This window comes from Rosa chinensis, chromosome 6 (assembly GCF_002994745.2).
Source record: "Rosa chinensis cultivar Old Blush chromosome 6, RchiOBHm-V2, whole genome shotgun sequence".
Classification (NCBI taxonomy): domain Eukaryota; kingdom Viridiplantae; phylum Streptophyta; class Magnoliopsida; order Rosales; family Rosaceae; genus Rosa; species Rosa chinensis.
This window is the reverse complement of record NC_037093.1, coordinates 40525446-40587493: the sequence shown is the minus strand read 5'-3', so window position 1 is coordinate 40587493 and position 62048 is coordinate 40525446. Positions and strand designations below refer to the sequence as shown.

The window sequence follows — 62048 nt, the reverse complement described above, 5'->3', positions numbered from 1 at the left end:
TTATCCATGGCGTATAAGTGTGTTTGTCCTTTTGAAGTAGTCCCACCCTTGTCTTATTAGCAATTATGGTGTGTAACATTTTTTGAATCTATTGGCATCGGTGTCATGGAATTTATTCCTTGAATTTGGCTATTCTGACAACATCTTGGTCGATGATTGTGCGGCTTTTGCTTGTGCAATATTGCTTGGGTGGCGGCAGTAGTGGTATCAAGTTAGGATATGTTCTCTTTATTTTGTAAGGTTACTCTCTTGTGTCCTAATTCATGTGGAGTTAGGTTATGTTCAGAATATATACTTCCCACATGTGAAAAATGGGACCTTGTCTATGGTTTATAAGGGTTTGGGCCAATCTATCCATTGCCAATTGGTTTTGGATGTGAATCTCAGATTACTTTATCATGGTTACTTTATTATGGTATCAGAGAGGGTTACCCACGTGTGCATGCCTAACAGCCACACGGGCTCCACGTCACCTAAAAGTTGTCCACGTGTATGGCTTGAAAATTCGCCACACGTGCGGGCGCGTGTTGAGAATATATACATCCCACATGGGAAAAATGAGACATTGCCTATGGGTTTATAAGGGTTTGGGCCACTCCATCCATTGCCAATTGGTTTTAGATGTAAATTCGCCACGGACGGGGGCGTGTTGAGAATATATACATCCCACATGGGAAAAATGGGATCTTGCCTATAGGTTTATAAGGGTTTGGGCCACTCCATCCATTGCCAATTGGTTTTAGATGTGAACCCCAGATTACTTTATCAGGTTAGAGATGTAATTTTCCTATTCTAGTTAATCTTGTATTTCGGGGCTATGGCCTCCATCCTTGGGTTTTTCCCTTTGGACTTATTAATGAAGTATTTTTACTTTGACCAAAAAACATTTGTTGAATCTATTGGGGGAATTTTTTACTCTCATTAAACTATATGCTGAACCTTTTCATGTTTTTACATCCATGGTGCAAACATCTGTTATTCCAGATAAAAATCTAAAGTCAATTTGGCATGTTTTTATTTCATAGGTTTTCTTATTTATGTTGACATGCAGGCACTGGACTTCTACACGCTTTAATTGAAGTGGTATGCATTTCGCTTTAAGAAATCTCTCATGCATCGTCCTTCTCTGCAAACATTTTTTAGGTCACTCATCTCACTAAACCATTGTCATTTTAGCTGTATGTTAGGATACCATTGAATAAAGAATAAACAAGCATGTTTAACCAATTATGATTCATTGATTTGGATATTATGCAGCCTCTAATTGTATGATGCTTTTTTTTTTCCACCTATTTTGTTATATGCAATTTTCCTGTATCATTTCTTTCTTTGACTGAGCCTAATAACGTTCATGTATAGTTCAATGATGTCTTGAATTTGTTCTATTACCATGAGTAAATTGTAATTTGTTTGTTACCTTGTTTTTTTTTTGAAATAGGGCCAGTACGGCTTCCCTTAAGCCTTGATCATTAATGAAACCACAGAATACATAGGGGACATTATGCCTAATCCCCAAAAATAATGAGCATTGAGAGAACATCTCGAGATAATAACAGGAGTTTCAGCTAAACATATGTATTCTAACAAGCGCCAATTAGCGAAGAGTGCACTGCTGGCTACTCTATTCGCTTTACATTTGTGGCGACACACCGGAAAGATTTTGCTCACGCGGAGCCATAATTTGCTATTACTTTCAGCTTTTCCACTATGTTGCCACCATAAAAACAATCCGGTAACACTTAGTTTCATCCAGCTACTGAGAGGTTGCGACCATTTGACGAAGCAAGGAACTCGCCGCCTAGCCAGAGCAGACAAAGCACACAAGGTGAGCAGTCCGAGACAAAGCCCACATTGCCTAACCACAATAGGGTAGAGACTTATTGCCGGCATAAAGCCACATCCTACAAATAAAAAGCAATAAACTAAAACATGAGAATTAAAAATAGACCCAAAGCCCAATCTCAAAGCCCCGACTCAATCACTCCCAAGGAATTGGCCAGCCCAGCATCCAGCCCAAATCTCAGTGAGAAAACACCAGTCCACCACCCAGGCCCAACGTAGCATCAACACCGCCGTCCCTTGCACAGCGATGTTGACCCTACCTTGTTTATTTAAGAGATATTTTAATACTTGCCTTCTGTGACATGGGCATTTCTTTGAATGTGTGCTAATTACCATTTGGCTTTTGTTTTGCTATAATAGGGTTCATAGATGAAAACTCCCTCATGGCTTAGACTAACAGATAAGCGCGTTTGTTCGAGGTTGCATGATTAATCATAGACACACTTTTGTGAGAATGTGAATGCTGGTCAATCTTAGACAAGGCTTGCTGAGCAGAGAGGGAGATGAAGTTTGAATACAATTGTTTTGTTTTTAGTCAAATGTTCTTTTTTATATGATTTTTTTTTTAATATATAGAAGTTGAAATTCATTAGATCAATAGCCAAAAGGCTATAGTCTACAAAGTTTACATAAGAAAGCCAACTCAACGTACTACCCTATCCAAGCTATAGCAAACTAATACAATCTCTAAGGCGCTCACTAATTAGCAAGCCTATACAAAAGTATTCAAACTTCTCCCTCTACGGAAGAAATATTCAACTAATCCCTTCTTGCCAGACATGCAATTGTCGTATAAACAAGAATTAGAAACGTCATAGAAGACTTATAGAAGCTTCATCACCCTCACATAGGCCTGAAGAAATTCTAAAAATAAACTAGTAAAGAACCAGCTCCTTCACCTTCGAGTTGGAGCTTGAACCTACATCTACCTTGTCAAGCTTTGGCAAAAGCTTTTTCTTTGTTGGCCTAGATTCATCAACCTTCTCGGCTTTTTTCTTTTTACCATATGGTAGCTTATTTTTGCTACCTGCAGGTCTACCTCTTTTCCTCTTCACCTGAATAGGCTGCTCCTCGCTCTATGCCACTGGTACCAAACTGATTACACGCATTTTTATGCATGTAATTGTATCTAAAACACTAGAAATAAGTTAATCCTCAAGTCAATTATTATGTAATTAATCCATTTATATTTAACTTGTAGGAAATAAGTGGAGTTGCGAAAACCGATAGAAAATTGGGCAAAATTGGAGCAAATTAGAGTTTCTGGCAAAAAGTCATCACCGAGTCAACTATGACTGATGACATGAAGGGAGCGGAATCCAAAACCACAATATTGTGTGCTATGGTGCCGTAGAATTGTAAAAATCGAAGATAGAAGAAGAAATGCAATTTAATTAATTAAGATAATTAATCAGACGATTAATTGCTTAATTAATTAGCAAGCTCTAGCAGCCAACTTAATTAAACTTAATCAATGTTAAATTAAGCAAGGGCTAGTATGAGAAACACGTGCAGCAGCCTTAGTTTCTTTCTTCTTTTGTATTGGACCACACAAACGCTGACACGTGGCTGCTCTCCTCCTTGGTTTCACACATCAGCCTTATTCTCTTCTTCTGACGCAAAAGTATAGCCAGCACCTCATATATATATATAGACCACGACCTATTTTTCCATATGCCCCTTCTACAGCGACGCACCATAAAACAGAGAGGGCTGCTCTCTTCTCCCATTCTCTTCCTCCATTTTTCATTTTTTTTGTAGTTTTAGTTTAGGGAATTGATGGACTACTCACACAAAGCTTCAAGAATCCATCAAGGGGCTCAATCTTCACAAGATTCAAGATTTGGGTATTTTGTGGGGTTGTAATTCAAGGATGGTCATGTTAGCTTTCTAGCTAATTGTGGCTATCCTTGTTTCTCCTACACTTCTATACTCTTTTCTTTTTTAATTTTGTAATCTTGGTGTCTATGATTATGGTTAGTGAGTAGTTCAATTTTGGGAGTTAGGGTTGTGAAACCTTAACTCATCTTGTATAAATAGTGATGCTTTAATTTTAATAAATGCAATTTCCATTATGAATGCTTTAAATCCGAATTTATTGGTCCTTAGAAGCATGTTTCTAGGCTTGTTCACCCTTTGAAATTATGTTGTGGGCAATTGTGATGAGTAGATTGATAAATTGACAACTTATTGGTCTTGTTGCACCTAAGATTTAAGTGTGGTGACCATTAGCTAGCTTAATTGTAGCTAAGCTTACTTGGTTCTCTATCATCTTTCTCTCTAGGCCTCTAATTTTGGCTATTGCGGCCTTAACCGGCGTAATGCCCAAATTAAAGAGTTGATGGTGGCCTTAACCGGCATAGTCAATACACCGAAAGGATAATTGGTTTAGTAGCCTTAACCGGTACTAGATACGGGACTCGACACATATAAGAAATGCATGCATTTGTGATATTGGCATCGATGTGTACAAGATAATTAGTGTGAATCACCCGACACTCCCATGTTCCCATTAATTTGAAAACCCAAATTTAATTTTCTAGTTCGTTAATTAGTTGTTTAGTTTACTTTTCGGTTGCGTTTAATTTAGTTAATTCACAATTCAAAACTTCCTACAATTTTCGACTCATTTGTGCATATCCACCACTAGGCTCTTAGTTTTGATTAGGCTTTGGTGAAAACCAAAGCAGAGCATTGCTAAGGCTTGGTGCCTTAGAATAGCATTTTTATTTATTTTCCTTTTATTTTTCCTTTATTTGCTTAGTGACTCTAGTTCCAACTATCCAAGGATTGTGGGTTAGTCACTAATCCCCATGATACGATATTTATTTGCTTAGTGACTCTAGTTCCAACTATCCAAGGATTGTGGGTTAGGCACTAATCCCTGTGGTACGATAATTTTGGGCTTAATACTTCCATATCTTGACACGATTCGTACGCTAGCAAGAGTATATGATTCAAGTCACAAACCCAAGTTCTCCTGTTCTAAATTCAAATTTCTTTTGCCCACAGCAAGACTCAATTTCAGCTTTTTAGGAGAGATAGTGACAGTCTCCTCCTCCCTACTTCTTCTTTTACCTGTTAAATTCTCAGGACTGATCATCATCTCTGGCAATTCCCGAATATGAGCTTGACATCAAGGACGTTGCAGCAACACTGCCGGATTGTGAAGCAGTCTTTCCGGCATTTGATTAGGGACTGAGGTACAGAAGATGAGGTTTTGGCCTTCTACCGAAACCCTAGCCCAAGTACCTACATTCAGTTTGTTTGTCGATGTCGTCCCAGATGAAGAAGCAGAAGAACCAACGATCTGCAATGCCAGTGTAGGAGGAGGATTCCCTGTTTGCACACCCAAAACAGTACATTCCGCCTCCTCGTCATCCTCCTCCAAGGTTGGACCCGAGCATGGGAGACCAACATGAGTAACAAAACCACAAGTAGGGCACCAACCAAAAATTTTGTCATACTGAATTTACAGAGAAACTCAACTTCATCCTCAACCCAATACCAGCATTTGAAGGATAAAGGTCAGTTTAATGGGATCTCCACCTAGATTCAAAAATTTCCAACTTTCTTTGCCTGCTTATCACTTTCTTTGAAATCTCCAAGAGTGTACCCCTATCATTGTCATCATTCTTCAGAATGAAATGCTAGAGGAATTCCTTCCAGAGTAATCCAATACGAGGCCACCATGAAAGGCACAGATTCAATGGCAGCAATGCCATCATAGTAGGCTAGAGCAACTGGTGCATGATTGTAACCCCACGGGGCTCCCTTCCAAATCTGATCTCAATTAGCTATGTTAAACAAGGTAAACAGAACCCTCTGACCTTCCGCTTCTTCAACACGCAACAACCCATTCACTCTCCAATCATTGCCAAATATTCCCAAGAAAGAATGAAACTTATATCCCCCAACGGTGCGAAGCTTCTCAACCAAAAACACGTCTACCCTGACGCAGACCTTTCCCTTGTGTAGGTCACATATCAACCTGCTTTCTCCCCTCAATAATGGTAAGAGAAGAAGCAATGCGAGCAGTCATGGCATCAACAGAGGACATTGTTGAAGAATAAACACCATATGTACTAATTGCCAACTGGCAGACACTGTAACGGAAGTAACGGCCATATGTACTAATTTTCGATCAGGCAAAGAACCTCAGGTACCGTATTGATATTTTTTGAAGCTCAAGTACTAAAAGTTATAAGAAGGCCGCAAAGGCGGTGTACCATGTTGGTATAGATACCTCTCAGGCACAAGTATCGGAAGCACAAGGCTCATTAACCGCTTAAAATGATGCCGATACCATACACTAGTGGTATCGGGTGGACCACAGCTAGTCCCACATTGGAAACAAATGGGTGACAAGCCCATCCCCACACTATAAATACATGTCTCTCCACACATTTAAGGTAAGCCACCACTCTCCATTTACTCCTACCTAGTCTACATTATTACATGTATCTGACTTAGGCATTAGAGCGTCGAAGGCCGGCTAGCCCGATCTTCCCTCTGACCTCTATTCATGGGTATCGGATTTCGGAGATGGCGGCTCTCACAACAACCCCGTTTCTACTACAGAAACATTTGGCGCTAGAAGGAGCCCTCTGGTGGTGCCACAAGCTTACCACGAGCAATTTCATCATCTCGCCGGAATTTTTTTCTTTTTCCGAGCAACAAATGTTCTCTCTCCTTTCGGATCTTTCTCTGCACACATCAACAGTTCATCTTCTTCATATATTTCTCTTGATTTTCACCTCTTTCACATCAAAATCAAGTCTCTTAGCTTCTGGTTTCTGTTTACAGTGATTTTTGAGGAGAGAGAAAGTGGATCTGAAATTTTCTCTCTCCTCCATGACTGAGCTCTTGTACCATTATGTAGCTCACCTCCTTCATACAATCTCAACCCAATGTCAAAGGGTCCTGGATCTTGAAAAATAAACAAATTTGAGCTTCTGAGTTTCAGTTTATAGTGATTTTTTTGGAAAGAGAAAGTAGATCTGGACTTTCCTCTCTCTCCTCCACCACCTACTTCCAGTCACCACCATGCCTCACCTCCACCACCACGTTATCTGCTGACCTCCGACGAGTCAAACTCGGTCTCTGCGTCGTCCAGTGACGGCTAGAAGCCATTACCACTAGCCATCACCATGCACACCCAGAAATACTCTGGACACCCAGAGTTGCTTCTGTCACGAATCAGCAAGAATCAAATTCATCTCCTTTAATCATCATCATCGTCCCACTTGCATCAATCGCCTACACGTCTTCGAATCAATGTTTCGGTAAGCATGATATCTCGGGACTACTTCTCCTTCTTGATCGACCTCCGTAGCTCCATCCTTAAATCTGAGAACTTGGTTTATCAAATCTCGGTCTCTTTCTTCTTGGCCAACAACAAATCCCAGTCAGGTAATTACCTCACCATGACAAAAATCGCATTCGCCGGCCTTCGACGAGTTCCCCCCGACCTATTCACAGCAGATTCCAAAGTTTCAAAGCTCAATCTTCCAAAGGACCAACCTGACGCCGTTGATCCAAGACCCATCGATCTGTCCTCTTTGCCGTTGGATTTTGACTCCGTTGAAAGTTGGTTAGCAATTTCGACTCCACCAACTCTCAGTGTCACTCTTCTTTCAACTATGGAACTTTGGTATCTCATTAGCCCAGCTACTTCCTGTCAGTGTCGCCCTTCTTAGCACGCCTCACTTGGTCTCGCCAATGATACCAAACTCGGTCTCGCAACCTTGTCATTTGCACTTCATCCTTCTGATACCGGCATCATTTACACTCCTCAGTGTTGGCATTCTTAGTCTCTCCCTTTGGCTATCACAACCTGGCATTGCAACTCAATCTCACAACTCGGTATCGCCAACTCCGACTATCGATATCGTAACCTTAGACCCTCGGTGCTGCAGCTTGGTCCCCACTCCAACTCTTGGTATTGCATCCATTGTGCTCTTGCCGATAAGCAAAGCAATTCGCACTCTCTTGGTGTCACCGAAGAAAAAAAAAAAAGAAATAGAGAAACAAAAGAAGAACAACTACCAGAGGTCCCACTCTGGACACCCATGGCACAACTGATGTGGACACCCAGCTGCAGCAAAGCCAAAGGCCCAAATAGCACCAATTCCATGACGGCCGAAGGAGTAAACCCAACTGCTGTCATGGCTCTCAGTGGCGGTAATTCACTCATCTCTTTCGACGCTGCAACCTGGAGACACCTTGGTGAAGTCAACCCACCGCGCCCCTTCGAATCACCCTTTCGTTCTTACTCACCTTCCGGGGTTGTCTTCGACACCATCACAACAGATAATCATTGGATTAGAATGCTGGTATAAACACCGAGATGGATTAGCTTCACGGAGCGACATCACTATCAAATAGTTATGGTATATCTCCTGCCTATATGGCTGTATTCAAGATTGTTTTGACACACCTGTGTAATTACTAGATAGAACAAAATGATTAAGAAAACTACTTTGCAAATGTAACAATGAACTTTCAAGCCAACACCAAGATTGCTAAAGCAGTGTAAACCTCACCATTGAGGAAACTTCACTTCGTGGCTTTTAATGTAGCCAACACGAGAAAACAATTCACTATGAATCAAGTAAGTTTACAGTATACAAGTAGTGTTGTTCACAACAATCACTTTCACTTAGCAAATAGCTAACTTGTTTTACAACTGTTCTAACTCCTAATACAATAATCACCATATTCAACTGAGTCAATCTTCCATTCTTCCTTGCACTCAACGTTTCACTGATCTTGAGAATGAACTATGCTAGAGACAAAGTATGCTAAGAAAAGAAACACATAACATGCAAAGAGAGTTTTTCAGAAAATGACTTGAGTAATCATATGTAGCACTGATACAACAAGTTTTGATGCGTAAAAACTCTGCAACATAAATCAGTTTGAAAACCTTATATAGGGGAGCAAGACTCCCCCTCAATCAAAAATCTTCTTAACACCTAATATGAAAAGTTTTAAAATTGTTTTTAATATGCAATCAAATCTTTTCTAACAGTAAGAAATCAATATCTCTTTCTGATATGCTTGTCGAAAAACCTTTAAATGCAGATGAGTATATCAAATCAATTTAACCGATATGCATATCAATTTAGAATCATGCAAAAAATATGAATTAAAAGACACCTTTATCTCAAGATTAGAGAGAATGATTTCCTTGATTTCCTCTTGGTGATTCGATTCTGCAATCAACCTTTATAACCTTGAGCCACCGGAAAGGCAGGAGAATTATTCTCCCAATCCTATACACCTTTTGTTCTCCTAGTGACCATGGGAAAGCATGTGTTGAATGGTAATAGCCCAATATACTTACAATCTCCCCGTTTGGGCATTTCCATTCAACACATGATTTTTCCATCTTTTTATCCTGCGTATTAGTTTTCACAGATAAACACTAATCACGAACCAAGGGGTGCTACTTGGATTTAGGAATCAGTTTCCATCCTTTTCCAGATTCAGGCCACCAAAACAAATATCAAATAAAATAGTAATAATAATAAGCATCCCGGTAGTTTGTGCTTATGCACTTACAACCCAAAAGAAACAAAGTAATTGTTGTCCAACAAAAATAAAAATGCAGAAACAAAAATAAGATAAAAAAGATGAAAAATAAAAATTCTTTTACTTCTCCCCCTTTGAATGGGAATGCACATCAAACTCCTCCATCAGCTTGGTCACGGTATCCTGAAACTCCTCGCTGTCCATGGAAGCAGTGCTGTCCTCCTGTGCTGCTTCCTCCTTGACGTCGGTGGACGGACCAGGAGCGCCAAACCCTGGGGGGTGGCGCTGCATGTTCCTGGCCTCCCTGGTGAGGTTGGTCAGAGTGTGGTGAATGCGGACCAGGAGGGAGTGCATATCATCCATGTCGTTAGTGAGGCAAGCGATCCTCCAGTCAGCGACCAGGATGGAATCACGAAGACTGTCCAAAGAGACTGGAGGACGAGAGGCATCAAGAGTCTCGCCAGTTTAGGTCTTAGGAGACGGACGAAGAGAAGGACTCCGACTCCGTTCGCGATGCATGCCAGGATGGAGAACGCCAGCTCTGGCAACAGCCTGACGGCCCTCCTCGGGAGGAGGAAGACGCCGGTGTCCACCAATGTGAGAGGTGATCTTAGTGCGAACCATGATGAAAAGAAAAGTTTTTGGAAAAACCTGCACACTTAGACAAATCCGAGTGAAATCCGAGAGAGATATGATGTACATTATATATATCGGACCAGTATGGTTAGAGAAATCGAAGAGACACGGCGTCTCCAAGAAGGAGAGAATTTATTACAAGTTATGGTTCCTAGATACACGCATGCAAATAACATCTCCCCCTCAAATCATGCTTACTCGGTAAGGAAATTAGATTCAGACAGATGGCAGTCAAGGAGATAGACTAAGAGAAATATGGATTCCCAAAATCTGCAATTAGAACACACAATATATTCCTCTGCCAAGTATCAAAGCATTTAATGTATTTATCATAAAATAGAAGGAGAAAATATAGCATAGTTGAAGCACAGAGAACACAAATCAATTAGTGAAAGGAACATATTTCAAAGCATCAACCATGATGTATTCTATCAACAAATAGGATTGGTACTCAATGTTAGACCTTAAGAAGTACACCAGTGACAAAAGTGAGTACAAGCAGTACATGGGGCTTAGAAACAGATTTAGAGAAAGAGAGGAGAAGTGAAGGAAGAGAACTGAACATATGAACAGGGCTCAGGAGATCTCATAGGAGACATAGGAAACATTGTTCCTAAGTAATTATTTTAGTTGGGTCATAGACTTCTTTATATTGGAACAGCAGAAACTCATTTAACAAGACACATCTCAGTAACTCCCAGACCAGACGATCTTAGGGTACTAAGCATAACAAGGATGCTCCAGGGAGAGTGTCTCGAGTTGTTGTTTGTATTTTCACAATTTACGTACGTAGGTCACCAACCAACTCTTTTCTTGCAAACCTTGGAAAGTTCACCACAACCAAGGCCTAATTACTTTGAGATGAGGAATACATTTAACCATTCTCGTTTCTTACAAATCCTAGAAGGTTCACCACAACTAGGACCTGATTACTTTGAGAAGAGGGAATGAAATATCTAAGCATTTTAGGCAGTTCTCCTACTTCACAGATTCTCTCTTGACAGGAAACAAGGAACATGCCACCACGTAAGCTATAAGTGATAGTGCATAAGAAATGTAACTGATTAAGAAACTAAACATGAGTACACAATTTTTGTCTAGAATAAGGCATGGCAACAATGGACACATAACTGAAAATATGTGCAATCCACTAACGACAGTGGTCAAAGTACACTAAGATCACAATTTTCTCTCCCAACAGTGGACATACATTATAGTGCCTCAATACTTAGAACATATCCCTAGGGCATTTCTCAATAGTTCAAACTCGCAGTGTCTAGTGGCTTTGTGAACAGATCAGCTAACTAACTGTCAGTGGGAACAAAGCTCAACTCGAATATATCTTGTTCAACCAAATCTCTAATGAAGTGATATCGAAGATCAATGTGCTTTGTTCTAGAGTGTTGAACAGGATTTTTGGTGATGTAAATAGCACTTGTGTTGTCACAAAAGATGGACAACTTACCTTGAGAGATGCCATAATCCTTGAGCATTTGCTTCATCCAGAGCATTTGAGTGCAGCAGCTCCCAGCAGCAACATATTTAGCTTCAGCAATAGATAGAGAAATGCAATTTTGTTTCTTGATGTGCCAAGCTACAAGATTGTTCCCAATGAAGAAGCAGCCTCCAGAAGTGCTTATTCTATCCTTCAAGTTTCCTCCCCATTCAGCATCAGAATACCCTGCAATTTCCACGTTAGTGTCAAAGGTATAGAAAATACCACAGTTAACTGTATCGGAAATATATCGGATAATTCTCTTGACAACTTCCAAGTGTGATTCTTTGGGATTTGCTTGAAATTGAGCACAAACTCCCACACTGTAGGAAATATCAGGTCGACTGGCAGTGAGATACAGCAAGCTACCAATCATGCTTCTATAGAGTGTGGAATCGATTGATTTCCCATGCCGATCTTCGCTCAGCTTGGTAGTGGTGCTCATGAGATTGTTAACCACCTTCTTTGATTCAAGGCCAAATTTCTTGATGAGATTCTCAGCATATTTGGTTTGAGAGAGAAAGATACCTGCATCAAGTTGCTTTACTTGCAAGCCAAGGAAAAAGGTTAGCTCACCACACATGCTCATTTCAAATTCACTTTCCATGACTGATTGAAATTCATTGACAAGATATTTAGATGTAGAACCAAAAACAATGTCATCAACATACACTTGAGCAATGATAAGATCATTTTTCACTTGTTTTACAAATAAGGTTTTATCAATAGATCCTCTAGTGTACCCTTTTCCCACAAGATAAGTGGAAAGCCTTTCATAACAGGCTCGTGGAGCCTGCTTTAGTCCATACAAGGCTTTCTTGAGTCTGTAGACATGGTCCAGGTTATGTGGATCTTTGAAACCTTGAGGTTGTTCCACAAAGACTTCTTCTTGAAATATCCCATTCAGAAAGGTAGTTTTGACATCCATTTGAAATAGTTTGAACCTGAGATGACAGGCTACAGCTAGAAGTAGTCTCGCAGATTCTAATCTAGCAACAGGAGCAAAAGTTTCATCAAAATCAAGACCTTCAACCTGTGAGTAACCCTGAGCCACTAACCTAGCTTTATTTCTGATGACATTCCCTTTTTCATCACTTTTATTCCTAAGGATCCACTTAGTGCCAATAACATTACAATTTCTAGGTCTAGGTACCAAGTACCAGACATCATTTCTAGTAAATTAATTTAACTCTTCCTGCATAGCACTAATCCAGTCATCATCCAACAAGGCTTCCTTAACATTTTTTGGTTCAATTAAGGACACGAAGCCAAAATTAGATTACATTCATACTGATCAGATTTTCAGTAATAAAACACAATAATGCATTTCCTTGACTTACCTCATCCTGACTTACCTACGCTGTAGCTTGTCTTCTTGTTGTCAGTCCATCTGATATATTACCAATGATGTCCTGATTCGAGTGATCTTTCTGAACTTGCTTGAAACCTCTTCTTGTTAAAGGAGCTGGCTCAAAGATGCTATCAGCATTTTCTGTCTGTTGATCAGTTGCTGATGTGTTTTGTGGAACTGAGCTTGAAGAAGAAGATGTATCTACAACAACATCCTCCTGTCTAATATAGTGATCATCAACAGATACATTAATAGATTCCATAACAATTCTAGTTCTTTTGTTATATAGGGGAGCAAGACTCCCCCTCAATCAAAAATCTTCTTAACACCGAATATGAAAAGTTTTAAAACTGTTTTTAATATGCAATCAAAGCTTTTCTAACAGTAAGCAATCAATATCTCTTTCTGATATGCTTGTTGAAAAACCATTAAATGCGGATGAATATATCAAATCAATTTAACCGATATGCATATCAATTTAGAATCATGCAAAAAGATATGAATTAAAAGACACCTTTATCTCAAGATTAGATAGCATGATTTCCTTGATTTCCTCTTGGTGATTCGATTTTGCAATCAACCTTTATAACCTTGAGCCACCGGAAAGGCAGGAGAATTATTCTCCCAATCCTCTGCACCTTTGTTCTCCTAGTGACTATGGGAAAGCATGTGTTGAATGGTAACAGCCCAATATACTTACAACCTGCAAATCTGCTCTTTACACCCCATGGTAGTTCAGCCAAAAAGCAGCTGCGTCTGTTCCACACATACACCCCAACAGACAAGTACTTTTATCTTATAAAAACTAAAATATTATTCTCTACATCCCCAGTGCGCAAATGCATTGGATATCTGACCATTATAAGCATGCACACATCAAACGTGTAATATGTTTTGGCACACAACTTGTCATGTATAGAACTTGCCATGATTATTTAATATTACTTACTAATATTGAGATAACAATATCCCTAGTTCACTATTAGACTCTACATTGTATTTGCTGCGAGTCTATTGCCATTGACAATTGTCAAGAATCTAAATTGCATCTTCTTTACACAACCTGTGACTAATATGATTTCTATATATGCTACCATTATAGCTACCATAAATTCATTCACACTCCGACACAATTGCACTTCGTGCATATATGCGGCTTTAGGCTTTGCCTAAAATAAAACGGGGTTCAAACTCATATCTACACATACCCACGTTGTGAGAAACTCGCAAACCGCATCTCGAGCTAAGCTGCACATGCTATGATAAAATTGTTTTGGTTATGCACTTCCAACACAACGTAGACACACAAGCATGCTGCATTTATTAATTACTGGTGGCATGGTCCATAATTGAAATGAAGTATACATGCACACCCCACTTACACGTACAAGCATAGGCTTTGACCAAGGTTTATTCTTGCAAGCTCTAGCACGGCCTCAACTTTATAATATGCTATACGCCTACTCATAATTACTTTAACTAAATCAATCAATTGCTCCATATTGCCATGAATATACGGTATCGACAATTATACACATCTTGTTGGGTAGTCACAATGCGTATCCCCTGAGCTCATCCATATAGGCTCTAATACCTACATATACATTGATATGTATAAATTGCTTCATTACTCTTTTATAGTTGATTGCTCATATAAACTCGGCATGCCACTAAGTCGTGGTCTCCAATGCACATTAGCATGTCGATAACACCACTTATGCTTTCATTTGATTGGTGCATGCAATATTTATCCAAACATTACAGCAAAGACATACGAGCATAAAATGTTTAATTTCATCAATTAAACATTTTGAATAAGCTGCTACTCACTTATTTTTGATGAGGCACTATCACCCCAACGGGAATCCTTCTTATATGAGCTATGCGCAAAAGCAAGCGCACTATCGGTACTCGCTAGCCGACATGGAGTCTTATATATGGACAACTCCAATCTTTCTACAATATCTTCACCACTTATGAACGGTTCCAGATAAGTTCTCACCTATACCCTTTCAATTTAAGATAATGCTATATTTCACATGTTTCATTGATCACTACAATCTAAGCATGCCTACAAAATGCGATAATTTTAAAAGCATATTTACTATGCCTTAAATGTTGATGCAATGTTTACGTGTCTCCATGATTATCAAGCATGAGTAAAATGCACAATGTTATTCAGTATCTCCACTGCGATTACATGCTAAATACATGCTATGCCTTTATCTTGATTACATTACTACATATACACTCACTATGCCAAAAAGTCCATCAGATGACACACTTCAGACGACAGAATCATTGTTTTCTGTCGTCTGAGTTTTTTAGACGACAGAATTTTTTTTTCTGTTGTCTGAATATAGACTAAAACCATACTCGTTTAATTTGAAAAAATGGACAACATTCAGACAACACATTTTTGTTGTTGTAGAATATGATGATTTCCTATCTCAAATTTGGAGGGATATCCAAAAGTTGATTAAGTACTTTTCCCTCTCAAATAGCCAAGCCCTAGTTGACTGAAAAATGTTGTGACACTCAGACAACATTTAAATGTTGTCTGAGTGTGGAGGTTGTTTTAAAATTTTCTAAGTTATTTTGACTTGTGTTTGTTTACACATGTCCCTCACAATTAAGTCTTTTTCAGTCATTCACTCATTCTCACTCGATCAGCTCTCTCAACTTGACCAGAACGGCAGAACCTGCGAAAACTGAAACACCAGCCTCGGTCTCTCATGTCTCGATTTTCACTCTCTTCTTCATCTTCTCACTCTCTTTATTCTTATTCTTAGTCTCTCCTTCTTCTTCTTAGTATCTACTTCATCTCTCTTGTCCAAATTAATGGACCTCTCCAGCAACCAGTAGAGCTGTTTTCGATTTGGATATTGGTAAGCAATTTAGGGTTTCAATCATTTTTTAGTTTATGATTTCGACTGGGTTCAATCTTTTGATCGATTTTAGGGTTTGATTTCGATTCAGTTTTTTTTTTTTCTATTTGGGGATAGGGTGATTGGATATTATTTTTCCTTTTATCCTTATGAAAATGACGAACACTATTCAGTGTTCCAATTACTGAAAACCAGACCTCTCCTGGGCTCGTCGTCTCTCTCTCTCTCTCTCAATCGAATTAGGTCATGTGGTAGTTCGATCTAGTGGTTTAAGCTTTGTTTTTGAAAAAGGTATTGGCTTTAGTGAATTTTTCTGGGATTTATGTGATCTAGGTTTCAATCAATTTGGTTTTTATTGGGTTTTTGATGCATATGTTTTGTTTCTCAATAGATGAAATCGGTAAGTTTAATTGAAACATAGTTGTTTTGCAGATCTATACCTTAAGATTCTTCACCCAGAAGCAATCAAGAGCCAACAGAAGAGTTCCCTACAAGAAAGATTAGTTTGCTATCTCGACCATTTGGACTTGGATGGCGTGATCGTAGCAAGGTTAGTCTCTTGTAGACTTTTGACCTGATTTTGTTAATATATAGCAGATTAAGAATGGGGTGGATGGGACGGTTTGACTAAGACCAGTGGCCTTGTTGCCTGGAGGATTCAGCTGCATACTTCAGTAGGAGTTGAACATATGGTGGTGCATATAAGCTGTGTTTTATTAGTTTTGCATGACAGAAATCAAATCACACGATATGGTCTTTTTTCATTAATTTTGGGAGAATAATTTATCCCAAACACACGTCCATACATGTTTTTATGCGATATGGTCTTTACTTTCATTGATTCTGTAGCTCAGAGTTTCCTATATTTTCCAGATGGTCTCTTAGTTTTGTTTGTGCTGGGGTTATAGATATGGGCATTTCAGTGGAATGGTTTTATCAATTTTTGTTTTGTTATATCCTGTTTTCTCTTCTATTGATCAAAATAAAGTTTGACAAAGTAAAGCAAAGTCCATGGATTCATTGTCTCCGCGACCCCTTGATTCTGTTCTTAATTATATTATCACTTTAGTTTAAATATTGGTTAATATTAGAGCTACTGTGGCTTCTATTTGGGATTGGCCAAATGGACAGTTGCAACATAAGTTTGAGCACGTAATAGAAACTTGGTTTGTTGAGAAGTTGGCTTGACGGCTGAGTCAATTTGATAATTTATGTTCAAGGATACATCAGATTCCGACCTGAATCTGATCTGAGTTCATCTTTGTAGAAGTAGTCTTATTTTTTTTCTCAATAGATATTAGTTATTTGTATTATGATAAGAGCTGTTCATAATGGCCATATTAATCTCATATCTTGACAAAATGCTTCGATTCTCAAATACAAGAACAAGAATAGGAAATTGGATTCTGTTGAACCATTCTGTTCTGTACCTTTATCTTATTTGATAGATAGCATATAATAATCTTGCCATTTAATTTAGTCCTTCATTGATGTTATTGCATCATTGGTCAGTTATCTACTTTGGGATAATTAGTCACCATATGTATAATCATCTCCAGTTTGTATTGATTCTAATCAAAGTACAACATAGACCTACCCATCTATAACGTACATATGTTATACCATAATCATATATAAGAACTAAATTATTTTTATATCCTTTTATATTTCTGTTACTTTTTGCAAAACAAGCTCTTTGTTAAAGTATGCAATAGTGTACTGGATAATAGTGAGCTTGGATAATAGCTCTTTTGTTTTGTAACATGTATGGTCTGTTTTGTTGGCCTTGATAGGAAAACTTGGTGGTACAAAAGGATTTGCGAAGGAAGGCTCACTGCTAGTAGTGTACTGGAGAAAAACATAAGGCTTTTTTGTGTAAATTTCTGGTGAGTTTTCAATGTTTGTGCTTTATACATATATGTAGTCAACAACTAGCTAATTATCCTTTTGTTCATATCTTTGCCTACACATAATGATTATATGTTTACTGCTAGCTTGTTGAGTATAATCATAAGTTCATTTTTATTCCTTGATAGAATATTGTATTACTTTGTATAATAAAAGTATGAGCATGGTATGCAATCTGAACATTAGAATTGTCATGGATCGATGTAATTGTTGCAGCTCTATTTGAATGAATTTGTATATGTTAAGCAATGTTACTTTGAGAATTAGCATGGATTTTAGTGTGTTTTGTTATATATGAAGGAACTTATATATTTAAGATGGATAAGTCATGGATGCATGCTGATAGAAGATCAAAGAAGTTTGAGCTAGGACTAGCAGAGTTTCTCAAGTTTGCCGAGTCTAATGCCAATAACAAAAACAAGATTTCTTGTCCTTGCTTGAAATGTAGTAACACGGAGGGATTTTCTATTGGAGTTATTAAGGATCATATATTTTGGAATGGTATTTACGAGAGTTATAAGCATTGGAGGTGGCATGGGGAACCTACTACATCTGCTATGAATGACAATAGAGTTAAATCTGAAACTGTAGATTGGGAACCTGGGATGGGGGAGAATGATGTAGAAATAGGAGAAAGTGAGGATGAGCAGATTTCCGAAGACTCGAATGAGTTTTTGAAGTATGTAGAGGATGGGGATCAACCTTTGTACCCTAGTTGTACCAAGACAACCAAGCTAAATGGTCTGATTCAGACCTTCAATTTGAAAGCAAAGCATGGAATGACCGATGCTTGCTATTCAGATATGCTTATCATGATTGGGGGTTTGCTTCCTGAAGGGAATCAGCTTCCTCTGTCTTTGTATGAAGCTAAAAAGACACTTAGTGCTTTAGGGATAGAGTATGAAAAAATTCATGCATGTCCTAATGACTGCATCTTGTATAGACAGCAGCATGCAGATGCTCTTATCTGCCCCAACTGTGGTGTTCCAAGGTGGAAATTGGGTAGGGATAAAACTGTGAAAGAATGGATACCTGCGAAGGTTTTGTGGTATTTTCCACCAATCCCTAGGTTCAAACGGTTGTATCAATCAACCAGCACAGCTAAGAATCTTACTTGGCATGAGTCTGGTAGAAAGAAAGATGGAATGATGCGACACCCAGCTGATTCTCCTACTTGGGAATTACTTGACAAAAAATATCCAGAATTCAGTAGCGACCCTAGGAACCTCAGACTAGCCCTCTCTTCTGATGGATTTAACCCGCATAGTTCTCTAAGCAGCAAGTATTCTTGTTGGTCGGTTATACTGGTCACATATAACCTTCCTCCATGGCTTTGTATGAAGAGGAAGTTTATGATGTTGACATTGTTAATATCGGGACCGAAGCAGCCTGGTAACGATATCGACGTCAAATGATAAACCATATTACAATTAGCTTTCGTTTTTTTTTCCTTACAATTACATTTGATAAACCATATTGATGATATTGCTGCCTCAAATGTGACTGATGCTTATGCATATTTTGGTTTGAATTAGGTTCAGTCCAACAATATTGTCCAGTCAGGTTGTAAACTTGCGATAAATTCATTGGACAACATAGTGGCTGAAGGAACCATCATTCAAGTGGATGTTGAGTCTAGCAAGCAAACTATCCATGGTGTTCCGTTGGCTGAGGAAAATGTCCGAGTGTCGATCACCAAATCTATTGTTGCTAATGCTTTGCTACCAATTCCTATTAAAGATGAGATTCTGTTTGTCTGCGATGCAATTGGTACATGCGTTGCTTGGCCTAGAGACTGGGTTATACCCACTGTAGCTGATGCAAAGGTAATTTAGTTTGCTTAAATTATTTGTCATTTTTAACCTCTTTGTTCTTACAAAAATGGCCATGTGAGCTGCTATATTACATGATATAGAAATACTAAACATGCAATGTTATTTTTTATATCAATTACAGCAAGAAAAGCGTAAAATTGTGAGGAGGAAAAAGAAGGATACACATGATGATTTTTTTGATCATGATGATTTGGACAACCTGCCACCCAATTTGCCTCCACTGCTTAAGACATTGAGCACATGAGCTAATGATTACTTGAAGGATGGGGTTACTATCCACACAACCTTAGGCGAGGAATTATTCGGATATCCAAAAAAGGTTGCCATCTTCAGAAGGGATGTGTATGCCATGACCAACATGAAGGAGCTTTCTGGCAACTGTATTGTGATGTATATGAGGTCTGTAATGCATTTTAAATGAAGCTGCTAATTCAATGTTGTTGTAATGATATTTTGAGACTTGTGGTTTTACAGCTTTCTTTATCATGTGTTAAAGAAATCGAAGATGCTTGACATGATTGGCTTCGTAGACCCTGCACACACTGGTGTCATTGGCTGTGGAAATCCGACTGAACGGGCTCGTTCTTTGTCAGCTTCTTATGAAAGAGGGAAGCCTGGTCAGATTTTTTTGGTGCCCTATAACTCAGGGTACGAAAGCTTGATTCATGCATTTTTTTTTTTTTGTAAATATTGATTTCTGATCTCATCAATATAGCAATGCAAGTACCTAGAATAGATTCGTGTTGGTATTGATTATCATAAATTTGAATGTCAGCTGTCATTGGATGTTGACGGTGGCGAACCCCACTGAAGAAATTGTGTATTTCATGGATCTGCTAAAGAGGCGACTCGTCACCGGTGAATGGAGAACTATTGTGGACAAGTAAGCACTATGCCAAAAATTGCATCAGACTACGCTTTTTAGACAACGAAAAAAAAAATTCCGTTGTGTGTTGATTGAAAATGCTTCATACAACAGATTTAGTGAGATTTTGTTGTATAAGGACACCAGAAATCAGAAATATGTTGGTGCATGATTATTGTACAACACTTATAAGAATTTGTCTGTTGTCTGAATAAAAAGAAATTTCCTTCCCACCTTCCTCAAATTTGGGTCGAAATTTTGACTCACGTTGTACAACAGTATAGCTGTATATGTTGTATGAGCAAAATATCATACAACACATTTTTGGTTTGCGTTGTGCAAGTTTGGAAGAAAATTAGATGTTCCCAAAATGAGAGTCTTTAGCGCCAAAATCGTTAATTTTTGGGTGAAATGCGGGTACATGATTGTAAGTTCCTACAACGGAATTACCTATTTTTGTTGTGTGAATGTGCCTAGGCGGGAGAAATGAGCTTGTGATTTGCACTAGGCGGGAGATTTGCTTGTTGGATCCCTAGGATGAAGTTTCAGTGTAAACTATCAGACAACAAATTTCATTTATGTGTTGTCTGAATTGATTATACAAGTTAAAAAAAGGCGGAGAAAACGAAGTTAAAAATTTCGACACGAGGGAAACAAAATTTTCGCTTCCCACACACTTGGTTAGTTTTCCCACTCGCTCTGGCAGCTCATTTTCACCTCACTCACTTCATCCCTGAAAGAACTAGCACGCGACCCCTCTCTGCCTCTTCCCCGAAACCCTAGCCCTCTCCTCCTTCCTCTCCCGCTCTCTTTTAAGTGAATGAGATAGAAGACGACCCTTTTCGGTACACAACGTCAACTTTATTGATGAGATGGACATTCTGGGCGGCTCTGAAGATGGGGACGGATTGGACCTTGAGGGCCAGTTGGTCACGGTCTGTCTGGGAAGCAAAGAGATCGAGGTGGAGGAGGTATTGGTTTCTGGGGTGGTAGGTGGCATCGAGGAGGCGTAGGATCTGACCTAAGTCGCCGTTAGACCCGGAGAGGACCAAGGAAGGAGGGTTGGATCGGAGGAGTTGTTGTCGCGGTAGACGACGCGGTGGCTCTGTTGGGTCGGGAGAGAAACTGGTCGGGTGGGATATGGGGGTTGGGGGACGAAGGTGGGGAGGAGGAAGAAGAGGGTGGGGAGAGTGTGGCGTAGGTGAGGGAGGCGGAGGAGGAGGCGAGGGAGGCGGTGGTGGCCGTGCTCCACGGCGCGTCGATTATGCTCCGGTTGTCAACCAATTGGGACTGGTTCGTCAGTCTCACTGTTGATGACTACCCTTTTCTCAAACAAGACGGTACTGCTTGGATTTCAGTTCATTGTTTCTGGGTTGCTGGTGATTTTTGTGTTTTTTATATGCTTTTTTGTTTGTGGATTGTGCAAATCTTCTTCACATTATGTCATTTCTACCTAAAGATCTGAACTTTGTGAACCATTCATTGGCTAGAAAGAGTAAGGTGCATTTGTTTTTTTTGTATCTGTTGTTTTCGAGTTGTGTTATTGTTGTTTTGAATGTTGTGGTGGATGCTGAAGCATGTGAGGGTTTCAATGTTTTGTGGTGCTATAGGTTGAAGAGATTGAAACCAGTAATTGTTGAAGAGATTGAAGCTCAGTTTTCAGCCCGGTAAGTTTGGACCTTTCTTTGTTTAGAACATAAACATAGTTCCTGGAAACTCTTGGTGATTATGATTTTCTTCGTCTTTCACTCTCAAAATTTTAATCTTTTTGATTTGGGTTTCCTCGATTTGCAGGTTTAGTCCAACAATCAACTACCCAGCTCTTTCTTTTATCTGATTATCATGTAATTGGGATCAATTGAGCTCAAAGTAGTAGACTTTCACTGACCCACTATACAGATACTTTTGTTCTTGAAAGTTTGATTTAGCCATGGATAAACTCACTGATGCAGAAGCTGCTAGTCCTTCTTTAAGGTTCTCTTTTCATATCCCAGTTTTTACTTACCAAATGTTTACTGTGCATATTGGCTTGACTTCAAGAATCATTGATTGATTTGTTGTCTTGTGTTTTGGTTTAGTTTATTTGCTGCATTGTCATATAGGGAGCATAGTTGACACAACACACATAGACACGTATGGAGCATAGTTGTAGATAGAAGAACATGATACGACAATGGAGAATTAGATGCTAAGTCTGCTAATGTGCCCACCAAGTTCTTTTGGCTATTACATTAATTGCATCTAAGCAGATGTCACTATGCCAAAATCCTTATCACACTACACTTTTTAGACAACGAAAAAAAAAATTCCGTTGTGTGATCACTGAAACTGCTTCACACAATAGGTTTAATGAGATTTAGTTGTATAAGGAGGTCGTATATCAATTTTTTTTGGGTCCAAGATTATTGTACAACAGTTATAAGGATTTATCTGTTGTCTGAATAAAAAAAAAATTTCCCCCTCACCTTGCTCAAATTTGGGTCGAAATTTTGACTCACCTTGCACAACAGTATAGTTGTCTATGTTGTATGAGAGTAAGTTGCAAAATAACATACAACACATTTTTTTGTTTCCGTTGTGCAAGTTTGGAAGAAAATCACATGTATCCCAAAATGTGAGTGAGTAGCCCAAAAAAGGCTAATATTTTAGTGAAATGCTGGTACACGATTGTAAACTCCTACAACGGAAAGGCTTATTTTTGTTGTGTGAATGTGCGATGGTAATCCTAGGCGGGAGAAATGAGTTTGTGATTTGCACTAGGCGGGAGATTTGCTAATTGGATCTCTAAGATGAAGTTTCAGTGTAGACTATCAGACAACGAAAATTCATTTATGCGTTGTCTGAATTGATTATACAAAGTCCAACACTATACTTAAATAAAACATTGTCTAGCTAGCGCTGAATGCATTAGTCTCCCACGACTTGGCTGTTTTCAACACTTAGCTAGGTAGTCTTTGAGAAAAAGAGCAAAACTCATCTTCTTCTTCTCAAAGTAGAACCCGCGGCCATCTTCTTCTAAAAAAGAATCGATCGAACCCAACTTCTTCTCAAAACACCATCTTTTGAAAACATTGTATTAGGGTTCGATCTACTAAATTAGGGTTTTCAATTTGGGGATTTGAATGAGGAGGAAAAAGGGAAGGGGTTTCTTGGGCGGAGGTGAGCCGTTCCGATTATGGCCTAGTCGATCGAGCTAGGCGTGAAGATGAAAATCGGCCGACTATGCGGGCTGGGCGGTCGGCGACTAGGCATTCCGTCCCTTTTTTTTTTTAACTCGTCCTAAAAGGCTAAAACGTGATCTGACCTAAAACTAAAGCTCGCCTCTCTCTCTCTCTCTCTCTCTCTCTCTCTCTCTCTCTCTCTCTCTCTCTCTCTGTCTCTCTCCGGCACGGCCGCACGATGTCTTTTCTTTCTTCGACGGTGACGCCGTGATGGACTGATGGTGTGCGGTGAGTCTGGGTTTCTGTTTCTCTTAATTTCTGCTTCTGGGTCTTCACTCTTCAATCGATTTATGGCTTCCTCTTAATTTCTGCTTCTGGGTATTAAATGTTCAGTCTTCAATTTCCACAAGCAGAGTAAATAGGATGAGTAGGAAGAGAGTTTTGATAGCTGGAGGCACAGGCTATTTGGGCCAGCATGTATTGCAAGGCTTTTCAGAGATTCAAGAAACCACTCCTTGTGATCTGGCATTTACCCACCACTCAAGTCCTCCTCCCCAAGCTTTGCTCAATGCATTTCCTAGTGCGATCCCTTTCTCTGTGGATTTGAAGTCTAGCAATGGATTTGAAGCCATTTCTCATCTGTTTGGTCCGGTCAGTTCTTACCCCATTAAGCAATTTCTTGTATATGTTGATTGTGATTAGAGATTTTATAATGTTGGTGCTATGATTTGGAGTAATGGGTTTTGTGGAAAGGTCAATTTTGTTTACTGGGCTTGAATTGTTTGAATGCCATACTGCTCTGTTCACCTATTGTTTGTACCTTAGCTGCAATGTTCTAGCTTTAATGGGTTTTGTTTTGTTGTTGTATTAGATAATTACTATTCTTTGGTTCCAATTTTTGGAGTTGAGACGTGTGCATTACTATGGTTCTGTAATGTGCTTGGGAAACTTACAATCTCTGAACATGCTAAAACAGTCAAGTAAGATGTGTACAAATACCATTAGTTGTTTAGGGGAAACCTACAATATCTTAAGTGCTAAAAGAACTTACCTTCTGGTGCTAAAAGATCATCGTCCAAATCCTCTGCTCGAATTGGTCTGTTTGTCAAGGTCTATGCTTTATTCCTATCATTCATCATTAATTTCTGCTACCTCTCTATTTGGTTTCCCAGAATTCTGCTCGACTCTTTTCCGACTTACCATGTCCGAAGCAGATAACCTGAGCAAATTCCATTATCTCTAACCCAAAATTGTAACAACCCAAACGTTCAAAACACCCAATTCCTCAATTTCATTTCTTCTGCCGAGAATGAGAAAGATCAGAGGTTTCAAGCTCGGAAAACGACTCTGTCGGGTCACCCGATGGTTCTTCCTCAGAAAATCCACCACCCCAAAACGGATACCACCGGCTTTGCCCGCCTTCATCTCCGCCATGAAAGTACAAGTCGCTTCGCGCGAAGCTACTTACTTGAGGTTATTTGTTGTTTCTCAGGTTGCATTATTTGTATTTTATCTCTATCTGTGTTTACTTTAATGTGTGAGTTTAGATGGAAATGGTTGATATTGATACATGCATACACACATTCATTTCTGTTTTCTATAGGGAATTGTGGGCTATCTGTGGTTGCTGCATCTGCAGCTCAATCAGCTGCAACTGTAGTACAGGCTGGCACAAAAAGCTTACCTCTAAGGTACTTCACTGTCAAATGCCTTGATGTTTCGTTGTATTTCTATATCCATCTTAGAATGCATACAAATTCATTTGAAAAAGCTCAAAAACTCTTGAACCCATAACTGTACATGCAAAAAGAAAAAGAAGTGGTTGTAAATAGTATTAGATTCAAATCCTCACATCAAAACTACTTACAGAATTGGTTAACTCAATCAAGTGTAGGTCCTTTCAAAATAAAAGAATCTGGTATGTAGTGACGTCAAATCTTATTTAACATGATTTTGGATATAATAGGATTTCTGTGAAGGTTCAATTTATATGCATAACAACTTTATCTTTGGAAAGGAAAACTGAGAGCTAATAGCTTTACATTGAGTTTTTTTTTTTTTGCCAGCTTTATGGATCGTTAAGTGTTTCTTAACAAGTATAGGGTAGAGAGACTTAAAGAAAATTCTAGAGAATTTGTGGTGAAATAAAAGAGAGAATGAAAGAACTTATGCCATTTTTTGACATGAGGAGTGAATTATTGTTTACTGGTCTATATATGCATACAAAGCATTCCACCACTTCGTTCAAAGTAAACCAAGATTTTGAACTAGCTTCGTTTTCCCACCAATGCCAAACAAAAATCTGAAATGGTAACTTTCTCATTTACCCTGCATATTCAAAAAAATTATGCTTAATAAATCAGCCTCAAAACTTTCTACAGGATCCTGTTTAGTTTTGACATTAGCAGCATATCTTGGAATATCTTTGTCTTTCAGCGACCAGTGGCTCATTTTGAGTTAGAAGCAAAATGTCAGAGGTACTAGGAATTGGTTATATGGTCACCCAAAAAAAAGGAAGGCTTAATTTTGTGCTCCTCTTATGAAGGTTCTCTATCTCTATAGTCAAGTTTCATATTTCTGTTGTGAAGAAATAGTGTGATTATATTTGTTTCATCATTGATTGCATCCTTGCAGGTGCTTTTTGACGAGAGGGTCATCTTGGCTCATCAATCAGGATTAGAAGCTTCCCAACCTGCTCTAACTCAATATCGGGTGCTTGGTCCTACGATGAATGAATGCTCATGGATTGAATTACAACCACTCACTAGCCGAAAGCATCAGGTATAAATTCCTAAATTTAAATGTGGTAAATACCCCAAATCCAATGCATTGCCGTGAAACTGAGGTTTAGAATTTTCAGACCCCTGAGTTTTTACATGATTGAGTCAAAGATGTCTACTTTTTTACATTTGGTTGCATAGGATGATACTGCAATTACAATTTTGCTGCTGCATGTTTCGTTGATTCAATATACCCAGTTGACAATGGGATGGAATTTGAATATGGATCGGGATGATTTTATGAGCTTGGTTGTAAGTTTTTGTTTTATTTGAAAAGGTAGATACTTTTAATCTTATTCCAGTGAGTTGTTGATCGGTGGAATTGAGTTGGCTCAGCCTCAATTGATGCTTAGATATGGTGTGAGGTGTTGTAATGACTAGCCAAGGATTAAAGCTGAAAGTTCTCTTCCTATGTAATGTCAAGGTCTGCGTGTTACCAAGTTTAAATGAATGCTGACTTGCTGAGCTTTTAAATTTGATCTGTGATTGGTTTGGTTACAATGCAGTTCATTATCAACTTCTATTTTTAGCTGACAGTTATGATGTAATGTTTATGTTTGTTTGTTGCCCCCCCCCCCCCCCCCAATCAGCTTTGATGGAAAGAAGTTGTTTGCTTAGGTGTTGAATATCAATTGGTTTCAGGAGGCAACCAAGTGGGAACGACTAGGTAAATTTAATGTTTTTATTATTATTATTATTATTATTGGTTTTTGTTTTGGTGGAGTGTGGAATTTAGTTTGAATGTGATTTCAATTTGGTTTTGGGTCAAAGGGGTTTTTGGTTTTGATTGATTTAGTCTCATCAAGTTTTACTGGTAATCTATTATAACCATATGGTATCAGTTTCCTGGGAATCAGTTTGGTCAGAAGTACTTTCTTGAAGTTTTGTACTGATGTTTTGTGTTATATGTTATGTGCTACCCATAAATTGAAGCTCCTACTCTGGACATAGGGAAATATATAATACATTATGAAAAATTCGTTTCAAGGTGCTAATGCTGGTGGTATTAATCAATAGGCTGAAGAACTAGCTGCGGCTCTAGCAGTAAGCAAGGGTCATCCTGTACAAAATGATATCAATGTGGTATGCCTATCAATTTCTTGAGTAAGTGGCAGTGCACCACCCCTGCTTAATCTTTTGTTATTGTTAAAAGTTAAAACATACCCAAAGAAAAATTTTTGGTAGTAGCTAGACTATATTGTTTGGATGGTTATTGATGAATTAGATTTAGACCAATTAGTGATGAAGTACTTTTTCGTGCAGGATGCTGATCAGCTTTTAGAATCAGAAAGGAAGTTTCATTGATATTGGTAATAAGCTATCCCAATTTCATGAGTGGTAGAATTAACAACTTGAAGAAAGTTTATTGATCTGGGTAAACATTGATTTCATTTTGAGGTGTTAGATTGAGATAAAGTTTAGATTTTTTTTTTTGTTCTAAAATTGGTTTTGGTTTTTGAGTTGCAGCGAGATATCCAAGTCCTTATAACAACAAATCTTGGTCGAAATTTACAAGGGATTCTAAAAGTGGATCTTGGAGTTGGAATATTGAAGCTAGAGTTAAGTTGGAGTATTGCTGGGAGCTTAACTGGTAAGGTTTTCTCTCAAAATTGATTCTTTGTATTGTTTATATTCTTTGTATTCCTTCCTAGCTAAAGTTAAGGTTAACTTATATGAATTTGTGATATTATGATGGTTTGATATTACTGTGGTGAATTTTTATTAGTTCATTGTCCATGACTTTATCATGTATATGTATGTATATAATTGAGAGTTTTATTTCTACAAACCATATGGTGAGCTAATATTGGGATTTGCTTATATTGAAACAGGCAACATCTTAAACTGGTTCACAAGCCATGAAGTAGCGTGCTTGTTGCTGGTACATTTTTGCTAAAGAAAGCATCTTTTTTGTGCTTCTCTGCTAGTACATTGTCATGCACCATGTGTGGCATGTTTTGGTACAATAGATATATATGTATCAGCTTTTTGATGTCCCAAGTAGATGGGCATGCACTAGAATGCTTTTGAAATGTTGGCTTTAATTATTAGTGGTTTGCAAAGTTTATATTTGATGGTTTGCAATGTTTATATTTGATGAACTACTGTTCATTTGGTAAATGGACCAAATGAATGTACAATTTAATTCAGGAATGAGCTGTTCAAATAATTAGACAACAGAATAGAGATATAATGACAACTGCCCGTTGTCTGAATGGCCAAAATTGGGACAAACACTGCAATCGTTCATATCACACATCATTTTTTAACAAATCAGTCTCTTCTAATTTATACTCACACAACAGAAGCAATTGAACTTTGTTGTCCAAAAACTAAATCAGACAACAGTTGCAATTGAACTCCGTTGTCCCAAATGTTGGTCATACAACAGATATAGTCTAAGCACTGAAGTTTGAGGATCAATCAGACAACATAAAAAATAAAAGTATGTTGTCTGATATGCTTAACATACAACAGCTTGAAACCAAGCACTGTTGTCTGAAGGCAGCGCTTCAACTGCTGCGCAGCTGCGTATGACATCTCCCGAGCCATATGTCGAGCCATCACACAACAGTTATAACACATACCCGTTGCCTGTTTGTTTATCAGATAACTGTGTTCCACCGTTGTCTGAATTTTCAACAGACAACGGCTCGCTCTACAACGGTGGCACTCCAAATCAGACAACAGTTTCTGTCTGTCGTCTGATAAGGATTTTGGCATAGTGTGTTATAATCTACAGGAATTGTTCTAGAATTTTACGAATTCTTGTATAAAAATTTAGATATTCTTAATCATGTGGAATGAAAGGAATCTAGGTTCTAAAATTTTTGAGCCTGTCATCATTAATTCACCAAAAGAATGTTGGTGTCTTGCCTTGAAGTTGTGCTAGATGTACTAATTTTATTAGATAGTTAATGTTTGTGTCTGTCATAATGAATTTAGTTACTCACCAACACTTTGCCGGGGACATGAGCAATGTAATTGAAGTACATTAATTGTAATGCGAACTGGTCAATGAGGCTGGCTTTTGTGACTCTAAGGGTGTTCTTCTTTTTCACTCTTAGATTTACATTATTGCAGTGATACTAGCTGAGGAGTTTCACATCAGTTGCTTAAGGTATAGTACTGCGACTGAGGAGTTAAAACTGAGTTTGAATCATTAATGGTTTTATTATATATTTTATGGTTGTTACAATAGGAATTTTGTTTTCTTGCATCTTACAGCAGAAACTCCCAAGGATACGTGGTTTTGTTGTGATGATAACAGTAGGATTCATGAGGCACTGATGAATCTTCAGATGATAAAGGTATATTTAGCAATCAAGTGGCAGATGATATTCAAGGGGAATATACTGTCATTTGAAGGGTTGCTGCAAAAGGTTTTGAGTACTTATGCTTGCTTCCAAGTCGGATTTAATCCCTATTGTTTAACCTTTTTGTCTAAGATCCAAAACACACTAAATCTATGCCTTGTTGTAATGCATGAAAATGTGGATTTGTTTGTAACTTTTGTATCCTTTCCCAATTTCTTGTTGCAATTCCCAAAGAGGATCATCTATGTACATATTTTTCAGATTATCGAAGGTGCTTTTGTCAGACTCTCCTCTCATAATATCAGATGCTTCTCTTAGATCCTATTTGAGTATTGTTTAATTAATGCTGGTAGCTGATCTAGATAATTGTGATACTGTCACCTATTTTGCCTAATTATTATGTCCTGTTCATTTCCAGGAGTGCTTTGACCCTATTGTTGCACATTTTGTTCTGATTTGATTCCTGTTGTGGTCTGTGGGTAAGTAATTCTTTCAATTATGTTGTTTAGTAAACTTTTAGCTCCAATGCTATGTTTCTTATGCTACTTAAAAGTTCTTTAGGTTTAGACCTTCGTATGTCAATCAAAGGTTTCAAAGTTTTGGGTGGTACATACATATCATCTTGGTTGATATGACGAAATTGCTCTTCAGTAGAAGTAGAATAATATTGCCTGGTGATCCATTGCTGTTGTTGCAGAGTAGTAAATTCATATGATGATAATAACATTCAGGATTAACAGTTTTGTCAAGGATGTGAATTATTGAAATGAGAATTCTGCAGCAACTTAAGGCTGTTTGGGTTCAGTGCCGTTGAATTTCTTCAGGAGGTTGCCGGCTAGGACCGACTGCATGCTGTGAGGAAAAGACTGTTTTATGGTCAATTGCCTTTGAGTGGTAATGTGTTAAGTTAATGAAGATCGATGGTGGAGTGCAGCATAGAGCTAGCTATTTATTTTGAATGCCTTGCAGCCATGAACATGAAGGCGAGGATCTTGTTTTCTTTCGGTGTTCAGCAGCAGGGTTCTGGTATGATGTATTTATGGCCTTGTCTTGAAGGTCGTCTTTAAAATTTTCGGTTGTTAATTATGTACGATCTAGGATTTCTGTTAAAAAAAAAAAACCTTCACTTTAAGGTGACTAGTTTACTTTCATTTTTTATTTTGTAGGCTGTGATTGAAATGTTGAACCATTATTTGCCTAATTACATCTTTTAGTATATTTTGATTGTTCTCAATTTTCCTTCTGTAAAGTTCATCAGGTTGAATTGTTCATTATCAGTGCCTTCTTGTAATGGACTAGTTGCATCTTTTTGTAACTAGATGCTTGGTTCTGTAGTCAAAATTTGCAGTCTAATTGTTATATGCTTGTAGTCGAACTATGTGACATGTCACTTGCTAGTTATTTTTTGAGTTAAAAAAAAAAAAGGCTGTTTGGATTCAAATCCTTAAAGGCTTATACTTTTCATTCTTAATGTTGATTTCCCATCTGCTAGTAAAGGGTCTCGAGCTTTATGGGGTTGGAATAGGATTCTGGAAGGTAGAAATTTCAATGACCATACTATGTGTCAGATTCTTGCTTAATGATGAGTGGATTAATCCTTGGAGTGAGAGATGGATTCTTAGTGTTCATGAAATTGCAGACTTGTAATCTAGGCATAATTTGAGTCTTTCCAAACAGTTCGTATATTGTGGAATTTAGATCCCATTAAATTATTTCTTCCGAGGAGAAGGATGCTAGTAAATCTATTCAATTTTACTTCCATTTGGGAAAATGATAAAGATTCAGCCATCAGAGAAATCTGGTGCTGCCTTTGTCAGGTCAGGCTATCATAAGGCTAATGCTAAGGAGTAGCCTTCTATTCTTTGCATTCAAGAGTTGGTCATGACTTGTGTTAGAGATATAGATATTTCTCATGTGCCGTCTAAAACTTCTTTGATTCTATTTTCCCTTATTCATTTTGTTAAAATAGGGATATTGAGCTTCTAACTAGAAAGGTTTTGTTAATATGAGCTTCTTTAGCCTCCATACCTCTATTTGTTCTTTTTAGTTATAATATTGTATTTGTTGTCTAGAGTTGGTTTCGTTTGCTGTACTGTTTTGCCTTTTCAGTTTGGTTGATTACTTTATATATTTGTGTTAAAATATGCCCCTCTCAAAAAACATCAATTCCCTTTCTATCTTGCTGGAAATTTAGAATGAGGTAGTGAATTGCAAATTTTACTTTGCATTCCATAATCTATCAAATTTCCCCATAAAGGATAAATGTTGAAGTCCTAACATGTTCTCTTTGGTACAGTCTAATGCTTTAAGCATGGGGAATAACCATGAGTATGATATGGCAGTTAAAGTTGAAAAGGTATGACGACTATGACTATTATTTGTTCTAAGCAATTACTCTATGTTGATATAACTTTCCCTAGTAATGCTTTCTTATTTTGTAGATCCATGATTTAGCATATTATAAAGCTAAAGAAATGCTCCATCGAAATGAGTGGTAGCAGCCAATACACCCAAGCGGATACTGATCAAGTGCGAAGTGAGTGGGGGAAGTTTGTTGTCAACACATATGTGCATGAGCCATGAAGTAGCGCGCTTGATGCTGGTCCATTTTTGCTAAGGAAAATATCTTTTTTTGTGCTTCTCTGCTGGTACATTGTCATGCACCATGTGTTGCATGTTTTGGAACAATAGATATATATGTATCAGCTTTTTGATGTCCCAAGTAGATGGGCATGCACTAGAATGCTTCTCTTGTTTAAAATGTTGGGTTCAATGATTAGTGGTTTGCAATGTTTATATTTGATGGTTTGCAATGTTTATATTTGGTATGTGAATGGATCAAATGCACAATTTAATTCAGGAATGGGATATGTTCAAAATAATCAGACAACAAAATAGACAAAATGATAATTGCCCGTTGTCTGAATGACCAAAAATGGGGACAAATCACACTGCAATCATTCATATCATACATCGGTTTTTAACAAATCACTGTCTTCTAATCTATACTCACATAACAGAAGCAATTAAACTCTGTTGTCCCAGAGTTAATCAGACAACAGTTATAGTCCAAGAACTGAAGTTTGAATATCAGTCAGACAACACACAAAATAAAAATCTGTTGTCTGAGAAGCTCCACATACAACATCTTCAAAACTAGCACTGTTGTCTGAAGGCAGCGCCGCAATTGCAGCGCAGCTGCGCCTGGCATCTGCCGAGCCACCTGCCGAGCCATCTGCCGAGTATTACACAACACGTTTAACACATACCTGTTGTCTCTATGTTTCTCAGACAACTGTGTTCCACTGTTGTCTGATTTTTCATCAGACAGCGGTCACCTCTACAACAGTGGCACTCCAAATTAGACAACAGTTTCTGTCTGTCGTCTGATACCACTTTTGGCATAGTGAAGTGTAGCTAGCTTGTAGGTTTTTGGTTGGTATTATGCAGAAAACAGTTTAGTCCTAATTTTTTTTGGAGATCTTTATCGATTCTCAATTTACAAGTTGTTCCATGAATCATAATTTTGTGTATTGTGTTGTTTTTGAAGCTCCATCAAAATATTCAATGCACAAAAGCATAGGAAAGGCCGAAAGACAGTTCAATGGAAAAACTGTGCAGTATGTGTTCCCCATCTAGCTAACTATTTATATTTGCATTTTTTCAGTTCAGGTCAGGTTTATTAGGTACTGAAAATATTTATTTGTTTCAGGGCATTCCGGAGCAGATGGGTGATAAGACTTGTGGATATTGGATTATGCATTACATGAGGGATATAGTGGAGGACAAAAACCAAGAGTTGAGTGCTAAGGTAATCAGTAACTAATCTACTGTACTAGTGATTTATTAGATTAATCCATAGTGATGCATAACTAAGCTTCTATCCTTGCAGTGGGAAAGAAAAGCAAATCACTATTACACAATGGAGAATGTTGATGTTGTCCGGGCAGAGTGGGCAAAGTATGTTATGAAGTTCAAAGATAACTAGTGCATGTGTAGGTTAACTAGTAGTTGGAGATATGTAGCATCAACTTTTTGGACATGCATAGTTGATATATATATAGGCCAGATTTTGATTGCAATACTGCTAGCTATTTTGCTATGTTGTTTAGATGGTTGTCCAGATTGTGTAGTGCTTCTGGTTTATTAGCAAGCAGTACTGCATGCATATATTTTGCTGGCTGCCCAGATTAGTATATATGGGCCATTTAGAACTGATGCTTATGACTAGGTTTGTGTACATGAGACAATGGTGGATTAATGGAAATTGCAATGAATGATTTTAGATGTGGATTTTATGGTTTTATGAATGCCAATTTTAATTTCCAGAATGCATGAATACCAATTGTAACAGGGGCTACTAATATGTGTTATCTGAAATTGCAAGCTACAACAAAAGCACACCAAAATGTGTGGTTGGAGCTGCATAAAAACAATACAAAAATCAATTGGAAGTCTATTGTCTTCTTGGCATTGGGACAACAGAAAACTGTAGTCTAAAAGGCAAAACAACGACATAAGTTAAATGAAAGTATTGATTAAAGCTTATAACAACTACATATAAGTGTGGTTGGACTTGATGACAGACTATATAAAAGACTTGGCATTTGTGGTTCGTTTTATATTCAGACCAGAAATATTTGTCGTGTTAATAATCTCAAACGACAATAAACTGTTGTTGTACTGAAACTGACAGAACAGAAAGAATATGATATCTATTGTTTTAACTACTTTCCAACATCACATACGTACAATTTCAAAACCTTTCACACAACACTTAAAAGTCATGTAAACATACCCTAGACCGACACTTAATTGTAATCTGAAACACTTTACCACCACAGATAATTGTTGTTTCAAGTCCCTTTGCACAACATTTAATTGTTGTTGTATGCCAGAAGACACTACACATGAGTCTTCATATTTCTTACTTAAGGGCATTCACACCACACAAAACTATTGTGTTAATGCTTTTAAACCTACATATCCCATTGGTCCCGAAATGCAAAACTCATCAGACAACAGAAGACTTTTATTTGTTTCTGTCGTCTGAAAAATCAGACTACAGAAGTGTTCTGTCGTCTGATAGCCCCAAGACACGACACCGTACTAGACAACAGATTTTAGTTCCTTCAGACGACAGAACAGTTCTGTCGTCTGATGCACTTTTTGGCATAGTGACTTGCGATTCTCGCTTTACAAATGGTGACATGCATAGATGTCCAAACAGTGTCATGCACACAAAATTGCCCATTGAGTAATACTCAATACTCTTATCTACACACTTTAATCTTAAATACATACTGCTACATGTTTAGCACCTCTGTTGTTTATATACACATGAAATCTCAATAGCGAGATCAATCCTCGCTCTCGCCATGATAAATATTCTTGATAATGGGGGGACTTTGTACACCCCACCTATCATGCCTGAACGGCCCATACTCGCCATGCCTGGATGACATACACTCACCATAATAAATGTTCCCGATACTGGGGACTAGCACACCCTACCTGCCATGTGTGGATGACACATCCCCTCCATGCTTCAGCGACATATCGCCATGCTATACTCGGCATGTTTCAGCGATATCTCACTTCTGCTTCAACAGAATCTCATTTACGCCTCAATGGCATCTTATTTATGCTTTAGCAACATCTTATCTGTGCCTCAATTGTCTATTATCTATGCTTCAGCGGGGTACACCAGCCATGCTCTAACAGTTGCTTATCTATGCTTCAACGACCTATACTCGCCACTCTTTAGTAGTGTATTATACATGCTTCAGTGATATATGATATGTGTTTCTGCGATATCTTATCTATGCTTCAGTAGTATATTATCCAAGCCTCAATGATATCTTATCTACGCTTCAACGGTATCTTATCTATGTTTCAGCAGTATCTCACCTATGCTTCAGCGATGCCTCACCTATGCTTCAACGGTACCTTATCTATGCCTCAACGTTATGTTCTTGTACTCGCCATGTTTTAGTGACATACTCACTATGCTTCAGCGATACAGTAGCCATATTGTAATGACACCCCCAATGCTTTCCAATGCTTCAACGACACACTCGCCATGTTTCAGTAGCATACTCGCCATGCCTCAGTGGCACATTCTCAAGCGACGTACTCGCCATGATATACTCGCCATGCTTCAGCAACGTACTCGTCATGATATACTTACCATGCTTCAGCAACATACTCGCCATGATATACTAGCCATGCTTCAGCAGTCTATTACCTATACCTCAGTGACCTATACTTTCCGCACTTCAGCAGTATATTATCTACACATTAGCGGTATCTCATCTGTGCTTCAGCGGTATATTATCCAGGCCTTGGCAATCTCTTCTCTATGCTTCAATAGTATCTCATCTATGCTCCAGCAGTATCTCACCTATACTTCAACAACAACTCCCCCATGTTTCAGCTGTATATTATCTGTCTCTTAGCAGTAATTATCAATGCTTTAGCTTCATCTATGCATCAGCGATATATCTTTCATGCTTCATCGACACGTTCTTTACGCTTCAGCGGTATCTTCTCTAGACCTTAGTGATATATTATCCATGCTTCAGCGATACACTATCCATACTTCAGCGATGTCATATACCAGCTCCATGATATGTTACTCATGCTTCCACAGCATCTCACCCATGTCTCAAGCGACCTGTATCCATTATATCTCAATGCAGCATACTCACTATGTTTCGAAAGACACACTCGCCATACCTCAGTGACATATTCAACATATTCGCCATACCTTAGCGTCATATACTCGCCTGTACTTTAGCTTCACGCTTATACCCTAGCAGGCACTCTCTTAACTCCCCGAACGTGCCCTAGCGACACTCAAGATTATACCCTTTGAAACTTGCCCATGGCAGTATTATCTTGGCTTATCTAAAACCTTGCTATATAACCCCTCCGGGACTCTACCTATTCTCCAATGATCGCCATGTATTCTCTAATGATATTCTCCAATGATCGCCATGTATTCTCGGATGACCGCCACGTCTTCTTTCATGATAGTCATGTATTCACCCACAATCGCGGTGTATTCTGTCACTGCCTTTGGCAGTTTTCAATGAAATTGGCTTGATATCGCCATTTCTTATCTCTCTCCACCAAAATATCGCTAAAGGCATGGGCAAGCTGTATAGCAATCCCAAACAACTGCCTCACGCGAACAAGCTGAAATGGCTACATAATTCAATATCGCTAAAGGCATGGGCAAGCTATAGAGCAATCCCAAACAACTGCCTAATGCGAACAAGCTGAAATGGCTACATAATTCAATATCGCTAAAGGCATGGTTGTGCTGATATATCACTATACGTGATATCACTCGCAAACAACTGCCTATACTAGTTCCGTAGTCCAAACTATGCTGACTAGGAACCCCTCCCCAAAGAGTATATCGGCCTTACATGAACCTGGCAGGAAGAAACATGAAAAAGGCCGAGGAGACTAAATGCTATATAAAATAAATTACATAATTTATAAATTACCAAAACACCCCTAGCACACAAGCAAACCAACCAAAGGCTTGACCAATGACCCTAGACAAGGTTGCTTGCGGCGTTACAAGTGCGGCCCCTAACACTGAGCCACAACTCATGGTCTCTTTCCATAAATTTGCCATTGATTGATGGAGAAGCAACTATAGCTTTGCCGCCTTTGCGACGAGTCATGGAAGGTGAATACAACTAGAGCTTGGAGGTTGCCAAAGGTACTTGCATTTGAAACCCTAGCAAAACTCTGAAAGAGAGAGAGAGAGAGAGAGAGAGAGAGATTTTATTTCTCTTCTTAATCTTAATGAATACAAGTCAAGCTTATGCTCCTTCATATTGACATGTAAAAATTGATAAAAATAACATCTGAAACGGTTATATATTACCACTTAATAAGACTGACAAAATAGTTTACCTCACAATCATAAAGAGCAAGGATATGATGATATCTTCAAAAAAGGATTTCTCAAGCCGGTGCGCGTATTTTTGTTGGCCAAAATGGTAGATTTACCGAACATGTAATGCACAGTTGCACACATGGTTAATTTTAGATACCCATTCCGAAAATATGTGTGTATGTGTGTGTGTGTGTGTATTTGGAGCTAGGCATAGTTTGGGATCATGATGGTGTCTTTGTTCTTGCTTTCACTTCATGAGTGTGTCTAGCACTCTTGACGTTGAGGTGCTGGCTTTTATTGAATCTATTAAGGTGGCTAAGTTGAAGGAATGGCAGGACGTGTGGGTCGAAATGGACTCAGCAATAGTTTTGAGGTATTTTGCTTCTCCGAAATTGATTCCTTGGTGGCTGTATGTACAATGGTCTTAACTTTTTGGCTTTTGTAAAACATTTTCACCTACACGTTCCTCACATCTTTAAGGAATGCTTCCGTTGACACTTTAGTTAACTACGGCGCATCTCTGATGAGAGCAATATTTGCTATGTTTTTAGTGTTATTCTCTCTATATTTTACTTAGTTATTTCCTAAACATTATCATTTCTAACTTAGTTTTGTGTTTTTAGGTACTTTTGAGTCCATAAATGGAGGGCAAGGAGTTATTTGTGCAAAAATGGAAAGAAATTAAGAAATAAAGTTTTCCTAATCCAACCAGCAGAAGGAATTCCAGTTGAAGTAGGAATCTTGAGTCAACTAGGAGTGAGCTCGTGGAAAAATGATGTTCAGATAGGAGAAATGGCAGAATCCCAGTTGGACTTGGAAACTTGATTGCATTAGGAGTCCTGATGATACAAGGATACTAGATGTTGTGGCTTGAAGATAACTCAAGAATGTTCTAGAATGTCAATGTTTGTGTCACAAATGAACTAATAAAGATAGGCTTCGAAATTGTCCAAGTGAAGAAGTCTGACCTAAACATTGAAGCATGTGACTTGCATATGAGTTTCTAAAATGATCAAGATGTCATAGAGGAGTTTTATTTGCAATATTATTCCTTTATTGCCATGAGAATTAATAGGAAGAGTCTAAAAGACATCTTGACGTCAACTTTGAAGGAATTTGGGAAGAAATCTACTTTATGTGAATTATGGAAAAGAAAATAAAAGATAATAAATGTTGATTTATGTTTCCTGATTGCATACGAGTTGAATGAAGACCAAATTGAGGGAAGATATATATTATTTTCAGCAAAGAAGATTACAATGAAGATTCAAGATTGTTCACTACTTCTCAAGGAATATTTTGATTGGTTGAATGATGTCATTGAAATAAATTTCAACCGTGATACCCAAACTATGCCATGCACTATATAAAGGGAGGTTTGTGAAGCGTTTCAACACACCACAAAATTCAGAATCAAAACACAATTCGTTCCCCTTCTTCTATCAAGTTTCGGCAACTTCTTTATTCTTCAAAGTTCAAGACCGTGAAGCATCCTCCTCTCCATTCAAACATCCTTGCCATGACCCTCATTTATTCCACCATCTTTGAAGCTTCTTGCGTTCTTGAATAATTCAAAAGTGTAACCATGAACACCTTTTTATGTTTTTAGTTTTGTTTCTTTGTAAAACTAATTTTGGATTTAATTTTGGTTTTAATAAATTGGTTGTTGCGATTTTATGTGAGGATGAAGTTCTGATTTAGATATGTAGTTTTCAAATACTATGAAGCATGTTTTAGGTTGTAGGTTTTCAAAAGTATTAATTGCGATTTTAATGTGTCTATGCATGTTTGTTGATTTTGTGCTTCAGTCCCATCGTTTGCTTGTTTATTGATCTTTGGATGCATACTTTGATTGATGAGCATGTAATTGAATCCATATTAAGATTGTCAGCATTCTAGATCTTGATAATTAAAGTGAAAAACCTATAGTTCCTTAGGTAAATCAACAATGAGTCTTGCATGCTTGATTGGTGTTCTAACTTGTGTTCTAACTTGAATTGATCAAACTTTCATATGTGTTTAATGCGTTCATTATGTTTTTGTTAGTGATTAGCTACCAATAGTAATTGCATGCTAACTATGGTGCCTTCATCTAGTTAATTTAATTAAGGGAAGTAAAAAGGACTTTGTATGTGTTCATCTCTGTTCTTGATCGATTCATTGCTATAACATGTTTTGATTCGTGATTGTTACTTTGAAACCTTGTCAACCTTTTCATTCTACCCATATAATTCTATTTGATTATGTGTTTTGATGTGTTACACATGTATATAATTAGTTGTTAATGTAGAAAATAAAATCCTTAAAATCCCGTTCCATGTAAATTTCGTAAATAATGTATATATTCTTTGTTTTATTTTGTCTAACGTTTTATTTTTGTAGGAATTAATAAGAGCCCTAATTTCCGGTTGAGAACGATACCCTACTTCCTCTTACTACATTGATAAGGTTTTAAATTAAGCACTAATTTTTGTGTAGGTTAATCTCATGAAGGAAGGAGCACGGGGCCGGGGTATCTTTGCCCTTGTTCTTGGCTGCAGATTATGGTCGAGATATATCATGTTGGCCAGCCTATAGGTTCTCTTAATGTTCTCGGGTTGTGGTCTTTTTTCTCTCTGTACTTAATTAGTTCTAGCTACGTACATTCCCTTTTGCATTTGTAAGGAATTTTCTAGAATGTTCCTTGTAGGTATGAGCTTCCTTTTTTTTTTTTTTTAGCAAATTACCAATAGATACAACCTCAGCCCATTTATTACTACTAGCAGGACTTTTTCTTTCAATTCCCTTGCGGTACTGTAGCTGAACCCTGCGCAACGTCTAGGCCCATGCGGCCATTTTTTGAATTGATTCTGTTAACTAGTAAATTACCAAAATAACCTCTATAGACTTAATGTACTGAGCTTCAGTATCATTCTAAGGCATTGCAGATTTAATGTACTGAGCTTCTATATCATTCTGACATGCACGAATTACAGTTTCTTTCCAGTTTCTAGAAGCAATTCTAAATGATTAACCTATTGGATTGTTTGTATACACATAAAAGAAATCTCTCCACCATAGTTCTTCTCATGTTCTTCAATCGGTATATGATAAATGCAAATATATGAGTACTGACCCTCAATAGTGTATTGACCCTCAATTTGATTAAAAAACCATTATAGCTTATAAGAATGCAAAATAAAGACTAACAGCAATAATAAGATCAAATATCCACAGAGCTTATAAGTAGACATAATTGCAATGACCTTCCCATAAAGTAAACATAAAAATGAGGTTGCAATACAAATAAAATCAGCTAAAGCTACTGACCCTTAAAAATAAACATGAAAATGAGGTTGCCATACAAATAAAATCAGCTAAAGCTACTGACCCTTAGAAATAAACGTAAAAATGAGCTTGCAATAAACATAGGGTTAGTGAAATCATGAAGCTAAGGTTACTGACTCTCAGAAACTGAAGCTCGTACAATTCATTTTGTACTATTGTTGGTCACAGAACTCATCATTTTCCATTAGAACAAAGAAATCTCAGAAACTAAAGGTACTGACCCTCAGAAACTAAACCTAATGATCTTTAGAGGGTCCATATAATCATAGATTGCACATATTGCAGCATTTTAATGCTACTGACTGTCAATAAGCTCAGACAATTCATTTTGTACTATTATAAGTCACATAACATCAATTTAATTTCACCGCCTAGCTACACATAAAAATGAGGTTGCAATACTGACCCTCAATAGCCTAAAGGTTAATTTCTTAATTTGTTAAAGCTACTGACCCTCAGAATTTTTCAACCATTGAGAATAATTAAAATTTCTCAACCAAAATCATTTACCTGAGGGAGAGACTATGACAACACGAGGCTGAAGGTACTGACCCTCAGAATTTCTCAACCAAAATTTCTCAGGTAAAGCTGCTAAACATAATCAAATTTCGACAGTGTTGAATGCATTGCACAAAAATCAGACCATAGCTACTGACCTTCAGTAACTACAAATTTCTCTACTGATGTAACGTCCCGTATCTTAATTTACCCGTTTACTAGTCATTTGGACTGTAAACGACAACTATTTTCACTTTTACTATCGTTTCGGTACTTTTAGTGGCCCTAAAAGTTGACTTTTTGTTCGGGTCAAAATTTGAGAAAATTTCCTTCATGAAAGTTGTAGAGGACGTTAAACCGAGCGCGTGCATATGTGGTACGTAAAAATCGGAGTTCGTATGTGAAAGTTATAAGTGAAAAGGTGAATTTACTGTTCATGGTAACTCTCTATATATAAGGAAACTTACCGAGGTAAGATCCCATTTCAGAACTTACTCTGACCCTCTCTCTCCCCTCTCCCTCTTCCCCGCATCGCCCTCCCTTTTTCTTTTTCCGATTTCTTCATCGTCCGGCGTCCGATTGATGTGATTCCAGTTGTCCTTGGACCGTCTCTTCCTCCTCTATACGATGGTATCAGTGAGTATCGGTGATTTGGCCGGGAAACCCCGAATTTATGCAATCATTGTTACTGTAGCAATTTGCTTCTCCGGTGAAATTCTCCAGTTTTCGGCTATCTCCGACGGGAAAATTGGTTCTATTAGGAGCGCCTCGAGTCACTGATCATCTTCTCTCAAGACTTCTAGCTGAAATTTCCACGTTTGGAAGGTGAATTTGAAGGATTTCCAAATTGGTGGGTTTGGAGATTTCCGGGTTTGTGTTCATCGGCAAAATTGGAGCACTTCAAGGACGACGTACCGAGCTATTGCTCGATGACTGAACACGAATGCGTAATCGTCGGAATAGTACTGTGAGTGGACTTTTATTTTTAAATATTGATGCATGCATTTATTTTCTTAAATAATGCTCTAGTTTTAATCATATTACTTATTGAGCAAATGATTTGATTTTCGGAAATTCGATCTCAGTTTATCTCGTGGATTGGCTCTCGATAATGAGTTTCAAAGGTTGATTATGATTTATAATATTATTTGACAAATTGCTTATTTCCGAGGTAATTTTCCGGAATTAAGTATATTTCTAATTGCCGATTTAAGTTCCTGGAAGATTCTCGAGATGAGTTTCGATGGAGTTGGATTTTCTCATTTATTTATTGACTTTCGATTTTGGCATCGGGAATGCCTAATTAAGGATTTTGGATTTGGTTGGTTTCTTGGAGATTTTGAGAGATTTTTGGAAATGGGATTTGCTTATACTAATTTCCGGTTTCCTTTACGGATTTGAGAATATTTTGGGCGTGTGGGACACGCCGTCGATTTATTTCTATTTCTCACTTATTTATTTTGAGATTGAGAGTAATCTTGGCGTGCGGGGTCACGTCGTTGAATACATGGTTTCTATCTTGTGAGAAATGTGGGGAAGCTATATGGATTTACTGGTTTTCGATGATTTTTTTCCTCACCATACGCGGGTCATGTGATTAGGTCTCCTCCTCACTGACTTTGTGTCTGTGAGTGGCAGTTGAGGTAGCTTATTCTCCTCCTCACATACTTTGTGTTTGTGAGTGGCAGTCGAGGTGATTTATTAGTCTCCTCCTCACACAATCTATGTGTGGGTGGCAGTCGAGGTCATATTCTCCTCCTCACACAATCTATGTGTGAGTGGAAGTTGAGGTTATTAGTTCTCCTCCTCGCACAATCTATGTGTGAGTGGCAGTCGAGGGTAGGTAGAGCCTGGGAGGCTCCATTACCTGTATGGTGATATTTCTTTCCCATATCCTATCATTACTTGACTAGCGGGGCCTAGTCTGATTTCCGTTTAACCAGCGGGGCTGGTCTTATTCTGTTGAGTATCGGAGTTTCCATCCTTCCTTTAAGTTGTTTGGGACTAGCAGGGCTAGTCGGTTTTCTTGAGCGGAACTCCTTTTGTTTCGTTTTCCTAAATCAGTGCATGCATCGGGAGATTTTTTAATAAATTAAATGTGGGAAAGTATAAAATCTCTTTTGTTTAAAATTGCTTATTTTTGTCCACTCACACTAACGTGTTTTCAATACTTTCCCCTGGGCCCTTCGGTTTCAAATGCCCAGTTTGCAGGCGAATTAGTGAGGTCGGGCGTACACGGAGTTGAGGCATAGTCAACAGCATGGCTTCCGCGTTTGCCTTTGAGTTAGGTTGTCCTTATTTACCTTTCTATTAGAATTGCTCTGATTACCTATGGGATTTATGTTTTTCAAGTTGAGGTTTGTGTTTTGTGAATTGGAGATTGATGTTGAGTTGGGGAGCAGGGTGGCTCCAGAAGTATAAGGATGATTTGATTTAGAAGTGTAAATGCTTTCTATAGGTTTTGGGTAGCCCATTTTAGGGGAAGTTCCGCCAAATTTTTGGTAGAATTTCTTCTAAGGTGGGCCCCGCAGGGCCACTTCGGATATCAGGGTGAAATCCAGGGCGGGTCCTGTCAACTGACCTTCGATCAAGACTATAGCTACTGACCCGCCGGTGTCGCGCCCATACTTCGTCGCCTGGGTCGCGCCCATACTTCACCGCCAGGGTTGCGCCCTTGGTTCGCCGTCGGGGTCGTGCCCTTGCTTCTTAGCCGGGTCGCCCGCTTGCTTCGCCGCTGGGTCGCCCCCTTTGCTTCACCACCGGCTCGCACCCTTACTTCGCCTCAGGGTCGCCCACTTGGTTCGCCGCCGGAGTCCTTGCTTCTCAGCCTGGTCGCCCACTTGCTTCACCACCGGGTCGCGCCCTTGCTTCGCCACCAGGTCACGCACTTGGTTTGCTGCCGGGATCGTGCACTTGCTTCGCCGCCGGAGTCACGAGCTTGCTTCGCCTCTGGGGTTGCGCTCGCGCCCTTGCTTTGTCGCCTAGCTTCGCCGGAGCCCTAGATGTCGATTTAGTTCAAACGGTTTAGATTTTGGGATCGCTTTGATTTTTGGAGAAATGGTTTATATTAGTCAGTGGCATGTTTCATAAATTTCTTAATATTTGAGTGTTCTTTCTTTATGATGGGCTAATGGTTGTTGACCGCACGGGCTCCATGTTTTGAAGTCTGCTAGTGGTAAATATATGTAGTTATTTGTAGTTATTGGTAAAAAACTCTCTTTTTTTACCTTTGTTTGAGAATGGCTTTGGCAGCATCCTCCATCACTCATGTACTACTTTTGAGTTATTAATAAACTTCTGACCGAGAACGATGAGTTAGTCCTCTTCTCAATTCCTAAAAAAATTTGGAAGTCTAGGGTAATTCGTGTTACTATAGATACCATTTTTAAGAGTTGACCACATGCGAGAACGGCGAGAACCAATGACTGACATGTTCAATTTTAACAAATATAAAGATGGAGGTACCAGATTAACAACACAATTAAAATATAGCTGCACCTTTTGTTCTGATCCATGACAATACAAGTGCCATGTTGCAAATCAACCCTTATAAATAATAATGTTTGCAATATCCCATTTTCTTTTGCATGCAATTTTACAAACCTTAGGTACTGACATCACGTAGAGCATTCTTGATTATTCATCGATAACCTAATCCTTAGTGCAATAGCAATCCGACTCTCTTTTTTTTTTGTTAGCAGTATTCCTATTTCCCAACAAAGTAGAAGACTATACTATATATAGATAGGCGCAGAGGCAATGTTTCCGGTAACTTCAATCTTCTTCTGAGATTTTACAAATTGCCAGAGGATAACAATGCATTCAGGTATTTCATTCAAACTATTATTTCTGTACTTTCCAGGAACAACACGTTGTATTTATTTGGTTTTCATCCCATCACATTTATGTCGTGCGTATAATTTACAACTTGTTTTTGTTCTCAGATTGGGCAGGACTACAAAAGGACTTGTTGGGCTTAGTTCTAACAGGAATAGTATCATCGGCAGATTATATGCGATTCAGCGTTGTTTGCAAGTCATGGTTTTGTGTGGCAAAGGATAATCAGAGGCTACTCATGTCAAGATGTCAGCAACCTCCGATGCTCCTGATTTCTAGTGCAGATGAAGAAAATTCATCGAAATTATACAATATCATGAATGATAAGGTTCTCGACATGCAACTAAGGGTGCCTAACCGACGATTTTGTGGCTCTTCAAAAGGATGGTTGATATTCGTGGATGAAAAGTTTGCAATAACCCTACTGAATCCATTCTCCGTGAAGGGTAGAGAGAAGAAAAAGAAGACAAATGCAACCATAATTCGTACGTCTTCCTCCACTGCTCGGTAAAAAGGTTTGGATTAAAAAATGCGATTATTATGTCTTCAAGGCTTCATTGTCCGCAGACCCAATAATAGATCCAAAAGATTGCGTTCTTACGGTAGTATATGGTGAATATGATCGATTGGCTTTTATCAGACCCAGTTGTAAAGACAAGCGTTGGACATATGTTGATAAGAGGTGGGGATTAATTGAAGAAGTGGTTTATTCTCGAGGTATGATTTATGCGGTGGATAATGACAGCCAACTTTTTTCTTTCAATATCAGTAGCTTGTCCAAGTTGAAGCTTGCGCAAGGTCTTCCTTCAGATGGTTTTAGCAAGAGATATCTTGTATTGGATTCAAATGAGAAAGAGTTCTGGTTGGTTAAGAGGTACATTGACTACCAAAACAAAAAACGTGAGACCACAGAATTCAAAGTTTTCAAGATTAATATTGATGAGCATAAGTGGACTGAAAAAGAAACCCTAGGTGATGTTGCTCTCTTTATCGGTGATAACTCCTCGGTGTCTGTGATGGCTTCAGATTTTCCAGGTTGCCAATCAAATTGCATATACTTTAACCATGATTATGATGCTATACAAACAGACTTGAACCATATGGACCAAATGATTGCGGAGTATATGACATAACCAATCGTCGTTTCTTAAAGCCTTATGCAGATGATGCTGAAAAGTTGTTGAAGCTGACAAGGCGACCTCCAATCTGGTTTGTGCCACACTTTCAACTTTAACAGTTTGTTCCAGTCATACAGTGGCCGGGGGCTTTGTTTTTTGACATTTTTTGTTTATACAAGATTGTATTGGACTTCCAAAATTTGAAGTTTGAACTTGGTGTTTGTTATTTCTTGGTCTTGAATAGAAGTTAAATATATATTGGCCTATTGCTCTGTGTAATAGTTGAGTGACCAAAATGATATATTTGAAACTTGAGTGACCAAAGTGTCGAATGAGTCATAGTTGAGTGACCATTTGTGAAATTTTTCCTATAACAATGCATGTTGTGGTCTATTTGGAGGAACCGGAATTCTAAGGTAGTGGAACGATACTTCTCCATCGGCATCCGAGTTGGTGATGGTAACTTTACATTGGTAGCCTAAATATCGACACATGACACCACGCAACCTCTAATGCAATGTTAATATGTTATGCACACTCTTCACCAGAGACAGTTTTGTCTCAACTTTACAAGCCAAACACCAAACAATCACCACTAATTAAGAAGAACAAAAATTACCAACCCACACATAAAGAATTTTGGATCACCCATACCTACAAGCTCCGTCGTCAAAACTAGCACAGCCAACTATACCATACTAGAAAACGTGTCCGCGCGATACTGCGGATTTGTTTTTTTTCCAAGTTTCATATATAATAGATGAATACTCATAATCTAAAAAATATCGGCGATACTTAGAATATATTTATTTTTTTGTTAATAATAGATTAGTAATAAATGGATATAGCAAACAACAAACTTTTTCCATAATTTGTAGAAATTTATAAATACAAAACAGGATTATTCTTCCTAAAAAAAATAATAAAAGGCATAATTGTAATTTCAGTCAAAAGCTGGGGGCAAAACCGTCATTTCACTGTTACATGAACAGTGATGAACAGTGCACCCACATTTAGGGGGGTGTATTCAATTCAGATTTTAAAAGACTTTGTATGAGTTTTTATAATCCATGGATTTACTTAATCCATGGATTGTTTAAATTCTATATGAACTCTGATTGATTTTAATAGATTGATTTACTAGTATTTGTTTAGATTTTACAAATCCTTATAATGTTTTTGGTAGGTTAACTTTTTTTTTTCTTTTCTTCTTCTTCTTTAATTAAGCAATGGATGTATGGGTCCAACTATAATGCTATATCAATGACAAGAAAGTATGGCAATCTACCATTCTTTATGTTGTGTATAATGATATATGAACAATAAGAGAAAACTAACAAATCAAAATGTTACACAAAAAATAAAGTAGTAAACTAATGACATAATTCATTTCATATCTAATTTACAAAAGAATCATGTGTGTATGTATCATCTTAATAATACCATTGAAAGTGAGCTTCATTAGCTAGAAGGATTAAGCCTTCTAGAGCTATAGTGATAAAAATAAAATAAAAAATTATTAGATGAGAGCAGAGGTAGAGGTAGAGGAAGATAATGGGAAAATAGGTCTAAGACAAAATGGATGAGTGTCACCTGTTGAGTCCTGTTTTTTATTTATTTATTTATGGGTGAAGAGGTTCTTTATTTTTTGAGTGAGAAAGAATCCATCAAAATCTTTTGGGAAGTGGTTGGATTGTTTTTTAGTTTTGATATGTATAAAAAGCACTATAAAATCCTCCAAAATCCAGCATTTAATGAAATCCTTAAAAATCCGTATACTTTTGAATATCGGCAGATTTGAATGGATAATTTTAAATCTTAATTGAATATATCAAGATTTTAAAAGACTGTTTAAAATCTCAGTTGAATACCCATAAACTTCTAAAATACAAAAAAATCTTGTAGACTCTTAATTGAATACACCCCCCTTAGTATATGTAAAATAGAATTTGAGAACTTAAGCAATTAATGCACGTACTAGCCCAATCCACCTTACAAGTTAAACTCAAAAAGTAAACAGCTGAACAGCAGAAAAGTTGTAGATGTATTATGAACATAAGATTTAGGAAGTAGGTTATGGAATTAAATGAAATGAATATTTCGGTCTTAATGACCGAAATCAAGATATGTCCCGTATATATTGCTACATTCCTTAATTGAACCATAATAATTTGCTCTTAATCATGTAATATCGTCTCTACTCTCTAGTGCCTTCAAACTCAATAAAATCTCGGCATTAATTATTCCAAAGAATAATTATCGCCGTTATTTCCTGCCCTCCTCTTTTCTTCTCTAAAAGTTAATATCTAATAAAATCTCATAAATATAAAATTTTATTGAGTATCAACAATAAAAACACCATATTTTTCTCATCTAACGGCCAAGAGTTCACAGGCCGATTTTCTAAATATGGGTACAAACAATCCCATGCCCAACAAAGATCTATTTTTTTTTTTGAAAAGCCCAACAAAGATCTTAGGGACGAACAGACTTGTTGGCGAAACTCTAAGAGAGATTGCCATAGCCCATGATAAACCTAAAGTATGTTTGCACTCTTCACAGATTGCCATAGCCCATGATAAACATAAAGTCTGTTTGCACTCTTCACGTATGCATGCATGCAAGGCAACTCTATCTCTCAAGTCTTCTAATCTTATCTCACCTTCTTCTAATGTCCATCAACAACATGGGAGCAATCTATTGCAACATTTATTATCAAATGTATCTCTAAGTATGTAAATCTAATAGAGTTCTACTCTATCTTTTGTAATGACTTGTAGTGATTACTACTGTTCAGTTGAATATAAATACATGGTATTGGCCTTCAATTAAGGTGTGCTCAATACTACATTTCTAGCTATCTTTTCCTTCTAAACCTTTTATCCCATAGCTACTTCTCGCGAAAAACATGGAGAGAAAACTCTTAATAGATTTCTTGAGACTTTTTGTTATAAATTATAATAGACTTAGTCTTTGTTATAGAATAGTTATAATTAAATGAAGAACAAACATATAAAAACCAAAACTTCACGATATCAAACAAGATCATAAATCATTCTTTAGTGAAAGTACATTGTTTAGTGAAAGTACACAGTTCTGTACGTACATGGAACACCATTGATTAGCTTGGACCATTGAATAGTCTTATTGGAACGCGAATTCCTATCTAGATTTAAGAAGCCAGCCATATTACTCCCCTCCTCCAGTACCCGTACCCATTAACAATGGTACATTAAGAGACTCCTGTACGTTGAAAAATGTTGACATTTAGTGTGTCTTATCAAAGTAGGATTAGTTCTATAGTTGTAATAGGAGAGATTTCATCCTCCGAGTTAGAATAGGAATTCTTGTACTCCAAGATTATGTACTTTGTAATCCCTATATATAGTGCTCCTATTATCAATGAATACACACAACTACTCTCCCAATTCTCTCTACATTCCAATTTCCTTAAATACGTTATCAGCATGAGCCCTAACCCTGAATCAAAAGCCAAAAATAATTCTTTCTTCTTCTCTAAGTTGTGAAACCCTAGAACCCTACCCTAGGATTACCTAGTGCGTCTCCCTGCACCGCCGCCTGTGCCTACCTGCACACCTACACAAAACCGGATCAGCCTCGCACACCTGCATCAACACGGGCGTCCGTCATCCTCACTAGCAAGACCAGGTAACAAGAAAAAACCAAGTAAGTTTTTATAAAAGTTCCTACTTCTTTTAATTAATGTTTTCTTGTACTGGGGGACTTCCAAAATCGCTTCTCCTACATCTCACCTTTCTTGTAACGTGGGTTCGATTCAAAAAAGCGGAACCGTGGGGAGTTCACTCTAAATTACTAACTAAGAGCATTCCTAAACCACGGACTAAGAGCTTTGTAAGCATAAAATATTACATACTAAGAGCATTTGTAGGCTACGAACTAAGAGAGTTCGTGAGCATCAAAATTTGACCGGAGAGCTAGAATGCCTCGTGGATAGTGCTACTACCCACACCATACTTCGAAATATACAGTTATTTCTTGAGATGATGCCTACTCGATCTTTAGTGACTACGATGGTAGGGTCATCTAAATTGATTCATGGTCGAGGACCAGCTCAATTCTTGTTGCCAAATGGCACAATCATTCATGTCACTGAAGCTTTCTAATCTCCTTAGGCTGGAAGAACCCATTTTAGCTTTAAAGATATAAGAGCCAATCGTTTTCATGTGGAAATACATTGTGAGAATGGACAAGAGTTCCTTTACATCACTTCTAATGACTACGGATATAAACAGGTATTAAAGAAGCTTATGTGTCGTTCTAGTGGGTTGTATGCAACCACTATTCGAATCATTGAATCTAATCATGTCATGAGAGATGACTTATGGGTTTATGATACATATATGCTTTGGCATGACCGCTTGGGACACCCAGGTCGTGACATGATGATCCGTCTATTAAAGACTTCACATGGACATCCATTTTTCAGAATGAAGAGAAGTAAGAATAAAAAATTGATTCGAGGAGAAGTATGGCACGCCCATGCACCTCACTATGATGCCACCACGATAGACCGCCACCAATGGCTGGCGCCGCCTACCCACTATGGCCATCACTTGGCTTTGATGCCAAGAACCCCAATTCACCTCTTCTTTTTACTTCTAAAGTCAATTGTGACTTTATGGCTCAACCAAAATCCTCATTGGTTGCTTCTAAAGCCCATCTTTTGTTCTATAAAGCTTGCTTTTTAAGATCTAGACCATCCTATGCAAAGGACACTAAGGAAATAATTTCATTCTTACATAGAATCCAAGGGGATTCTGTCGATCGATTCAACCAACTTGTGGACTGCTTAGATGTTTTATGGTGTTGGGTGATGTGCGGACACACTGGTCACGTGTCGCCCTATCGTCCTCTCGTAATGCTGCTTATGATAAACTCCTTGCCCAGATAATATGGCTATGGGTTCACTACCTGGATCATCTCATTCAGTCAGTTCGACTTGATAATGTTAGAGAGTTTACATCAAAAAAATTTCGATAACTATTGCATATCATTGAGGATTGATATTAGGCATCATATTCCCATATACATACCCCAATGGTCTTACAGAAAAGCCACCATTAAACTACTACGATTGGTAGCCCGGACATTGGTAATGCGCACCAATATTTCTGCTTAGGTTATGCAATATCGCATGTAGCTATGCTAATTCGTCTACGACTCATAGCCACTCAATTTTTATTTACGTTACAGCTAGAGACTGGGTGCGAGTCGAATATCTCGTACTTATGCATATTTGAGTGAGTGGTTTATGTGTCAATTGCGCAACCGCAACGCATCAAAATGGGTCATTGCAACGAATGCATATATATATATATATATATTTATTTATTTATTTATGTTGGATATAAATCTCTAACTATAAGTCCGCTATGTAGAATCCTTGACAGGCGATCTCTTTTCCGCTAGATTTGCGGATTGTCACTTTGATGAGACAGTCTTCTCGTTGTCAGGGGGAGATGAGAACGTCAACGTTCAACAAAAACCACAGGAATTGTCGTAGTCTGTCCCCACTATGTCTCATATTGATCTCCTGAAAGTGACAAGATCACATATACCTACTGTAAACATGTCTGCAAGGATTGATGTCCCCACAAGAAGACATGGTGCGACCCAGAAGAGATAGGAATGACACTACCACCATGGATCGATAATGGTATGATGACGCCACAAGGTGGCATAATGGTGTCATAGGCCATGGGTTCCGCTAGAGAGCGAGTTTGGCACAACTTGATCCATTGATCATTGATACTCCAAATCCATCTTATGAGAATATTCTAGATTATGGTTATGTCCCAGAGACATCGTTGAGGGACTCCTCAATGTTAGAACCAATTCCTGTGAATATAGAGATCTCTACAAACTACACTAGTGTACATGAGGATGTGGGATTATTGAGACCAATGACATCGAACCTTGCTCTGTTGAAGAATGCCAACGTAGAGAAAATTGGCCTAAATGGAATGACATGATCCAGAATTGGATTCACTAACGAAGAGGAAGGATTTTGGGTTTGAGAGGTCAACACCTTCTAACATAAAACCTGTTGATATTAATAGGTCTTCATTAGAGAGCGTGATGAGAAAAAGAGATGGTAATCTTGCCTTATGGCGCAAGGCTTCTCACAAAACGCCCTGGAATCAATTACGAGAAGACATTTTCTCTCGTAATGGATGTCATTGCACTTCACTATCTTGTCAGTTTGGTAGTTTCTGAATAACTGAACATGCAGCTTATGAATGTGGTCATTACGTACCTTTATAGGGATCTAGATACATAATATAATGAAGGTTTTTGTGAACTTCATTTACCCAAGTCAATTGGCTCTAGACCACGGAGCGCGTTTGCAATGAGGTTGAAACGCTCACTAAAATGACTACTTGATTGGGAAGAGATATGATGAACTATGCCCACGCGTTTCCATGACAAGTTTTAGTTTTACAATTGCCGCGGTTTATGTTGATATACATAATTGGAACCCTTGATAGATAAGGGAAACCGCTGAACACCTGAAATCCAAGTTTGAGATGAAGGACCTTGGAAAAATGCAGTTTTGTCTAGATTTAGAACTTGTATACTGTGTCAATGAATGCTTTGGCATTTTGATAAAGTCAAGATGCACTCCCATGACCATCCACAGTCTTGACCTAAGAGGGATATGTTTTGTCCCAGGGATGATGACAAAGACGTGTTAATTAGCAGAAATGTCCTACCTAAATACAATAGGCGCATTATTGTACTTAACACAATACAAGAACGAACACCTCATTTGTTATGAACTTGTTGGCTAGATGTAGCCCTGCGCCAACGCGATGCCATTGAATTGGTGTAAAGACAATCTTTCAATACTTAAAGGGTATGACAGATATGGGCTTGTTTTATCCCTACAGAGGGATCGAACCCCATACGGCAAAGCACCGCCATCTACACCGCCGTGGCCGGCCATGTCGCTGTCGGAACTGCCACCACCAACAAGGGCGGCCGGCCTCACCCACCTCCCATACATCAAAACGATGGTGATGTTTTGATAGGTTTTGCTGATGTAGGGTATCTCTCTGACTCTCACAAAGGTCGCTCCCAAACGAGTTATGTCTTTACCATGAGAAGCATCGTGATATCTTGGAGATCTACAAGACAAACCCTTGTTGCTACTTCCTCGAATCATGCAGAGATTATTGCTCTACATGAAGCTGTGCGTGAATGCATATGGCTAAGGTCTATAATTAGACATATTCGAGGAACTTGTGGTTTGAAGTCTACCACAAATGAACCTACATGCATTTATGAGGATAATGCAGCTTGTATTGAACAAATGAAGTTAGGTTTCATCAAGGGCGATAACACCAAGCATATATAGCTTAAGTTCTTTTACAATCAACAACAACAATCACTTCTAAACATTGAAGTGAATTAAATATGATTAGAGGATAATGTAGCGGACTTATTCACTAAGTTGTTACGTAAATCCACATTCGAGAAACATGTGAAGAGCATCGGATTGAGAAAGTTATCTGAACTCTCATGATTGTAGTAATCAGAGGGAGATGTTGACATCAGGGGGAGGTATGATGTCTACACCTTCGATCTCAAAGAGTGAAGGACGTGTTGTACTCTTTTTCTCCTCCTCAAGGTTGTTTTTGTCCCACAAGGTTTTTATTACTCGTGCAAAGTTTTTAACGAGGCAACCATCAAACAGTCACCACCAAGTTTGAGCGGCACAAGGGGGAGTGTTGACGAATATTGACATTTAGTGTGCCTTGTCAAACTAGGATTAGTTCTATAGTTGTAATATGAGAGATTTTGTACTCGGAGTTAGAATAGGAATCCTTGTACTCCAAGATTATGTACTTATTTATAATCCCTATATATAGGGCTCCTATTATCAGTGAATACGTACACACAACTATTCTCCCAATTCTCTCTACATTCCAATTTCCTTAAACAACTCCGACCGGAACCAAAAAAATAAAGACGAAACTGATTTTGGAATAGTTCCTAATGAAAAAGAATGATGCTTTAAAGTTGATATTAATCCATGCATTTCTCTAACTTTAATTTATAACCTGTAATGCAAATAAATGTGGATAAAACTTCATTTGAGGAAAGATTCTTTTACGGTGCTTGTAATATTTCCCTACTACATGTAAGTTGAATGTAATAGTTCACCACACTCAGGAACAAGCCACGAAGATAGACTAATTTTAGGTGCATTAACAGTTGAAGAGCTGAGACAATTTTCAGCTTCATCTTCACCGCTGAAGTCACCTAGTAGAAGTCATCTGATGAGATGGCCATAATTGGGACTGTTGGGAGCTACTGGAATGATCACACTGGTCCTGCCAAGGGCTCTGGCGCCTCATCTTACAAAGGAATACCAAACACGACCAGCAAGTACAGAGAGGTACATGTGAAGTAGGATTTGTGAGACACTTGTGTTAGGAATTTGACCTAAAATTCCTCTTGCGGAAGCAGACAAGTGCAAAACAATATAGATAAACGATTGAGAAAACAAACACGAACTTGTTAACGAGGTTTAGCAAAGAACTTTGCCTACGTCCCCGGGCTGCTTGGGTTTCACTATAGAAGAAGAAGAATACATGAACAAGTATACAAGAATCTCTCACAAGAATTTATCACCAACTCTCAAGACCTCACTTGCTCTCTCTGTTTAATGCTTCAAAGACTTGATCTACTACTACAACCTATGCCCTTATTTATAGATATCTAACTAGACCCTATAAGACATTGGAAACCTATTCCCAATAGACATAGAAACCATTACCAAGTAGGATTATGTAAGCAGGTAGGAAACAATCAAAAATTCCTCTTTGATCAAGGATTAACAAATCCTTGTCATATGTGGAATCGGATCCACACACCCAACAATCTTCCACTTGGAGCCGATTACACTAGTAGCTAACATTCTTCAATACTCTTCAATCATAGCCAACACAAAACCCATTATCACAGCCAACATCTCCTTCTTCAAACTTGGAGACCAACTGAAGCCAAGCACAACTTCAGTTTACTTATTGACACAGACTTAGTCAACATATCAGCAGGATTCTCACTTCCTTGAATCTTCAACAATTGCAGCACTTCAGTCTCCACGAGTTCTCATATGTAGTGGTACTTCATAGGAATGTGTTTAGTCCTTGAATGAAAAGCAGGGTTCTTTGCCAAGTGAATTGCACTTTGACTATCACTGTGCAATGCACAATTCTGTTGCTTTTTACCCAATTCCTCCAACAGACCCTTTAGTCACACCATCTCCTTACCAACCTCTGAGACTGCTACATACTCGGACTCCGTTGTAGACAGGGCCACTTGCCCTTGAAAATTTGAGACCCAAGATAGGGCAGCACCACCCACAGTATACACATAACCAGTAGTACTCCGACAAGTATCATGATCTCCTGCCAAGTTTGCATCAACATATCCTTGTAATTTAGCACTACCTCTCTTGAAACAAAGAGACATATCAGTAGTACCCCGAAGATACCTCATGATCCACTTCACAGCCTCCCAATGTTGCTTTCCTGGATTACTCGTGTACCTACTCACAACTTCAACTGCATGAGCAATATCGGGTCTAGTACACACCATAGCATACATTAAGCATCCAACTGCCGATGCATAAAGTACATTCTTCATATATTCTTTCTCTTTTTCGCTCTTGGGTGATTGTTCCTTGGACAATTTAAAGTGAGCCGCCAACGGTGTTCCTACAGCCTTCGATTCATCCATATTGAATCGCTTAAGCACCTTCTCAACATACTCTGCTTGTGAAAGCTTCAGAGTACCAGCCAATTTATCATAGATAATCTTTATACCTAAGATTTTCTTCGCCTCACCCAAATCCTTCATCGCGAACTGGTTTGACATCTCTCTCTCCAACTTCTCAATCTCATTGAAGTCTTCCCCAGCTATTAACATATCATCCACATACAGTAAAAGAATGATATAAGATTTGTCAAACCTCTTGAAGTAACAACAATGATCGGATTGACATCTTGTGTAGCCACTCCCACACATGAAAGCATCAAACTTCTTATACCACTGTCTTGGGGCTTGTTTCAAGCCATAAAGGCTCTTTTGCAGTTTGCATACTAAGTCCTCCTTACCAGGTGCTATAAAACCTTGTGGTTACTTCATGTATATGCCTCCTTCAAATCACCATGAAGAAAAGCAGTCTTGACGTCTAGCTGCTCCAAATACAGACCTTCAGCTTCCACTAAACCAAGCACCACCCAGATTGTGGTATGTTTCACAATCAGCAAAAAGATCTCATCAAAATCAATTCCCTCCCTTTGCTGAAAAACCTTTCACAACCAACCTTTCCTTGTAACGTTTGCTCTCATCAACTTCTTGCTTAATCTTGTAAATCCACTTGTTATGCAATGCTTTCTTACCTGTTGGTAACTTAGCTAACTCCCAAGTATTGTTGGACATGAGAGAGTCCATCTCATCTTACATGGCACCCTTCCACTTAGCAGAATCTTTATGTTGCATTGCCTCATCATAACTCACGGGTTCACAACAGTCAGTTAACAGCAAATGGTTAGCATAAGACTTGGGAGGTGTCACTGGTATTCCTTTAGTACTTCTTGACGATACTCTTCGCACAAAAGGAGGTGTCACTGGCTCATCACTAGGAACTTGTTATTCAGGTTGTGCGACCTCAAGAGCTTCTTGTTGTTGTCGTTCCACCCCATGATTTCCCTTAGACACATCTTCATTGGACAATTCTTCCAACCTTGCAAACTGCCGATCTTTTCTTACAGGACTTTTAGGCTCTGCTGCTTGCCTATTCTTGTACATCACCTTTTCATTAAAGATGACATTCCTACTCCTTACAACTTTCTTATTCTGCATATCCCAAAACCTATAGCCAAGCTCGTCACCGCCATAGCCTATGAATATGCACTTTTGAGACTTGGGATCCAACTTGCTTCTCGCACCGGACTCAATGTAAACATATGCCACGCAACCAAACACTCTTAAATGCGATAGGCCTATCTCTTTTCCACTCCATTTTTCCTCATGTAGGAGATGATTCAATGGTACTGATGGCCCACGGTTAATTAAATAAGCAGCAGTATTAACCGCATCAGCCCAAAACATATCTGGCAATCCTGCGTAAATCATCATACTCCTTGCACACTCATTCAGAGTCCTATTCATGAGTTCAGCCACTCCATTCTGCTGTGGAGTTCCAGGAATTGTCTTCTCCATTCTAATCTCATTCTCTGCACAATACTCTTTGAAATCATTACCAGAGTATTCACCTCCATTATCCAACCTCAGACATTTGATCTTCGACCTAGTCTCATTCTCTACGATTGCCTCCACTTCTTGAAAGTATCAAATACTTCCCATTTATTTTTCAGGAAATAAACCCATACTTTCCTTGTGGAGTCATCAATATAAGTCACATAGTACTTTGAGCCACCTAACGAAAGCTCCGGTGCAGGTCCCCACACGTAAGTATGAACCAACTCTAGTTTTGTATCTTTTGGTGCCTTGCCACCCTTTAAGAAACTAACAACCTTTTGCTTTCCAAATATGCAGTCTTCACAAAGCCCAATCTTCACTGAGTCACACCATGTAGTTTACCCTTCGACTGAAGTACACCCATACCTTTCTCACTAATGTGCCCAAGTCTACGATGCCATAAGTATGCATCTTCATTTTTCTCAACGATCATAGTGCCTTCATTGTTCTCAACAATAGCAACAATATTCAAGGTCGTATAAAGTGTTCCTGTCTTGATTCCATGAGCTAACACCATAGCTCCTTTACACACCTTCCACGTACCTTTGTCAAAGGTAGTGCAACATCCTTCATCATCCAACTGACCCACAGAGATCAAATTCCTCTTCAACCGCGGTATGTGTCTAACATTGTTCAAGGTCCAAGGTCCACCATTTGTCAACGAAATCTTCACATCACCCCTTCCCGCAATCTCCAAGGCTCCACCATTAGCAAGAAACACTTTGCCAAAATTACCACGTCGGTAATTCACCATGAGCTCTTGTTGTGAAGTTAAGTGAAATGACGCTCCAGAGTCTACGATCCATGACTCCAATGGTGCTTCAGTAACGCTTAGTACAAGTGCATCCGAATCACACTTAGTTGTGTTTGCCATCTTCATTGTCTCCTTCCACTAGTTACAGTTCCTCTTGACATGTCTAGATTTCCCACAATGCCAACACCCATCGGACCACTTTCCTGACTTGGACACGCTTCGGCCTTTTCCAGGTGCCCTAGACTTGGACCTTCCACGATTGTTGTTTGAGTTCTTGTTGAACGTTCTACCTCTATTTTCTATAGAGAGCGCAGAACTTGAAGGATCTTCAAGGTTATTTTGTCTTCGCGTCTCTTCATTCAGAATAATGTCACGCACATCATTAAACTTTAGCTTCTTCATAGTCCTAGCTCCACTACAAATTGAGTTCACAGTCACATCCCAATCCGAAGGCATGGAAGTCAACAACACCAAAGCTTTGATGTGTTCGTCGAATTTAACATCCACTGATGCTAGTCACTCGATAATATCACCAAATATCCCAACTTGCTGGCGAACAAATATACCCTTACCCATCTTCAAAGTGAACAATCGCCTCATCAAGTACAACTGTTGAACTGCATTTGGCTTCTCATACATGTTGGACAAACTATCCATCATCCCCTTCAATGTAGTCTCCTTGATAACAAATCGCCGTACATCATTCGAAAGTGATAGTCAAACGGCTCTAAGGGCCATCCTATCCATCTCATTCTTCCTCCTTCATATCTTTTGGGAGCTTACCCTCTAAAGTCTTAGCAAGTTTCTTCATATTCAAGTAGTCCTCAATTTGTGACCTCCATAGGCTAAAGTCATTACCGTCGAACTTATCGACCCTCTTCTCAACGTCTTCTATGCTCATTGTTTCCACTCTAGAGTCTAAGCTCTGATACCACTTTGTTAGGAATTTGACCTAAAATTCCTCTTGCGGAAGCAGACAAGTGCAAAACAATATAGATAAACGATCGAGAAAACAAACACGAACTTGTTAACGAGGTTCAGCAAAGAAGTTTGCCTACGGCCCCAGGCTACTTGGCTTTCACTATAGAAGAAGAAGAATACACGAACAAGAATACAAGAATCTCTCACAAGAAATTATCACCAACTCTCAAGACCTCACTTGCTCTCTCTATTTAATGCTTTAAAGACTTGATCTACTACTACAACCTATGCCCTTATTTATAGATATCTAACTAGACCCTATAAGATGTTGGAAACCTATTCCCAATAGAGATAGAAACCATTACCAAGTAGGATTATGTAAGCAGGTAGGAAACAATCAAAAACTCCTCTTTGATCAAGGATTAACAAATCCTTATCCTATATGGAATCGTATCCACACACCCAACAACTTGCTCTTCCAAATTAGGTCTTGGTGGATTCTGATAAAAGCTTTATGGGTTTGCAAGATAGAAGAGCCAACTGGCACTAGGGCTGTCAATTCCGACACAACCCGATAACACGACTCGAAACCCGCACGAAATAAATGGGTTGAACCCGCACGATTAAAAAGCGGGTCAGCCGTGGGTCAACCCGCCATGACCCATTTAATAAATGGGTCGGTCACGGGTCAACCCGCCAACACGAAATGAACCCGTATAACCCGATTATGTTATACTTCTTCTTGAAATTTTGGACGTTAGGAGTATTTGATCATATGATTAGACAATCTGAAATATTTTGCTTTATAATTATTGGATTTAATTATTTATATTATTCGTCTTGTGGAGTTTATAGTGAATTTAATCAATTTATGCATTTTTTTAGTTAAATGGGTCGCATTGTTAACCCTTAAATGGGTTATTTTGTCTAACACGACATGACCTATTTGTTAAATGGGTTAAGCGGGTTGGAAACGGATAACCCATTTAATAAATAGGTTGGGTTTGGGATTAGATTTTTGACACGATTATTAAATGGGTTGGGTTTGGGTTTGTATCTTGTGACACGACAAATACCTTGACCCGACACGAACCCAACCCGACACGACCCATTGACAGCCCTAACTGGCACGTACTCTACCCCATTTAAGACATGGTTGGAAAGAGCTTTAAAAGAGGTGCTGCATATGCTAACTCTTCTTCTCGTACGCCTCATAGTTTGTGAGATTGTTTTGTGATTGTTATTGTCTGTCTATTGTGTCCATTTTTTTATTTTTTTTATTTTTATTTTTTTGTCAACTAGACCTTGCTATGAGTTGTTTGTGAGATAGTTGCTTGGGTATTGTAATATTTATATATATGCTCTTCTTGTATCATGAACCTACACTTCCTGGATCAGTATTAGTCCTGAAGCCAATGTCATTTACCACATGATCAGCACAGAAAAGTCTATAAGACTATTGATATGAGAAGAAACAAATTATTTTCACTGCAATTCCAGTGCCCAAGCCAAAAATGAAATGGCGTTATTATTCATCTTCAACTTGCCACAATGTAGCCATTACTTTTCTACGAAGATGAAATTGTAGAATCAATAGAGGGATTTCTACATTTTAAGTGATTGTCGAGTAAATGGGTTAAACCATAGTTCTCACAATAGGAGTGCTTGGGCCTTTGAATCAGATAATGGAATGCTATCAAAGCCAAAGGGATATCACTAATTTCATACTTGAAACCTCAAATTTCGTTTGGTTCTGGACCAAGTCTTGAGGAAATCATCTAGTTAAGTTAGAAATGAGATAAACAATGGTACTCTATGTTAGTTTAGGAAATTTCTTTTAAACAAAAGCAGAACATTTTCCACAGCTCCTGCTTATGAGATAGGTCAGTTGCGGACTTGTAGTCGCTCCATGTCCATAGAGATCCGAATAGAACCAGAATGCTTTAAAGCTACTACTCCATGTCAACTGTACTATTATCGCTCAAGTAGAAATTCTCCGCTACTTATGAAGAGGCAATATATCAACAGTTTTTGCTCATACAAAACCTTACAGTAAGTTGTAGCAAGACCCCTAATATGCCTGAATCTTAATCAAAAATGTTGAAACCACATTTTCAATGCCACAAGACATGATGGCTTGCAGATCCAACTTATAAATTTGTAAATATGGACTCTGTATTAGATCAAACACTTTCCAATGCTATTCACTGGCAACACATTCAGCACTTATGAGTTACTTTCCTTCATGATTTTCACCTAACAACTGCGGCACTGAATCCAGCTGTAGTATTAAGTAGCTCAAATTTATCTCTTGGTGAACGATATTTTGAGCCTATACCCTTACACCAGTAAATATAGTATGAAATGAAATCGTGGCTACAACTCTTCTGCTATTCTAACAAACTTACAACTGAGATTGTGGTTGAAGTGTTGAACTTAATATAGTGAGGATTAGAACATTAAACAAATTGAGTATAGTATCTAATAAAGTTGGAGCTAGTCCTGGAATTCACCCCATCATAGTAGTACTGCAACTAGACAGTAGAAGTGCCTAGCTAGAGGGTTAGCATATACATTGTGACGTCCCGAACCCGAATTCACCGGTTTACTAGTCACTTGGACGGTGAACGATCTTTACTTTCACTTTTACTATTGTTTTAGTGCTTTTAGTAGCCCGAAAAGATGACTTTTTGTTCGGGTCAAAATTTGAGAAAATTTCCTTCATGAAAGTCGTAGAGAATGTTA

At 38.3% G+C, this 62048-nt stretch overlaps 2 protein-coding genes across 2 annotated transcripts; both read left to right on the top strand.

The window, feature by feature from the left end:
- The first annotated feature begins 19842 nt into the window (after positions 1-19842).
- LOC121050200 lies at positions 19843-33663 on the top strand. Its single transcript, XM_040509599.1, has 6 exons — positions 19843-19890; positions 19966-20139; positions 20267-20374; positions 33165-33234; positions 33327-33425; positions 33507-33663. Exons 1-6 carry the CDS (start codon positions 19850-19852, stop codon positions 33600-33602), a joined length of 588 nt encoding a protein of 195 aa, XP_040365533.1. The 5' UTR covers positions 19843-19849; the 3' UTR covers positions 33603-33663.
- An 11298-nt stretch (positions 33664-44961) lies between these two features.
- LOC112171332 lies at positions 44962-46531 on the top strand. Its single transcript, XM_040507744.1, has 2 exons — positions 44962-45183; positions 45302-46531. The coding sequence occupies exons 1-2, from the start codon at positions 45174-45176 to the stop codon at positions 45703-45705; spliced, it is 414 nt and encodes a 137-aa protein (XP_040363678.1). The 5' UTR covers positions 44962-45173; the 3' UTR covers positions 45706-46531.
- Positions 46532-62048: the final 15517 nt, after the last annotated feature.

Excerpts from the sequence above, each read along its gene's own strand:
- LOC121050200 (XM_040509599.1), top strand. The coding sequence starts at position 19,850 with ATGAAGGAGCTTTCTGGCAACTGTATTGTGATGTATATGAG. Across the intron at positions 19,891-19,965 it reads TGTATTGTGATGTATATGAG|CTTTCTTTATCATGTGTTAA; the intron begins GTCTGTAATGCA and ends GTGGTTTTACAG. Across the intron at positions 20,375-33,164 it reads TGGAGAACTATTGTGGACAA|CTCCATCAAAATATTCAATG; the intron begins GTAAGCACTATG and ends TTGTTTTTGAAG.